General features: G+C 49.9%; 1 protein-coding gene and 1 long non-coding RNA gene across 3 annotated transcripts; one reads left to right on the plus strand and one right to left on the minus strand.

Moving 5' to 3' along the window:
- Positions 1-7,883: 7,883 nt before the first annotated feature.
- Positions 7,884-15,400, minus strand: Gm39624. Of its 2 annotated transcripts, none has more exons than XR_865341.2 (3): positions 14,793-15,400; positions 10,017-10,101; positions 7,884-9,416 (listed from the first exon to the last, which is right to left on the minus strand). It is a non-coding gene; the product is annotated as a predicted gene, 39624 (long non-coding RNA). The 2 variants fall into 2 exon arrangements; XR_865340.2 differs by having other exon boundaries at positions 7,884-9,467.
- Positions 15,401-17,556: 2,156 nt separating this feature from the next.
- Positions 17,557-55,603, plus strand: Hs6st1 (heparan sulfate 6-O-sulfotransferase 1). Its single transcript, NM_015818.2, has 2 exons — positions 17,557-18,341; positions 52,670-55,603. Exons 1-2 carry the CDS (start codon positions 17,815-17,817, stop codon positions 53,376-53,378), a joined length of 1,236 nt encoding a protein of 411 aa, NP_056633.2. The 5' UTR covers positions 17,557-17,814; the 3' UTR covers positions 53,379-55,603.
- Positions 55,604-71,068: the final 15,465 nt, after the last annotated feature.

Here is a 71,068-nt window from a genome sequence, read left to right on the forward strand (position 1 = left end):
CAGGGTATCCACACCATCACCAGCAAGCTCATCATCCTGGCAGAATCTTTACCTGCAGAATACACAGTGTCCTCTCTATATGTCCTCTGAGCTCTCTACTTGTACTTTGAATCTGGGAGTGAGGGGATGACGCTCCTCAAATGTTCCTGGACTTAAGATCCACACATCTGTGACATCACACAGGAGACCGAGATCCCATTATCCTTGCCTCCCTCATCCTTGTTGCTGCTATTCCACTGAACACACACACACACACACACACACTTCCCTTGCCCTGGGTGTCACTTATTGTCACAAGATTCCAGGATGACAACAGGACCTTAGTGGGGACGTTCTTGATTACAGGTGCATTTAAGGAACTGGCTGAGCAAAGAAACAGTATTATTGAAGGAAACCGCAGGAGATGACTTTAACACACTGCCCAGTTGAACTCACAATCACCATTACATGCAAACCACAGGTGATATTTGATGCGTACTGAATGGAGATCTGAAGGTGAAGTCTACACTGGTTCAAAGTTCCGCCATCAGCTCTCGACTTGCAAATTTGTCCTTATATAAAAGTAATGAGTCTCCATCTTTTAAAAACCAATTAAGACTTCAAGTTTGTTGCAAGTTCCCAATGAACAAGGTAAAAAGTTCTAGGGTTTGAAGATTCTCAGGAAGCTGGACCCCAGTGTCCCTGAGGGAAGGAGCAAAAGCTGTGCCGTGTGCTCATTGTTGCACGGCCTGTGGAGAAATTCACTAAGGCCGGAAGTTGTTTCCAGGTGTAGAGGATCAAAGTGTGTGGAAGTGACTTGAAAGTGAGAAACCATTCCCCACCCTTAAGAAACAGCTTGAGGGGGCTGGTGAGATGGCTCAGTGGGTAAGAGCACCTGACTGCTCTTCCGAAGGTCCGAAGTTCAAATCCCAGCAACCACATGGTGGCTCACAACCACCCGTAATGAGATCTGATACCCTCTTCTGGTGTGTCTGAAGACAGCTACAGTGTACTTACATATAGTAAATAAATAAATAAATCTTTAAAAAAAAAAAAGAAAAAAAGAAACAGCTTGATTTTTTTTTTTTTTAACAAAGCATAGACTGCTTAGTTGGAAGGTAAGATAAAGCGAACAGCGTTCAAGTAGAAAGTTTTGCTTGCTGAATTGCAAAACAAAAATCTGTTAGGAAAGATATTACCACTTCCAGATTTGCATGCTTAAATCCACTAAGGTTCTAGATGCCTACTATTCCCATTTTTCTCTTGTGTTCTTCCTCCTGGTGATGAGTTGAATTTACTTTCAACAACTGAGAGCAATTATGTTAACGTTTTGTTTGTTTGTTTGTTTTGTTTGTTTGTTTGTTTGTTTTGTTTTTCGAGACAGGGTTTCTCTGTATAGCCCTGGCTGTCCTGGAACTCACTTTGTAGACCAGGCTGGCCTTGAACTCAGAAATCCACCTGCCTCTGTCTCCCAAGTGCTGGGATTAAAGGCGTGCGCCACCACCGCCGGGCAATTATGCTAACTTTCTATCACTGGGAGTTAAATCCACTTTTTTTTATTAGATATTTTCTTCATTTACATTTCCAATGCTATCCCAGAAGTCCCCCATACCCTCCCCCCCCACTCCCCTACCCACCCACTCTCACTTCTTGGCCCTGGCATTCCCCTGTACTGGGGCATATAACGTTTGCAATAAAAAGAGAGAGAGAGAGAGATCCTGTCTCAACAAAATAAAGTGGAGAAATGATTGAAGAAGGCATCTGGTGTTGGTGTATATACAGGGACACGCACAATCGGCAAAGACTGGAGCCCAGCTTTTGGACGCTATATTTGTTGGGTGTTTGGGTTTGGACTTTGGCAAAGCAATGTGTTAGCAAAGGTTGGGGTGGCTGGAAAAGTTTCACTTCCTCATTGCAGCCAGGAAACAAAGAAAGACAGGAAGGGTATGTGCCCGTACATCCCTTCCAAAGGGGCTTCCCCAATGCTCTAACTTCCTTCCAAAAGGCTCCACCTCCCGAAGGTTTCGCTAACTCCCTTGGGGGTCACAGGCCTGAGACAAGGCCTTTGACATGTGGACTTTGTGGGGAACATTAAGATCTGAACCACAGGGCCAGGGAAACTGTTCAGTGGGTAATGTGCTTCCAGACAAGCATGAGAACATGACGTCAGATCCCCGGATCTGTGACATCATCACTTATGGGTGAATATAATAAATACCACAAACATTCTTAACCACAGAGCACATAGAGCAAGTCAGGGAATGGAGGCAGGAAAAAACCCCAAAATAGTGGTTCTCAACCTGTGGGTCGCTTCCCACAGGGTTTGCAATAGCAGATATTTGCATTTCAGTCCCTACCAGCAGCAAAAATTACAGTTATGAAGTAGCAACGAAAATACTGTTATGGTTATGGGTCACCACAACATGGGGAGCTGTAGGAAAGGGTCACAGCTTTAGGAAGGAGGACAACCATTGCCCTAGAGGCTCTCAAGCCAGCTAGCCTGACATACTAGAACAAGAGATCCTGCCTTTGACATGGTAGAAGGTGAGGACCAAAATCCAAGCCTGTCCTCTGACACATGTACACATGAACATACACATGAATAGAAGAATGAACATACAACATCATACATACACACAGAGATAAACACACACACACACACACACACACACACACACACACGTCCACACCGTTACAAAAAGAGATCGAAACCACAGTAGCAACTGGAGTCTCTGTGACCACAGCTCCAGGTACCAGGACAGTTGGTCAAAAAGGAATACTAGCCATAGAGGGGCCAGGCAGTACTGAAGCAGGGTGAACTTGGGCATTTTCTATTTCACTCAATACAATTTGACATGCAAACATGCAAATCAAGATCTGTAATATTCCCCACCCCACCCCCACCCCCTGGAAGTCCCCATACACTCCTCTCCTCTTGCCAGCCACACAGTCTCACCCACGGTCTTAGTTTACTCTCTATTGGTCTGATGAAGCACCGTGACCAAAAGCAACTCAGGGAGGAAGGGGTTAATTTCACCTTACAGCTGTGGACCCACTATGGAGGAGAGTCAGCACAGGTACTCAAGGCAGGAACTGAAGCAGAGGCCATGGATCCAGTTAACCTTAAACTCTCAATCCTCCTGCCTCTGTCTCCAAGTGTGTGCCACCACCCCCATCCATACCATTAATGTGTTAAGACTATTATAAACATAGCCATTGATATGTCAATAGACAGATAACCAAGGAAATGAATGAAAAATTTGTAAAAGGAGGAAATTTGAAAGAGGAAGACGCCATACAGAGACCAAAGAGTTTATAATACGTCATGCCCTGGAATCCCTTTATTTTGGTTCAAAGCTCCCTGATTTTAAGTTTCCTGACCACATTTCTGAGGAAATCGTAGCTCAAGTCTTCCATACTTTCCAAATCTCTGTTAAAATACCCGAACTGTATCCATGTGAGTTGTCTCTTTGCTGTGGAATCCTTTAATATATGTTTCATGCTTGTATTCGAATCTGTCTGATAACCCCAACATCTGGGCCTGCTTCTGTTTCCGTGGTTTCTTCCCCTCTTGGGTGTGGTCATTGTCTATTATTTCTTGGGGCCTCACCACTGGTTGTGTATACAAGATTCTGTCTGTAAAATAAGAGTTGAGACTGAAGCTAATGACATATGCTTCTAGTGAAATGTCCCCTCCCTTTTTTTCATTCTTTCTTTGTTTTTTTTGTTTTTGTTTTTTGTTTTTTGTTTTTTGTTTTTTTGTTTTTTTTTTTTTTTTTGTAGCTAGTGCCATGCACAGATAAAGCACATTTGCCGTTAGTCATTTAAAGTTGGCAAATCACATGGATTCACCTTGTGGTGTCTGCTCAGAGTACTATCTAGCCACATAGGGCTAAAAAGTGCAGTAAGATGTTGGCTGTCAACTATCATGGTGATGCAGACCTTTAGCCCCAAGGCTTGGGTGGAGTTTGTTCTCTGTGGTTCAAGGTCAGCCTGGCCTACGTAAGAGTTCCCGACCAGCCAAGACTACTCCGTGAGATCCTGTCTCAACACAAAACAAAACAAGAACATCGGCTGCCTCCTCCTTCCCTGCAGCAAGCATTTCTGCCTTTATTGCTCTTCCAAGGTGAAAGTTATTTCACCTTTCACCCACTTTCTAAAGTTCCGTGTCCCATCGTTTCTTATAACCCCAGCTATCTGATGGGCTTCAGAACATTAGGGTTTGTGCCTGGGGTAGTGGCTTCATGGGGAAAATGCTTGCCGTGCGAATGTGAGGACCAGAATTTGAATGTCCAGAACCTATGCAAAGCCGGTCGCATGTGGTCACATGTGGTCACATGTGGTCACATGTATCTGTAACCCCAGTGCTCCTATAGCAAGGCTGTGGAGTCAGATTCTTCTCAGAAGTCCCTAGGCCAAAGAGCCTGGTGTGTGGCAGAGGTAAGCAAGGCAAAGACCCGCACTTGAGTTTGTCCTCTGACCTCCACCCAGGCACATTATGGCATGTGCATATGTACACATACATAAACATTATGTAATCATGTTTAATTATGTAATCATCATTTAATTTTTTTTTCAATTTTGAAAACTCCAAAAGTCCAACAATAAGAAAACTATGAAGCAAATCATGGTCTCTCCAAATACTAAGGTAGACAAACATACTTTTAAGTATTCCTTAATAATTCCACATCACATGAACAACAGCATGCTTTCAACCTCTGACTTACTATGTGCAAATAAAAAGTATCAGAAAGAAATAAAAAAACTCATTACAGTCAGTTTTAGATAATGGAATTATAAGGAAATGTCTTTTTTTATTTACAAAAGTTTCCTACTTTTCCATATTTAAATTTTATTCTAGACTTAACAGAACTATTTTTGTCTCAGTATTTTCTTCTGCTATAACAAAACACTAGATTGGGTGGTATTTGCTTGTTTACTTGTTTGTTTGTTTGTTTGTTAAGACAGTGTCTCCTGTAGCCAGTGATAATTATGTGTGTGTGCATGGACACACACACACACACACACACACACACACTTGTGTAGCTGAGGATGAGTTTGGATTCTGATCCTCCTGCCTCCACCTCCCAAGTGCTTTGATGAAAGGAAAGTGCCACCATGTCCAGGTTATAAGGTGCTAGAAACAGCAGTGGTTTGCCCGTGGTACACAAGCAATTTACGACTGAGATACATCTCTATCCCTAGGCAATGTGTTAAGGTAGGGAGTTTACTTAGCTCATGACCTTGAAGGCTAGAAGTTTACACACATGGGGGCCAGCAGGAGAGAGTCCTGTGGTCCAACTGGCCAGAAAGTGGCCAGGTTCTTTTTTTTTTTTTTTTTTAATATTTCTGGCAACATGTGCGTGTGTTTCTATTCTTTAGTGTGAGTCCTGGAGATTGAAACCAGGTCATCAAACATGGTGGCAAGTCCCTGTACACACTGAATTGGCATTATTCTCATTATTATTACTGTTGTTGTACGTTTGTATCTATCTAAGCAGGGGCACATGCATGCCATGGCACAGGTGTGGAGGTCAGAGAACTTTGTGGAGTCAGGTCTCTCCTTTCACCTTCTAGTGAGTTCTAGGGATGAAACTGGGATCCTCAGCGCCACGCAGTGCTTCTGCAGCTGCGGGGGGTGGGGGGGGTGGGGGGGGTGGGGGGTGGGGGGGGTGGGGGGGTGGGGAGGGCACACCTGGTTTTTAACCTGGTTTCTGGGGAAACGGAAGCCTCATGCTATGCAGCCACCTCCCAGCCCTGCTGGCTTTTTTTTTTTTTTTTTTTTTTTTTTTTTTTTAGGTTTGATTAAACCTTTTGTTCTAAGCTAGCCATGGGCAAGCCAGCAGTATGAAGAACTTGCAGAATACTGGCACATTGTTATAAGCGGGACATCCTAGCAACACAATCTGAGCCTAGTGCAGATCAATCTAGGCACTAGTTACTTTGTGTCTTTTCAGTTCCATACAATCCCATTCTTGTTACTTTGTGTCTTTTCTGTTGCAAACAGTCCCTGGATGTGTAGGTTTCTACCTTCACAACCACCACCAGGATACAAATCTTAATCTTTAGTAACTATTGACCTGTTTTCTGTTCTTAAAGGGTATAGAATATAAATTGCCCTGGAACAGAGACAGATCAGCCAGTAAAGTGCTGTGTGTGCAAACATGGAGACCAGTATGATCCTCCAACTCAGTGTGGTGGTACACATCTGTAATCCAGAGATGGGAAGGCAGGGATAGGGCTGCCATCCTAGCCAAATTGGTGAGTTCCGAATGAAAGTGAGATTCTAGTCTTAACAAATAAGGGGAGAAATAGCTCAATGGTAAAGAGCACTTGTTCAATCAGGAGGTTCGGTGTTCAGTACCAGCAGCCATGTTGGGTGATTCACAAAGGTCAGTAACTTCAACCCCAAGGGAACTGACATCTGCTTCTTGCACCCACACACACATGTACACAGACACAGACACATGCATAAAATCAAACAATTTTTAAGGAGGTCAGATCCCAAAAAATGACACCCAAGATCGAACTCTGGCTTCAACACACACACACACACACACACACACATTCATTGCCCCCACTTATACAAGTACACATACACACAAAACACACACATAAGCAAGGGCTAGGGCCGTAGCTCAGTGATGTAGTGCTTGCCTGCCTCACACATATACGAGGCTAGATTCAATCCCTAGTACTGTCATTAAAAGTAAATAAAATAAAGAAAAGATACAGAGGTTAGAGAGATGGCTCAGCAGTTAAGAGCACTGGCTGCTGTCCCAGAAGACTGATTCTCAGTACCTACATGGTGGCTCACACTCATCTGTAACTCTAGTTCCAAGGGCTCCAACACCCTCTTTAGGATGATGCAGGCACCAGGCACACACATGGTGTGCAGTTATACATGAGCACAAAGCACACACACATATAGTTAGTAAATAAAAATTTAAACAATGTGATATAAATAGAATCATTTGTGTGTAACATTTTTAATGGCACCTCTCACTCTGCTTAATGCCTTTAAGATGGTTCCAAGTTGTTACTTGAGTGGTTGTTGGTTGGTTGGTTGGTTGGTTGGTTGGTTTGTTTGTTTTGGTTAGAAACAGAGTTTTTCTGTTTAGCTCTGACTATCCTGGAACTCACTTTATAGACCAGGCTAGCTTTGAACTTAGAGATCCACCTGCCTCTGCCTCTTGGGTGCCACCACAAACCCTACTCTCAGCCAATATCAGTATTCTGTTCCTTCTCAGCTGTGCATAGCATTGCAGCATATAGACATACCACACTTTAACCATTCATTTGTTGGAGGATGAGATGTCCCACCCATCATTTCTCTTTCAGTCTCATTCTTGGTCTCTAACTGGACTTCAATCATACAAATATTGTCTCCCAATCTCTGCAGCTGTGTGGTTTTTTTTTTTTTCCTTAAGTCCATTTCCTGTTATTCAGACTGTGAGGATTCTGTCATTTCATGGATTCTACCTTCTTCCATCTCCTTTTTCAGGTACAGTTTTATTTTGTTAATTAAAAAAAATTAATGCACTATATTCTAATCATGGTTCCCCTCCCACAACTTCTCTCAGATCCTCTCTGCTTCCCCACCCATCCAACTCCACACCCTTTCTCAAAAAGTAAAAATAAAAAATAAAAAACAAACAAACAAAAACCTGCACCCCCCCCCAAAAAAACCCTCACAACAACATAAAAATGGAAACCAAAATATACAAGTAAAAGACCAACAAGTCGAAAGAGAAAAAACAAAAAACAAAAACAAAAACAAAAAAAAAAACAAACGCCTAAACAAAGCAAAATGAGACAAAACGTCTACAAAAATGCCACTGAGTTTTGTGTTGTCCCTCTCCTGCTGGGCATGGGGCTGTCCCTCGTGTGAATAATGTGTTCAGAGTCTCTATTGGGGAAGAATGATAGCTCCTATGTCAGCAGGTATCAATTGTAAATAGCTTCTTAGTTAGAGGTGGGATCCCATGTCCATTTTCCTCTCTCAGTGCTAGCGCCTCATCTAGCTTGAACCTGTGCGGGTTCTATGCATGCAGCCGCAGTCTCTATGAGTTCATTATGTGCATCAGCCCTGTTGTGTCTGGAGAACACCATTTCCTTAGAGTCAGCCATCCCTTCTGGCTCTTACAATCTTTCTGCTTCCTCTTCTGCATTGCTCCCCATCCCCGGTTTGCTGAAGTCAGCCCCTTTAGGGCTGAGTGTTCCAAAGTCTCTAACCCTCTGCACGTTGTCCAGCTATGAGTAGCTATGAGTATCCATCTAGTGCAAGAAGCCTCTATGATGATGGCAGAATGAGTCCCAGCCTGGAGTGGTCACTGGGGTCCCCAGCAGAAAATGTTTCTGAGGATTGTCAACTGACACAAGGGAACGGTGATGAACTAGCTAGAAAGGGAGGCTAAGAGAGTATCCGCAGAGCAGAGCTAAGCTGGATCCAGGTACAGTTTTTATAACTTCCATTTCTTTAATTTATTACTATTTCATGTGTGTGTGTGATGTGCACATGTGTGTGCGCGAGAACCTGTGTGTTTGCATATGAGAATGCACACACATGTGTACACATGCGCACATATGTGAATACAGAAGCACGGGTGGAGGTCAGAGGACCACCTGAGGCGTTGGTCTTTGCTTTCTACCTTGTCAGAGACAGGGTCTCTAGTTCTTCATCACTACATGCATCTACTAGGCTAGGTGGCCCACAAGCTTCCAGAGAGTTCTGTCTCCACCCCCACATCTCCCCGTAGGCATGCTGGGATTACAGATGTGTTACACACATCCTGAAGGTGGCCATCCAGCCCTCCTGCTTACAAGAGCAAGAACCTTATTATCCACTTAGTAATCTTCTCTGGCCTGTTAGCTTCTATTTCTTGCCTACGACTTTATCTATTTTTACAATGTGTTTCAAGAGAATGTCTAATTGCTTATTGAAGCATTTTTAGGATGGCTACTTGAAAAGCCTTCCAGATAATTCCAACACCTGACTTAACTGTATGTTAGCATCAGCTGAGTTTCTCTTCACGGTCAAGCTGCAACTTTCCCAGTTTGGGAAACTGATGGGTGCTTGTTGTTGTTGTTGCTGCTGCTGCTGCTGTTGTGTCTGAGACCTGTTTTCTATTACATTAAGATGCAGGGCGTGCTGGGAAGTGGTTTTATTTCAGCAGCCAGTCCCCATGAGCCTGAGCAGGCAGGTTCCAGCCTGTATGGTGGGCCGCGGCTCTGTGAGAATCTCATTTCTGGAGGCTTTTCCTGCACTGCTTTTGTCTGTGTGGTTTATCTGGTTCTTCTGGTATTACTGCTGGGGCCTGAGGGCCAAGTGAATCAGCCAGTTCTCCAGGAGGTGGAGGAATGTTCCAGCCAGTTGAGTTGAAGGGACTTCAAGTGTAAGAAACAAACCCCCACTCTCCAACCACGAGCTCAAGAGGCTAGCGAAAGGGAAAACAGTTCATTCAACTCTGAAAAAAAGGGACAGCAGCCTAGAGAAAAGGCAAAATCAGCTTTGAAAGCCCCTTACTGAGAAACCCCTGCCCCTTTTCCCCATGGGCTGGCTTCCCACAGAGTTACAATCTGAGTTCTTTTAGCATACCCAACCCTTCCCCAAGTCCTCATTCTATTGGTTAAGGATGCAAAGCTTTATCTAATGAATGTCCCCGAGGCTTGAGACTGCTCCCTTTAAGAGAGTAGGCTCTTGTCACCTAACAGACTGCCTGCAATTTTCCATCTCTCAGAGTTCTGGAACAATAAGCTTCCAGGCACTTTCGAGGGAAGTGTAAGAGGAGAGAGCCTCCTGCTTATCTGTGTTTCTTTAATGAGTCCTAAGCACACTTCACACTTACAATGGACCGTGCTGATTTGCTTTTTGTACAGGCCGGGCCATTATGTGTGTGTAGGCCTGGGGTGGGGTGCACTTTGGTGATGTCACCCGGTGATAGCAATGTGGAGATAGGGCTTGAACCTCAGGGAAAGGAAATTCCCCAGTCTAGTCTGCTGTCACTGCTCTTACCAGAAGGAAATGCAAGGCTCACCTGGAATTCCCAACAGCTATGCTGACCTATCGTGACAGGAACGCACTTGAAGGTCCATCCGTGGAGGTCAACTTGAGAGCAATACCTAGGGAAATATACCCAGGGAGCACACTCAGAGAGGGGGCACACACCCTGGAGAAGGCCCAGCCCACTTGACCCACCTCCCTTTGCTGTTTTCCCAAGCCCCACGTTTCAGATCAACTTCAGCATCCCTCCTAACTTCTATCAGCCTCCTGTGCTGCCTCTGATGCCAAACAACACTTGGCAAAGGACAACAGACTTAGTCTAAACCCCCTCATCCAGAGTAAGACCACTGCTTTGTCTGTGCCAACCTGTTTCCACCTGCCTAAGAGTCAATCCATTGTGATGGAGAGAAACCCTGACTCAACCTCGCCCAGGGAGCCTCCCCATCCAATAATTGCCGAGGCTTTCTTTTGTGTCTTTAGCTTTTGTTTATGAAAAGTTAAACTGACACAGATGTGGAGCAGGTGGTATCACAATGGGCTTTGCTCTCTCCTGGTCCAGCCCCACCCCCACCCCAACCACAGCCAGAAGCCCATCAGATTTCCCACAGCCCCAGGCCTCAGGAAGATTTGTAGCAAGCTGTAGATGTCGTAGATGTCTATCTCGAAGAGTCATCAGACAACCGCCCACGTCTTTGGACAGTCTGGTGTCTGTTTGCATGGCTCGAGGGCATTTGTGGTCTTTGAAATTTCTAGACTTAGGGAATCTTACAGGACCTTGTGTGATGCAATGGGAAGCAATCTGGCATAGTGAGGCTCTGGACCTGCAAGAGATGTGCACAGGGTACAGGCAGTGGGTCTGAGACTCCAGGGACAACCCAGATTCGACTATCATGGGGATAACTTGGCCCATGTACCTATAGCATCCATCCTGTCTTAACATAGATCTCTGAGTTCTGCATCCCCATTTGGGATACGGTAGCCTATAGGCCCTATCTCGGCACCAAAGACTCCAGGAATGGCCTGGAGTGCCTGCTAGATCCTTCCCTCCCAACCGAGGGACCATGTGCATAATCTTCAAGACTTTCCTCAGTGATGGACTATGTAACTGTAAGCTAAAGTAAAGCCATTCCTCCCTCGGTTGCTTTTAGACCTGGTGTTCTATCGCAGCAATGAGAACCTAAGTAAGGCACTAGGGTTCATACATGCTAGACAAGTATTGAACAGCTGAGCTACCCACAGCTTCCATGATCTGAGTCCAGGACTGTGCTTGGACCCTCTAGCCTAGCTGGGAAGGTGGAAGAAATATACAGAACTCCAGTCAATCAAAAGCTATTCTGGGGCGGGGCCATGCATCCACCTGGAGGCCTCCACGGCATCTGTAGGCCCTTGAGCTCCTATCAGCTTAACCTGAAGCTCTGTAGCCTAACCAGTGAACTCAGTCCCAAGCTCTTACATCCATCAGGGAAGAGGAGATAAAGATGGCCCCACCCACAACACAGCCCAGGACAGCACTGGCCGTGCAGCCTGTAAGGACTAAACACAGCGGCCTGTCTCCTATCAAAGGGCCAGCAATTGTCTCACAAGATACATAGAGCTCTTAGCTGAGTGACTACCTCAGACTGGACAGGTCTAAGCACTCATCCCTATTGCTGAAAGAGAGCCAGCCTACGCCCTGCCACTCGTTTAGGAGCTGGCCTCTTCTTGGTAGCCCCTGCAGGGGAGGCCACTGCTACAAGAATCTGTTAAGCGCTCAGTCCTTTGGCCGGTGGGTGGGCAGTGCTCTGTTTCCTGAGTCTTGTGGGATTATGTACGGTCACCCTACGTGCCTGATACTTTTCTCTTAGACTCAGAGTAGGTTGCCAGCCTTGCCCTCCACTCCAAACTACTATGCACCCCTGGACCATGCCCCTTCATCTGAAATCCTCTCGTTAGGGGAGAACAAGGGACAGAAATGGGTGGTAAGAATGTTGCTACTTGGAGTGCTAGAGAGATCACTTAGTAGACACTTGTCACCCAAGAATGAGGAGGGCCCAAGTTCAATCTTTAGCAATCCCACAAGAAGCCCAGCGTGGTGCATACATTTTTAAATCTGGCCCAGGGTGGAGCTAAGCAGATCCTCCCCTGGTCATCCAGCCTAGCTCCATCAGCAAGCCCCGGGTATGGTAAAAGACAGTGCCTCAAAAAACACAATAGATGTCTTTGGGGGAACAATCCTGCAGCCTGACTTCTGGCTTTCCTGTGCGTGCGCACACATGTGCACATAAGTGTAAATGCACCCCTTCCCACAGCCAAGATCTTGCTGGCAAAGACTCTCTCGGAAACATTGGCCCCTCTCCTTAAATCACCCCCAGAATTCTGCCCTAAGAAAGCACCTCCCACCTAGCTCTGTCCCAGCTGGCATTAGCCTATCAGGAAAGCAACTATTGATGTCAGCAGAGATGAGCAGTTAAAAAGAGTGGATAAGGGAGGGGCTCTGCTATTGTCCAGCTAGGGCAGCTCCCACCACAGGAGAGATACACATGTCACAGGTGAAGGAGGAGTCGAGAGACAAAGGAGGTGAGCTGCTAGCAGCCACTTGGTGGATGGAGACTCATTTGAGAAGCTGAACGCTAACACCCTCACCAGGTTTCATGTGGCATAGGACCAGGGCAGAGGTCGCCTTCATTGCCTATCCAGGCGAGGTACCAATAGAACAAGACCATCTCAGTCTAGATTGTCTCAGCCTGTTGGGGTCAATCCTCCACTGACTCATGGATGCTCCCCAGTGGCATAGATAGCCCCATGCATTTTTCCTAGACCTCCCACTATCCTCTTCCATGACTCCCCCTACCCCAGCTGGGTCAGGGCTCCTTCTGGAAAAAGAAAAGCCATGGCAGGAAGCTGGTAGGAGGCCTCCCACTCTCTCTCTCTTTCTCTCTCTCTCTCTCTCTCTCTCTCTCTCTCTCTCTCTCTCTCTCTGGAGGCAGGTCCTGGCAGATGTTCCAAGCAGAAAGGACCAGCCAGGGGTCTAGGGCCATGGCTTAGCAGATAAAGCACTGCTGTACAAATATGAGGGCCAGAGTTTGGATCCCCTGAGTCCAAATAAAAACCAGGCGGGTGTGGTGGACTGCCTGTAATCACGGTCCTGGGATGCAGATAAAGGAGATGCCCAGAACCAGGGATTGTTAGCCGGGTTAGCAAAAGTCCAGGAACAGCAGAGACTCAGTAAATAAAACAGACATCAAGGAAGATACACAAGTTGTCATCCCCTGACCTTCACATACAAACATATGCATGCTCACTTACACACATATGTGGATAATACACACACACATACAACACTCACACATACATGCAAGCGAATGCACCCATGCACAGACAGGCAAAACCCTTCTGGGTAACAGTATGTCTGCCCATGTTCCATCAAGCTATAGGAATCTGCCTTGCCCAGCCTGCCACTGTGGGACCACCAGGTAAGTCTCAGAGATGTGCCCTGGGAAGGGCAAGAGAAAGAGGGGCCTGAAATGAAGTGGCCACGGCTGGAAACAGAGCCAGTCAGGAAGGACTGTAGTCCTCTTACACAGCAGGCAGTCTCTGGGCAGGGAAGATGAGCGACTTCTTGGGGGTGGCCTCCAGCATGGAGGAGACTCTTGAGACTCTCCGGTAAAGGAAGGGACAGTCCCAGGAGCTCTGGTGGCCACAATTAGGTCTGAGTTCTTCAATCCCTTGGTAGTGGAGTCTTTTTAGAGAACAACTAAATCGCCTATGTTCTCCTTGGCAGGCCTTTGCAGGAGGGTATTACAAAGTTCTGGAGTAGGGGGTCCACCTGGCCACAGCACAATTCTGTCACGGGAGGGAAGGGAATAGGAGAAAAGGCTGTTTGGTAGAAGGTGCTGGGGACTCCAAGAAAGTACCCTTCAGACAACAGACAGTCCATGGAGCAGACGCGGTCTACGGGAACTGGTGGGCTCAGGTCCACGAGAGTGGCCCAGCTCGGCTCCCCTGGTCCCCACAGTAGCAGCTCTGGACTCAGTCCATTAGCCATGGCTTCACCAAGTCACCTTTAAAAGTTTGTCCTTAAGCAAAACCTCTCTCTGCTCCCTGCCTGCAGCCCCAGGGGAGGCTCTAAAGGCAACGTGACTGCCCCTCCACTCCTTCAGAAACAATGGGCAGACAGCCGAAGGAGAACCAGCGAAGCAAGTGTGGAAAATCCCCCAATTTTACAATGTCAACTGCTGAATGAGGGAGAAGCCGGTGTCTGTGCCCCCGCGTGTCCGCCCGCGGGACTGCACGCCGGGGATAAGGGGGAGGAGGGAGGAATTGATCTCTTGGTTCTCAGACTATAAGGACACATGATGGGTAGGGAATTATGTTCGCTGGCTTAATCTTTTCTCCAAACAGAAGTATGGTAACACGTTTTCATTCACATCCTACCACTAGCCATCCTTTTCTTTTTCCTCCGTATTAGCTCAGAGCTCTGAAGTATGCAGTCTGAGGACAAAAGTAGGAACAAAGTAGATGCAAACCCCGAGGCTGGGTACTCCCTCCAGCAAACATTTATAGGGGTTTCTCCTTTTCATGTGCATTCCTAGGACTATGGAGGGAGCCTTGGCTACCAGGGAGAGAAAAGGAACAACAAATAGAACCCGCACGAGTCCCGGTGACAGACAAGCCTCATCGACCTCACGGGCAATCCACAGCAAACCCTTGGTGTCACATTTCTGCCAGTTTTTCAGGGGAAAGAGCCTGGTGAAGACTGGCTAGTCGGGCTACAAAGCCTCACTCCTTGACCTAAGACGGGGGATTTGACTTCCGGGTAGTTCCCACTCACCAATTGCCTCCTCCGGAGTATCAAGTTGCACCTGCTGGGCTTCTTATAAATAGGGAGAGTAGGCAAAACCTTCTCTGTGAGAATTTAGGAAAGAGAGGGGCTTCCTGGCTGAGGAGGGGGCTCTTCAACCGTTCTGGCAAGAATGAAGTTTGAGGAAGCAGCTTCTCTTGATGAGATGTCAATCCCTGAGCCAGTGTGCTATGGCTACCTCTGCAGTTTGTCACAGGGACAACCACCCACTGGGTACCTATGCCAGACTCTTCTGCTCTTGTCAGACTTCCGTTTTCCCTTAGGGGCAGCCAAGCATAGGTGGGTCTCTTGGCAGTAAAGCCTAGTGCACTGACCCTCCGCTTTTTCCTCTGGCCCCGGGGGAACAGAGATGAACACAGGCTGGACGCCACACGGCCAGGGAACAGAGTGAGAGAATTTGTCTAGCTCTGGAGAGCTCTAGACCTTCGTTTTCACTTTTGTGGAACGATTGTTTTAGCTCGTTCTTGCAAGGCTTGCTAGTGGGATTGGAAATAACATAACTGCTATGTCTAGTACTGGAACAACTCTGTTTGGGATTGACCTCTTGGTAGATCCTTAGCATCTGAGCAGAACCATCAGATGGGTTAGCTGGCAGCAATGCTGTGTAAATCTGGATTGCTGTCATCCAAATCCCATGCTGGAATGCCGCCCTGGTCAACTTCTAAAGGGAGCGCCCTCAGCACACTGCTGTGTCGCCATACCTAACCAGAATAAATCATTACCAAACAGACTGCCCTTGGGTTTCTCTGGGCCAGGGGCAAAAGGCCCTGGGTGTCACCAAGGACACCTGTTGCCCTGGTTCTAGGTCATTATGTAGTGTGTTCAGGGCCATGTGGCGGTCTGACCATAGTGGTAACTTCTGCAATCTGCCTGCAAAACATGTCCTCTCTCTCTCTCTCTCTCTCTCTCTCTCTCTCTGTGTGTGTGTGTGTGTGTGTGTGTGTGTGTGTGTGTGTGTAGGACAGAGGACAATGGACAACCTTGGATATTGGATATTGTCCTTTGAGAGGTACACCTTAGTTTCTGAGACAGTGTCTCACATTAACCTGCTGCCTTATAGGCTAGACTGGCTGGCTTGCAAGCCCCAGGGATCTGCCTATCTCTTCTTCCCCAGCAGTCCTGGGCTTGCAAACACAGGCCAAGTATCCCTGGCATTTTATACCTGGGTTCTGGGTACCGAACCCAGGTCCTGAGTCATGCACAGCAAGCACTTTACCAGCTGAGCCCAGTTTCTTCACATTCCTGACAAGTTGGATATAAGTGTGTCTGCATTCTCTCCTGATCTCACCGTTTGGGAGGGCTTTCCTCTTAGCTCTTATTTGTGTGTGTATGTGGGGTGGGGTGGGGGTTCAAGACAGGGTTTCTCTGTGTAGCCCTGACTGTCCTGGAACTCTCTCTGTACACCAGGCTGGCCTCGAACTTAAGAAATCCGCCTGCCTCTGCCTCCCAAGTGCTGGAATTACAGGCATGCACCACCACTGCCCAGCTGCTCTTTTTTTTCAAGTCTTTTTTTTTTTTTTTTAACTTGCAGTCAATGCTTTGGACCACTATTGCCACCCCCTCCCCTTCTCTCCACTTTTTGACCCACCCCTTAGCAGGACAGATCCAGGGCACTACCCAGGGGTACTTGCTGTGGGCACCTGAGCCTGGCCTGGCAGTGGGAGCACCTCCCAGAGGCCACTCTGGCCTGAATCCAAACACCCAAGCCCCTCCCAGCTACCCTAGGCTGTGGAACTCTGCACAGGTCATTTCACTCCCCACCTCCAGTTGTTCTGGCCGCCTAAGTATAGCTAGGGGCCCAGTACAGAGTACAACATGGGCGACGGGACCTTCCACATGTTATAGGCTGCATAGATTACTACTAGAGCCTCCAACTTGCAGCCTAGGGCCCAGGCGACCCTCCACTACAGGCAGAGCACCAATCAAGGCTGCAGATACTGCTGCCAATGTAAAAAAAAAAAAAATCACGAAGGTTGGAATTTTAATTTTTTTCTAATGTTGGTTCACTATTTTGTTTGTTTGTTTGTTTGTTTGAGTATGACCAGGATCAAAACAGGGCACACTGGGCGAGAGGGACAAATAAAGCTTGTCCTCTGGTCTCTGCACACATTTCGGTTTATCTTCAACTGAGGGCTTTGGGTCATTGTCCCAGTGCCTCCAGGGGACTGGTGATATCCACGTAAGAGCCGGATCCATGCCCTTAACGTCTCTCTTCCTTCCCCACCCTTACTGGTAGTCCTAAACCACCTGGTGGTCCCGACTCCCAGCGCTCTCGAACTTGGAACTTCCTATCCTTCAATGTGAAGGTCAAAGCCTCCGTATTCCCGTGGGAGACAGAGAGCGCAGGTAACACAAACTACCATAACCAGAGAAGGTGAAAAAACTCGGGCTCCCAAACCCAGGACCAATGCCCAAAAGAGCCACCCACTCGTAGGCTCGGGACAACCCAGTCGCCACCCACAGGTCTGCGAGCTGGATCCAATGCCCTTTCCGTAGCGACCGGCGTTGACAGTGTGAGAGACACGCGACCCGTCGCCCAGCTCTGGCCTGTGCCTGGGCCTCCTCCGGCCCCGCCCCTCCCCCAGGGCGCTCCAGAGGCGGAGCGGAGGATCGGAGCGGGCGGCGACAGCAAGAGGCGCCGCGAGGGCGGGCCAGGGGCGGGCCGGGGCGGAGCCGCGACGAACTGCGGAGACGCGGCGGCGCACGGGGCGGTGCAGAGCGTTCTCGGCGCTGAGCTTTGCGGGCGGGTGCGGGCGCGCGCGGCTGCGGGGCGCTGTGGCGGGGGCCGGGCTGTACGCTAGCCGAGCCGGGATCGGGGCGGGGAGCAGCCACGGCGCCGCCGAGGCCCGGGGCCCGCGACGCTGCGCACAGCCTGGGCGCCGAGTAGCCGGGCCGGGCCGGAGCGCGGGCGGCGGTGGCGGCGGCGGTGGCGGAGCAGCTGCGCCCCCCGCCCTCCCAGGCCCGGCGCCCGGGCCGCTGGCGATGGTGACACATGCGGCGGCGGCGCGCCGGCGGCAGGACCATGGTTGAGCGCGCCAGCAAGTTCGTGCTGGTGGTGGCGGGCTCGGCGTGCTTCATGCTCATCCTTTACCAGTACGCGGGCCCGGGGCTGAGTCTGGGCGCGCCCGGTGGCCGCGTGCCCCCCGACGACCTGGATCTCTTCCCCACGCCGGACCCACATTACGAGAAAAAGTACTACTTCCCGGTGCGCGAGCTGGAGCGCTCGCTGCGCTTCGACATGAAGGGCGACGACGTGATCGTCTTCCTGCACATCCAGAAGACCGGCGGCACCACCTTCGGCCGCCACCTAGTGCAGAACGTGCGCCTCGAGGTGCCCTGCGACTGTCGCCCGGGCCAGAAGAAGTGCACCTGCTATCGGCCCAATCGCCGCGAGACCTGGCTCTTCTCTCGCTTCTCCACGGGCTGGAGCTGCGGGCTGCACGCTGACTGGACCGAACTCACCAACTGTGTGCCCGGTGTGCTAGACCGCCGCGACCCAGCAGGTCTGCGTTCGCCCAGGTGAGCGCCCGCTGCGGGAAAGTGTGATGGCGGGGGGGGGGGGGGGTACCCCTAAGCCCCGGGCCAGATCTGCCCTCTCCTCTCTTGGGGCCCCTTCCAGTCTGCGGGATCCCAGGATTCCCATCTCATCCTTCCCTACACCTGCCACTCCTGACCTCTGATCCCTCTTTTCACCCTCTGTTCCGTGCCTCTCCTCGCCACTGGCCTGTCTGCGCAGTGCCCAGACTTCCTCCTGGGTCACTGCCCGCTGCTCTCTGTCCACCCTACCTGCTATGCACTGCGGGCTAGCCTGAGAGATAAACCTCGGGGACTAGAGGTCCAGGCTTGGCTCTAGAGGCAGAAAAACAGGTGTGTCTCTGTGTGCATGTGTAGCCCGTACCCGTCTAGTACTAAAAGTGGAGCAAGAGAAATGCGGTTCCTCTTCCTGTGCACCTGTGGTATCTCCAGGCCCTCCGGTGCCTGCCAGCCTGGGGAGGAGCTGCCAGGAAAGGGGTGGGCTCTGCCTGCCGGTGTGTGCAGGTAGAACAAAGGCCCGTGTGACCCAGACTGAAGTCGGAGAGAAGGCAGCACTACCTGGCCTCCCCAGCCACAGAAGTGGAACAAAAGCCTCCAGTTGAGGACTGACTTCCCTAGAAATCTATCCACCGGCCAGGTTAGGGATAGCTGAGACCGTCAAAGCTACTTGTAAAGCCAGGGACCTCCCAGCAAGGCCCATCACTCTCCTCCTTGTCTGGGGATGTGAGTGAGGGCCAGCCCCTCTGAAAGCACTTTGTAAAGTTGAGATTGTAGCCCTGTTTCTGTTGGTGCCCAGTGATCCTCCTGGGATTACCTTCTTCCTAACCCGCCCCACCCCACCCCAGGAATTAGGGCTTCTAGCCTGCCTTTGTTTCTCTTCCATATTTGCTGTAGGACTGAACTTACAGAGGAGCTAGGAAGTGGGTGTGGACAAATTTTAACTGAAGTCGCTATTTTCCTTGGTACACTTGGGGCAGGAAGGTGCTGGCTCTCCTGTGGGGTTGGGACTCTAGGGTCCAACCAACCTGGAGCTGTTTGCATGCTTTACAGGCTGCTAGAGTTGAGTGGTAGATACACACACTGCACCCCACGCCTAGCAGTGCTCAAGCCAAGTGGAGGTATTCCATGGCCCTAACCTGGACCCAGAGTCTCCTTTCCAGGCCCTCGAAACTGCTTCCTGTCCACATAAGCTCTGCCGTACACACGTACATGTTTCAGTTCCAGGACCCATCCCAATAGTTCAGCCATGCTATGCTTGAGTCCAGGTCTGGCCATAGCAGCTGTCCACTGATCCACCAGTCAAGGCTGTGGGTGCCCATTGCTGGGCACACGCCAGCAGGCCCAGGGAAGTCCTCTCTGTCAGCAGGACGTGGGGCTTGAAACAGTGGACATGCTAATCATAGGAGGTCTAGGCAAACTGCATGCATGCTGCTCTTAGAGCTGTAGAGAGGCCAGAGCTTCGGGGTGAGCCTACCCCTCACGGACCACACTGCCCACAGATTGTAACAGAGTGAAGGACCACAGTGCCCCTTGACTAGAAGTTTATCAGAGGCTCATGATGGAAGGAACAGGGAGGTGCATGGCCCCAGATGCTGTTCACAGGCCTTGACTGCCTGCAGAGGGTGTAAGGGCCAGGGATGAAGAATGCAGGGTGGTCTACTGATTCCCCCCTCCTTGGGGGAGGGGAGGGCGGGACTTGCTGACTCAGCAACAATGGGCAATGTGGGGAGGGGCCCCCAGGGCTCGTGGTTCCAAAGCTTGTAACTGTGCCACCCAATAGGTGACACTGGGTTTCTCTTCATAGTGCTCCATTTGTTTAAGGCACTAGGTAAATGACTTCCCCTCCCCCGCCACCTCTGGCCCCCCAAACTAATCTAAGAGACTTTTATGTATTGAACTCCTGGCTGCCCCTGAGTTCCCCAGCTGACTCCCATCTGCCCAGGGACCCTGTCACTGTCAGGGTTGACTGCCTGATGGCTGGTGTTAAGTGGCACTCACTGTTACCCTTTAAGGCCCGATCCCCCCCCCCCAAGACTCCTTGCAAACTAGGGTGGGCCTTCTCTTCCTCTTTTCTCTGCCCTCAGGGTTATGGTAGAGCTTGAACAAATTACTTTACCCAGCTCCCAACCTCCTCATGGCACATCTGCCTGGGGCTGCTCTGAACTGGGGACACATCTGGGTGACTCATGAGGCCGGGCAGGTCCTCCACTCCTTCCTAGGTTTATAACTTACAAAATCGATTGGTACTTCCTGCTTCGGTAGGGGAACAGGTGTGAGCAATGCATTGGAGGTCTCTGTGGCCTCTGCCTACTACGGACGTCTCACATCTGTTAGCAAAAGCCTGCGTGCTTACAAGACCAGTCTGGAGAGACAGAAGGCTTGCTGGCTAGCCTTGGACATATGGAACTGCAGGGGATGAGTGTTACCAAGGACCATTGGCACCTGGGCCAGCTCTAGTCTGACAGTGTGACTATCTGGCTCAGAGAACTCTAACCCTGATGGACATAGCATGCCCCAGGGGTCTGGTGAAGCCCAGTTGGTGGCTCTGGGCTCAGTTTGGTGACATCATTAACAGATAGGGGTGGGAGGTTTGAATGCCACTCAGGGGTGGTACCAGCAGTCCGGACCTACTGCGCCCTCCGGGGTCCAGTAGAGAGGAAGAGGAGGTGTCTTGCATTATGGTAAGAGACCTTGAGTCTCCCACACTCCCCCTTCTGTTGTAGTGATGGTTTTCTGTGACTGAGTAGGAAGAGGAGAATCCATATTCCTCTCCCATGGTTTTGCATATGTTGGCCATCATGAATAGCTCAATCTGTGGCGACTGCAGCCAGGCCCTCTATGTGCCCACTCTTCACTGCCGCGTGATAGAACGGGAGCTTTCTTCTTCACTTCTGTAGGAAGTGTCAAGTGGACACTCCTGTGTGCAAATATTTTACACAGCTTCCGTTTTCTTTGGAAATTCCTCTGAGGGGAATATCTGAATGCTTGGCAGCTCTGGTGAGTGTCCAGGTTAGTTTACTCTTGGGGACATCCTTGCTTCGTGCTTTCTAGCCAGTGCCATCAGAGTACCCTTCCCAGCTGCCACCTCCCTGGGATCATGACTGTGGTTTTAAAAAGTTTTCTTGGGCTAGGAATGCAGCCGAGTTGATTGAGTGCTGGTCCAGCATGCAGGAGGCCCTAAGTCCTATCCCCAAATACAAACCAGATATGGGGGTGTATTCCCTACAGAGAGTGGGAGCAGCCGGGTCAGAGGTCAGGGTCATCCTTGGCTATATAGTGAATTCCAGCCTGTGTTACATGAGACTGTGTCTCAAAAGCAGCAATAACAAAGTTTTTCTTTGCTTTTCCTTTAAAAGGTAGAACCCAACTCAGGAAACCACTTTTATTTTTTCAAAAGGAAGAAAATAACTATTATTACATTTTACTTATTTAGTGTGTGCACATGTGTGTGTGCATGCATGTATGTGTGTGCATGAGTGTGCGTGCACACGTGTGTGTGCTTGAGTGTGCATGTGCCCGCCATGGACATGTATCAGAGGTTAGAGAACAACTTCTGGAATTCAGTTATCTCCTTCCACCATGTGGGGTTAAGCGATCGGGTCTTAGGTTTTATGGCTGGCATCTTTTATCTACAGAACTGTTCTTCTTACTGGTTCCCGAGCATTTTCTGTTTGCTTGTTTTGTTGTCTTTAGTGAACAAAAAGTCCTTTGTGTGTGTGTAAACCCCTGCCCTGCTCATACCTTTGAGGTGGCACAGCCTTGTAGAGAACAGGGCAGTGTCCTGTCACCCCAGTTGCCTCCCCACCGGCTTAGGGATGTGTACAGCAAGGGTCAGAGGGCAGACTGAGGTGCTGGGGGTGGGGCAGCACTTGTCCAGAGCTCTTGGTGGTGATCTCAGTTGGCCCTGTGGCTTGCTGGCAGTTTTGTCCCCCATGTGATGATTTTGATGTTTGGCCCTTTAAGAGGTGGAGCCTAGGTGATTTGGTTATTTGAGGACACCTTCCTGAAAAAGGATAGGGAGATCCCTGCTAGTTCTTAAAAGTGAATCTGGGCCTTCCTATGGATGCTCTGTGGCTTCCTGCCAGCCCTGTAACTAACCTCTCTTGCCCACGAACCTACCATGATGTCATCTCTGCACAAGGCCCTCACTAAATCTGAGCTGCTGCTGACATCATGTCCTTGAACCTCTAAAACCCGAGTTAGTCAACTTTGCTTTGGAAAGCACCCAGCCCAGGGGATTTCATTACAGCAGTGGGACACAGTGGGAGAAGTCCTCAACACCCACATATAGCAGCCGTGGGAACACTGGCCCGTTTAAACTCATCAGAGTGTCAAGGCCTGGGGCAGCATTTGGATATCTGTCCATTCCCCAGCCCTGTGCTTCTGCTGCCTCCTGCAGCCACAGAATCAGGCTGTATTGGCTTCCTATACCTAGACAGAAATGTACAATTGTGCTTGAAACTTGAGCCATCTATCTGGCTTACTAGAAACCACCCGACAGCCTTTGCCCCTTTGCTGCAGGGCAGGAATCAAGCCACGTCCTCTTGGCTCTAAAAAGGGAACACCGGTGAGGTCTGCTGATGGCTGCGGTGGCACATGGCATCTTCCAGTAACCTCCCCTGCATGACTGGATTGTTCCCCGGTGACTCCTTAGTGCCTGGGTACCCACGCCACCAGTATCCTGGGAAAGGTGGATGGGTAAGAGACAATGTTGTGAGACCATGGCCAACCTGTCTCCGTCTGCTTGGCGCTCTACACACTTGAGTGGGGAAGCTGGAAGCCTGTCTACACTTCCTCTGCTGTCCCTAGTGCAAAGGACTTGAGAGATGTTTCCAGAGCAGACGTGAAGCCACAGATAGTGTTGGAAGGGACTGTCATCAGGGCTCCCCACTCACCTAGTGGGTTTCTTTTTTCTTTTTTTTTTTTTTTTTTGGTTTTTTGAGACAGGGTTTCTCTGTATAGCCCTGGCTGTCCTGGAACTCACTCTGTAGACCAGGCTGGCCTCGAACTCAGAAATCTGCCTGCCTCTGCCTCCCGAGTGCTGGGATTAAAGGTGTGTGCCACCACACCCGGCACCTAGTGGGTTTCAAAAGCACAAGAGACCATGCTTTGGAGAGCAGTTAGAGAGGGGCTGGTCAGTCCATCAGGCCAGACTCCAAACTGAAGCTTTGAACATTCCCACCAGGCTCTTTCTACCCAGTGAATAACCTGTATGCCCTAGGGGCAGGTACCGCTCCCCCTCCCCCACCTTCAGGGTCTATCAGCAAGGTCATACAACTCTCCTGTAAGTGATGTGGGCAGCGGCCTCTCCTATGTGTAGGGTTTTGCCCTCTGGAACCAGGGAAGGTTCAGGCATGTTGCTGAAAGCTGGTGGCAGCAATGACTAGGGGGCCATAGAGGTACCTAGAGATAGCCTAAGTGGAGAGAGAGAGCCCAGGTGTTAGTGTCTCGTCTGCCTTAAAATTCAGGCAGGCCTGTCATTTGCTGGCTGTTGAACTTCTAATCTTGCGTGTCCCAGAATAAAATGCCCCTTCCTGCTTTAGTATTGTTCCAAGTCCCCTGAGTACAGGGTCTGTCACTTTGCAGAAACAGCTTGTATATTTCCACACAGAGAGAGCTAAAAGCCTGACCTCTGAGTGGAGAGAAAAAAACTCTCTAACGAGAGAGTTTCTGGACAGACGAGACTCTCCAGCTTCCAGATAGTTCCCACTGGAGACACAGTCTTGGTGGGAAGCTGGGGCCAGGCAAACCTGGCTTGGATAAGTCTTTTTCCCTCTACCACTGGCCTCTCTGAGGCCAAGCCCGGTCTGTGGACACTGGGGGCCTGGCTAGAGCTCACCCCTCTAGCAACCCTTTCCAGCGTTTAGTCTGCACACCTATTCATGCGTGAAACTTGTCACGTTGAGGAGGCTTCTCTACCCTCCATGACTGACCGGGGTTCTGCCCACCTTTTGGAGGCTCCACCCTACTCCCAGCTTTCCTGGGTTATTCATTCATTGACTGCGTTGCAGACTTTGGCCTGGGCAGTCTGTCACAAGAGACAAAACCAAAGTTCCAAGAATTATCAGATGTTCTATGCACACAGGGCTTAGGTACCAGAGGAGGGAACACACAGTAACCTGCCTGTCCATGCCCTAGCGGCATGTGTCATGTGAAGTTCCAAAGCTGGATCCTCAAAACTAGAGGGAGCCTCTTCTGTCTTGTGACCAGAGCCAGTGACTTTGGGATTCAGTAAACACATCTCCATTTTTGTGGTCAAGATGTCTATCTACCACTGGGGTCTAAAGAGGGACCAGTGACCTCTTGGTGCCTCCAGCTTGAGATTGTGCCCATGTCTAGTGGGAGCCATAGCCACTTACAACCCCTTGAGTTCCACAGTCTGCCAACCAGGAGGGCCCAGCTCCCCATCTGGAGAGCAGGCTGTCTGTGGCACCATGATGGGCATGGCTGAGCAGGGCCTTGCACATATGTATGGCGCTTTGGAGAGAAGCCATTCCCCACAGCCCTGCATCTGGCCCAGCTTTGAAGGCCGTGAGCCATGCAACTGCCTCTGTTTGTTTACATGGGGAATGTTAAAAGGCCCAGCAGCAGGGACATCAGAACAAATCAGTAGTTGTCTGGAAAGATAATAAATGGATGGATTCAACTGGGAATTAATGGTTTACAGAACTGTAAAGCACAGAGGTCAGTGGTCAAAGCCATCACCACCCCTGGTCATGAGCAGGCTCCTTCCTCTCATGGCCAGGCTACTCTCCAGCATAAGGTTCTCCACCACTCAGCCAGACCATTCTCCAGAAACTGTGCTTGCCATAGGGACGCTGCTATGCCTGCATCCGGAGACGGAACAGTGTGGGCTCCAGCTTGGCTGCTCCCTGCCTGGACCACTGAAAGCCTCCTTTTCTGTTTCCCTTACTCCCAGAGGAGTGGTGAGAGTCCCAGTGGGGCTCAGGTGATAAGCTCTATTCAGTCCTGTGGGGCAGGTAAGGACAGGAAGTACCGTGGCTGCCCTGACAGCAAGGAAGCCGGCTGGGGAGAGACAGGAGAGCAGGAGCCGGGTTGGCAGGCATCTGCAGGGCCATCCTGAGGCTACGGAGAGTAGGTGAGGGGCCCAAAGGTGTTGCAACCAAGTGCAGCCTCGGGTTTGCTTTTCATGGGCTTTGGAGCATCTGTAGAGATGTCTCCCCTTCTTTAGATGGTCACCTTGACTGTGCCTGCCACAGGGGTACAGACCAGGACCTCCACATTCAGTTCCCCCATGGGTTTATAATGAATCTTGCCACTTCTGGGAACAGAGAAAAAAGGGACCTCCAAAGCCAGCTCTTGACCTTACTCCATGAACTGGTGAGCTCTGAAGCCAGCAGTTAAAGCCTAGGGGGTGGGGGGTCCGTGTGAGTATTCCAAGTTGTCCTTGAACTGATGTGCCCTCTGAATGTTGAAAATAGAGACATACACTGCCATGCATGGCTTATTCAGTGGTGGGGATTGAACCCAGGCCTCTTGTCTCTGTGTAGACAAGTACTCTTGTCACCTGAGCTACATCCCTAGCCCAAATGTGGAGACAGGCATATAGAGCCTGTTGTCTATGGATATCCTCCCCTCTGCTCCTCTGAGATCCTTAACGGGCTTATAGGAACTGAGGGGGCACAAGGGGGGGCAGGATGGGCAAACATGCCATGGGGCATGCTCCTTGCAATGTGGCATTGGGTCAAGCTCAGGCTCTAATCACCCCACAGTGTACACTCCTACACAAGGGTACAGTGGAGGGGGGGGGAAATGTATGTCCACCGCTACCTCATTGTACACCTGAGTTAGAGCCTTTCTACATCTGCCCCAACCTGTTATCTGCCATTTCATGATTCTCCTATCTTCTTTTTACTACCTTAGCACCTAGGCTGCAGCTCTTTTAACCCATACACTAAGCTGGTTCAATGTTGTAAACTTTCTAGGCCCTGTATCCATTTGTACTTAGCTTCCTGAAACCCACCTTCTATGCTCAGCCTGTCTCTGTCCTTGCCGGTCCATGACACGCATATTTAATCCAGCCACCTCCCAGATCAGCCCCATGGCTGTCTAGACACAGCTGATGTTTTCTCTTTGTTCTGTAAGCAGCCTGGAGGGACCTTCATTCATGTTGCCTGCCACAGTGCAGCTTATTAAAACCGCACCTGTTCGCGGTCCTATAGACCTCATCCAGTCAGTCGGAGTTTCCCATTCTTAGCCCAGAACAGGCCCTGCAGACTAGGAGTGTACTTTATCTACTATGAAATAGGTGTGAGTGGCCTTGGGTCAACTGCAGAGATTTTCTTGTTTGTGCCTTTGGCCTTGGTCTTCCTCTGTGGCGTTGTTATCTTCTTCCTGGCTAGTAGGGTGTGTGTCTCTGTGTGTCTTAGGGCCAAGTTCCATGGGTGATCTGCCCAGCAGATGTCACCTCCCACATGCTCATCCTCTTTTAATGTGGCTCTAGGCTTATGCCTTACATAGGTACCTGCAGTAGCTAGAGTCCAAGCCAGCCCTCTGTCCGTTGGTGGGACCTTGCTGATGGAGGCAGTCTCAGTCATAGGCCTAGATAGCCAAGGGAGTGGACAGGTGGTGATCTTATTACTGTTTTCCCAGCATGTGAATACTCCAGGATTGCCTGCAAAGGTATTCAGCAGGGCCCAGATACACAAGCTGAGTCCAAAAAGGCCAGGTAAGCCAGCAGGGTCTACTGCTGCAGGCCCCATTTATCAGGGTTTCCGAAAGACTGAGTCGGAAGAAAGGGCCTTACAACTAAAACCAGAGCCTGGAGCTGCTGCTTGGAAACCCCAGGCTCCATCTCTATGTTAGGGAAGGTAGGCCTAAAAGACCCCTCCATATCACCCACAGCCTGACTAGGACACTGCTTGTCTGCATCTGGTACCTGGCCCCGCTCCCCTCCCCATCCATAGGCAGCACCATCTGCTGCAGCCACACCCAGGACTGACCCCTGCATGATCCTGCTTTGTGCACAAAGCTCCTGGCACTGCCCTCCCAGAAGAAGAGCTTATCATGGGGTGCCCACACATACACTGAGCCCTAGCCTCTGATGCCTCACTCTGCAAGCTTGGGACAAGAGATCCTGACAAAGCGGCCCCCCTGAGTCCCTTTCTGACTGAAAATTAGAACCCTTCAGGGCTTGTAGAGCCCAGGGGACAAATGTAGACAGTTGCTTCTAGCTCCTGGGCAGCAAAGGAGAACAATTCCCTCCAAGTCAGCACTTAAACTCCCATGTAAATATTTACCTCTCTGGAGCTTTGGTGTCCTTGGGAAACAGACTGGAGGCACTGAGTTTTGGTGTTGACATCACCATGGTGAGAGTTGAGATGGGTGTCCTTTCAAGCAGGGAGATTGGGGGTATATGAGCCTTCCTGAATCCTAGACCTCAGGAAAAGCTTTGACACAAGCACTACTGGAAATGGGGGACTTGGGGAAGGTACCAAAGAGGGACACTGTAGGGGAACCAAGGCAGAGAGGCTTTGCCCAGACAGATGGTGACTGTGACCCACAAAACCCCTCACTCGGTACTAGACTTACTTTTCCAGTCCTCATCACTAGGATCCGTATTCTGCAGACAGGAAACTGAGGAACAGAGAGCCTAAGTAAACTGCCACATAAGGTCACCCATTACAGAGCCGCAAGCTTATGGCTCCAAGGTCCCCTATATCCCTTACCCCTCTGCAATGACAGACAGCAAGGTAGCCTCACTACCAGGGGATCTAGGAGTGGCTCCTACCAGGGTCCCAGACTTACCATACTGTTTGTCTGTGATAGGGACAAATGTGGCCAATCACAGCAAGGTTCTCAGAGGCCTGGGATAGTGCAGAGGGCCTGGTTGGAGGTTCCCGACAGACTACCAGGTCCCCAAAGAGTCTGGCTCAATGACTGGTTGCTCCAGTTCATTAGATGTGACAATGGTGACTAACCAGAGATCAAAGTCAGGGATGGAGGGAGCAGATAGTCTTTCTAGTTATCTAGAGGCCTTTTAAACTATAATTTTAAAGATATATTCTTATGTTTTACTTATGTATATGATGTGTGTGTTTCTGTGTGTGTAAGCCAGGCATGTGTGGATGGGTTTGGAGGCCAGACCCCAGAGGAAGGCACTGGGTCCCCTGGATCTGGAGTTACATACAAGTGGTTATGAACCACCCATTGTGGGTACTAAGAATGAAACTCAGGTCCTCTGCAAGAGCAGAAAAGGGCCTTAACTCCTGAGCTCTCCCTAGCCTCTAATTTAATTTTGTAACCTAATTAGGTGCCGCATGTGGAGGTCAAAGGACAACTATCAGAAATGGTTCCCTCCTTCCACCATGTGGAGTCCAGAAAGCACACTCAGGTGGTCAGGCTCTGTGGAAAGTTTACCTGCTGAGTCACCTCGGTAGTCTGAATCTATTGGTGTCTGATGGAAAGAGAGGCCCTGCCCAGGCAGAGGTGGGAGAGAATGGACCACAAGGAGAGTGGGTTATAGCTCCTTTGCCACCTCGGTTCTTTGGGCAGACGAGTGGGTAGGTGTGGGTTGTTTTGCTCATGTGAGTCCAGGCGTGCTTGCCAGCCCACCTCCTGAACTCTGAGAAGGTTCACTGCTTCCCCATCATGCTGTTTATAGCCATCAGGAAGTCGAGTCCTGTGAGGACAGGTTTATGCCTTTGCTTTCCTGGAAGCTGGGCTGGCAACACGCCCAGCAGAAAAGTGCAGCCTCTGTGGGGGAGCTGCTGCTTTTAGTCACATGAGTGGAAGGTAGGAATGGGACCAGTAGGCCATTTGAAGCAGAAGCACGTCTCAGGGAGCTGGCTCGGAAAGGGACCCACCCAGGTGAAGTCAATCCTGACAGCTCAGCAGCTGGGATCGTCATGGTAGGCAAGGTTTTTAGAGTTGCAGAACTGAGTGAGGGGGTGGGGAGGGCATTTATTAGAATTTTTTGGTAGTTGTTGACATCCGATTGTGAGCATATTGGAGAGGCTAAGAACTCAGAAGCCCAGTTGCTGCTGAGTCCATGAAGTGGATGCCTCTGAAGGCCAGAGGATTCCTAGAGCATCCCTGGTCTTCAGGCTGTGCTGGAAGCAAACCAGGCGGGGCTCTGATGTCAGTGAAGAATCGCTGCCCCACCAGGTACAGGTACCCTTGACCAAGGAGCAGTGGCAGACCAGCGGGCATCCAAACTTTCCCTCTGACCTCTCAACATCTAAGCCATCACTGGAAGATGAGAGATTATCTTCTCACCTCAGTTTCTGGAAACACCTTCCTAGATCTACCCAGATGTGTCCCCTAATAAATTCCAGATGCAATCGAGTTGATAGTCGAGACAGCCATCACAGGTACCATTCTCTGGCTCAGTCTGCATCACAGGCCAGGCCCCCTCTTCTCCTTAGGGGTTCCTCACTTTGCTCACAGATGTTGAGATAACTTAACAGAGATACCTTACAGCCAGGGCTGAGGATGCCCTCCCACACTGCAGCATCCTCTGACATTTTTTTATCTACACCATGTGATCACCACACGGCACAGGCTCCCAGACAAGAAATTGTGTGCTTGGGGGATTTGAACCTGAGCTGACCGTTTAGCTGAGCAGGCCCCTCCAGGTTCCATCACCCACTCTCCCTCCTCTGTATCCTCCCCTATTTTCAACCTTGCTGTTGCTAGTCGCTGTCCCCTTCCCCCATGACTTTTACTGGTCAAGACGGGACCTTGTGTGGTCTTGGCTTAGTACTTGCATGTTTTATAGACAGGTGGAAGAGGTGAACTGTGGGTGACCCCATCCTTGTGATACATCACAGGAACTTTGCCAGCACAGAGCACAGGGTGATGATGCCCTGTGTACTTGATAGTCAGAAAGGGAGCCAGTGGCCCTCCATGAGGAAATAGATGCTGAGCTATTATGGTGTGGGGTCCTCTAACGATGCTAGACGTTGTGTGCAGCTGCTACAGTCTGTGCTGCAAAAGCTTAGCTGGACCACAGCCATCCCCACTGCGGCCCTCTGAGATTCATATCCCAGCTGCAAGCCGGAAAACCACTCAGAGTTGAGGGACTGACTGTGGTCCCAAGCTGGTCATCAGAAGATGTGCTAGTCCGGGGTCTTTCCAGAGGCCTGCCTGTGTTAACATCTGTTTCCAAGGCTGCCTCTGAGGAATACTATACTTTTATGGTCCATGGTAGATGCTTAGTTTTTTACTTACCCCACATATGATGAAGCACCTACTCTTGGAACAGCAGTGGGCTCTGCCATGATGGCTTCATGGCCCTCTTCCATCATATGCAAGAAGAGATCAAGCTGTTAGAAGATTGGTACCCTTTGGGGTGAAGGGCATGGCCAGCAGTATCCCCAAAGGGTGGTGCTAGTTCTCCAGAGAAACAGAACCCATAGGATATAGGTAGGGAGGCTGAGAGTGGACTTATGGGAATTCGCTCACGTGACCATGGAAGCTTTGTTATTTCAGGGCATATTCTCTGCAAGCTGGAAATCCGGGAAAACCATGGCTCAGTCCAAGACTGAGGACCTCTGAACTTGGTAGCCGTTGATAACCTGAAGTGATAATGCCCAATGGCAGAAAGAGGGTACCTCCCAGATGCTGAAGAGCACATACCCACCCCCCGCCCCTGTGCCATTTCCTTATGTGTAGACCCCTTAGCTGTCCATGTGGTCCCTATGTACATTCAGGGAGACGGCCTTACTTGGTCCACTGATTCCAATGCCAGGTGCGCTTTTCCAGCCCTCTGGGAGTCCTTAGTAAAGGCAGATGACATCTAAAGTTGGTCATCATAGTACACTGACACAGTACCCAAGGCCAAATGTAGTGTCAAGTATCCCATCAAAATGGCCGATATTTCCAAGCACCTACTTGATGTTCCTAAAGAACAAGCTGGACACAGACTGTATGAGGTGGTCTGTGAGCCTAGGAGGCAGGATGTGTTGTTTGAGTGATGTGTTAATAGTGCATACTGTGGAGAGCCTGCATTTGGTCAGCAGACACCTCTGCGGTGCCTTTCTTGAACCAGGGAGGGACTTAGACCCCTAGGGAGTTACCATGCATTCCTGAGGAGCCACAGAGGGGCCTGGAGAAGACAGTGTTGTGGGCGCAGGCCTTCTCAGCTGAAGGCTCAGCAAGGAAGTAAGCACAGGGCCACAGTTTTCCAGTCTTGACTGAACAGACCTAGCTCTCTGCCTACTCAGCAGCAGCTGTCTCAACCCCCGGTCAACATCTGTGACCTCCGGTCATACAGCACAACAGCTGACCACTGAGTGGCGAGTCCCAGGAGCAAGTGTCCTCTTTTGCCATGCATAGAGAGGCCCTTGAAGAAGAAACCTAACAGAATACAGGCCTGACTGGAACCCCAGTATTCAGGGTTCGCCCCCAACCCTACTGTGTACAATGGTGCCTACTTCCTTTGGCAGTGTGGACTGACTTTAAGGCATAGCAGAAGGATCTTCTAGCTGATATCTATCTGTCTGTCTCTCTCTGTGTGTGCATGTGTGCGAGTGTTTGTTGTGTGTCCAACCTCTGGCTCCTGCTGTTGGGGTGATTAGACCCGGGGCATGGGTACTTGCCTTTAAGCTTTCTGATCCAGCCAAGACCCACACTTTTCAGACCTATGAGGTCCCAGAGAATGCTTGACTGCCTCATTCTGCTGCTCCCGTGAGCCAGGGTAGAAACAGACTTGCCAAGCCTTGAGGACACACCACTGATTCCCTGGGGTACTGCTGGGGACTGGGCTGTGGCAGTTGAGCCACAAGTCTCACCTTCACATCATAAGTGTCCAGCACAAGACCTTGGGAGACTCCTGGGATAAAGGAAGAGGCCAACAGGACAGGACGCCTGCTCTCAATGTACACCCTTACCCAAATACCTGTGTGTGCATCCCTATTCATACATGCGCCCACGTCAGCTCATGTTTCTCATCCAGTAATCACTCAATTATTCCAGAGTGAGAATCCCATTTCTCCTTACAAGCATTGGCACTCAGACATCTCCCCTTGCTTGGAATCCCTTCCCACTCATGCCTGTTAGGAAAGAGCTGAGTGATTTTCCACTTGGTGGCTGGGCAGTTTCTGCAGCCTGGCCCTCTGGATGACCAGGATGTGGGAGGATCTGTTTCAGGGCTGACCTGTCACTGCAGAAGGTGGGCTGAAGCCTCAGTCCAGGGTCAGGTCCCTAGGCCATACAGACACTGTTGCTGGTGTGTGTGTGCATCTGAAAGCTTGGCTGGTTGGTGTAAGATGATGTGAGCCAACGGCTCCCTCTCTTTCCTGGGAGAGACAGACTCATCCAGGAGGATAGCAAACCTTGTGTCTTAGGTGAAATGTGTGTGCTGGCCTCTTCACAGCCAGGGAGGAAGGACAGGGACCGGCAACTGGGACAGCAGGAAGAAAAACACTGTGCCTCTGTTCTGACAGCCCGGAGGACAGGCCTGAGGTCTCACCCTGGCTCCTACTATTGGGATGATTGGAAGGCAGCTCTCAGCACAGAGACCTGGGGCGGGCACCTGAGGGACAGGGTGCGGCTGACCATCTTAGAGTACCTTTCACCTGTGCCAGCCAGCCCTTCCTTTCCAGGTGTTACCCTGGCACAGAGCCATTACCAATGGGAGAGTCACAGGGAGTCAGTTGCCCTTCTTCCTCACTGGGGAGTGGCCTGCAGGAACTACTAATGGAAGCGTGCAGGTGTGTGTGTGTGTGTGTGTGTGTGTGTGTGTGTGTGTGTGTGTAAGCAAGCATCCTGTACAGCCTCTGCTTGGTCCCAGGGGTCTCCAGCTGTGCCCCACCTAACCTATATCAGAGACTGGGGGTGGGGAGCTAGCATAGACCAGACAGGTCCCATGTGTCCCCTGGTCACTAAGGTCCCCTTGGGGTAGCAGCTCTCGAAGAAGGATACCTCCTTTCCTATGCTGCCCAGGGGGCTCCAGGAGACAAATCCTGCCCAGGGTTGACTGTGGTCACTTCTCTCTGGGGATACCTGGTTTTGAGTCATTTGCACAATATATATGTGTCAACCACTTCGGCATTTAAGTACCTTTGTGCATTTCAGCGTCTTCAACTTCCCAAATGGAAACCTCATCTTCTTCAAACCTTAACTCTCTAGGCCTCTGCCTGGCTTCTAGCAACCACAATTTGACTGTCACGAGGAACCCACCTCTGGATACCTTATATAAGTGGGAATGTATGACGTTTGTATTTTGGTGACTGGCGTTGCCTATGTATGTGTTTGTGCATGCTCTCACATGTTTGAATGTGCAGGTGTGCATGCACACTTGTGTAAGCTATAGGCTGACAACTAGATTTCTTACTGAATAAGACATCAGGAGTCTTACTCAACCACCCTCCATCCACTTCATGGCCTGAAGCAGGGTTTCTCAGTGAACCCCAAGCCTGCTGATCTGGCTGGTCCGCCCAGCCAGCTTATCCTAGGCATCCCGTGTCTGTCTCCTGAGCCTCACAATTTCAGACACACTGCTGCCTGCCCAGCTTTTATGTGGTTGCTGGGGATCGGAACTCCAGGCTTCGTGTTCGTGAGGCAAGCACACACCATCCACTGAGCTGTCCCCCAGGCCCCAAATTCCCTTGTTTTAAGGCTGAACAGTAGCCCGCTGTGCATACATATATGCTCATCTTGCTGGTATGTCCGTCCATCAATAGTTATTTAGCTGTTTTTCTTTCTTGGGAATGATGCTGTTGTCCATGTGTGTGTGAAAACGTCTCCTTGAGCCAGACAGTGGTGTGGCACATGCCTTTAATCCCAGCACTCGGGAGGCAGAGGCAGGCGGATTTCTGAGTTTGAGGCCAGCCTGGTCTACAAAGTGAGTTCTAGGACAGCCAAAGTACACAGAGAAACCCTGTCTCGAAAAACCAAAAAAAAAAAAAAAGAAGAAGAAGAAAAAGAAAAGAAAAGAAAAGAAAAGAAAACGTCTCCTTGAGCCTCTACTTTCAGTTCTTTGGTGCTATACATCCAAAAGGAGAATTCTAGGATCACTCGGTAAATCTCCACCCACAGGTCTTCATTATCTTCCCGGCAGGAATGCGCAGGGATCTAATTTCTCCTCCTACTTACCACCAGCTCTTGTTTTCTGGTTGCTTTGTTTTGTGCTAATGGCTCCCCTTGCCCAGGCTAGAACACAAAAAGCTGATCCTAGTCCAATCCCACCATTGTTACTACTGCTTACTGTAGCCTCTGACTCTGGGCTCAAGCAATCCTCTGCCTTAGCCCCCAAGTTCATGGGACTACTATGGCTGTGTACCACTAACGGTTGGTTGGTTGGTTGGTTGGTTGGTTGGTTGGTTGGTTGTTTTTTAATACACCATATTGATGCATACGAAGTGGCACCCAATTGTGGTTTTGAGTCTATGTCTATGCATTCATGTGTGTGTGCAAGTGTGAAGCCTGATGTCGGGGATCTCCTTCCATGGCTCTCCACTTTTTTCTATTTGCTTAGTTTTGCTGTTGTTTGTGTTTGCCTATTTGAGACAGGTTATCACTATGTATCCCCAGGGTAGCCTGGAACCTGCTATAGAGACCAGGCTGCCCTCCAACTCACAGGGATCTTTCTGTTTCCACTAAGTACTGGAATTAAAGTCGTGTGCCACCACACCCAGCCTTCTCCTTCCTTATATTTTTGAGGCAGGATTTCTCACTGATCCTGGAGCTCACCCATTGGATGGACCATCTGACCAGCAAGCCCCAGAGATCCTCCTGTCTCTGCCGCACACCCAGTGCTGGGGCTCCCGGCATGTGGCACTATGCCCTACTTTTCTTTGGAGACTGGAACTGGACCTTCTTGTGTGTGTGTCATGAGATTTACCCACTGGGCCATCTTGCCAGTCTTCTCACTGGGCTTTGGGTTAGCAGTCCTCTTATACACACTTCTGGTGAGCATCTTATATGCTTCTTAGCCATTTGTATATCTTTGGAGAAATGTCTATTCAGCTTCTTTACCATTTTTCAATGGGTTGTTGGTGTTTTATTAAGTCATAAGAGTTCTTTATATATGATGGATATCTGAATATCGATTTATTACCGAATACAACATTTGCAAATACTTTCTCCTATTCAGCATGGATTGTCTTTTCACTCTGTTGATGACTTAGCCTTACAAAAGTTTTTAATTGCAATGAAGCCTAGTTTGTCTCCTTTGCCTTTCTAAGAAATCATCACCAAGTCCAACCTAATAAACTTCCCCCAGTGTTGATTTATGTTTGGGCTCTTCAATGATCCTTCTAGCATTGGTTTTGATATGTAAAGGAAGACAAAATTCCAAGGACTCATGGTAAAGGCTAAGCACTTGCCTAGCCTATACCAGGCCCTGGCTCCAAGCCCCAATCCTACAAGGTGAGTTGAGGTGATATCTTAGGGTATAATTAGGGTTTCTACATCTGTGAAGAGACACCATGACCACAGCACCTCTAACTGGGACTGGCTTATAGTTTGAGAGAGTTAGTTTATTATCATAATGGCGGGAAACATGGCAGCACGCAGGCAGACATGGTGCTGAAGAAGGAGCTGAGAGTTCTACATTTTATCCACAAGTGACAGGAGGAAACTCCCCCACTAGGCCTCAAAGCCAGCATCCACAGTGGCACACTTCCTCCAACAAGGCCACACTTTCTAATAGTGCCACCTACTATGGGCCAAGCATTTAAACACATGAGTCTATGGGGGCCGTTCCTATTCAAAAACGTCGCAGGCAAACTTCAGATTTATTCTGTAGGAAATGGTTGCCTAGGTCTCCATCTCTTTCCCTAAGAATGGCCTTAACATCTTTTGTTAAATCATTGTTGGGGGGGGGGGTACAGTTTGTGTGTGTGAGTGAGTGTGTGTGTCTGTCTATCTCTGTGCCAGTATCACAGGGTTTTGATTACCACCGTTTTCTAGTTAAGTTTTGGCACATACGTCCTTTAACTTTGCTCTTTATGACATACTGTGGTTATTTGAGATGTCTTCCATGAGACTCAGATGAGCTCCACATACACAGAAAGCAGTTTGTAGTTACGAGCGGTATAAACCTCTGCCGATCCGATCCGTAGATCTGGTTAGGTTTTCTAGTCCCTCAGCACTAGCTGCTGCTTCTGTCCGTGCCAGTCTTCACGTCTGTCTGTCTCTCGTGGACTACAGCTCTCGGTATACAAATCTTCCAGCTCCTTGGTTACGCTTACTCTTGACGCGGCTGTAAACGTCGTCACTTTGTTCATTTCCTCCTCAGGTTGTTTATTGCTTGTATGTAAAACCGACTTTTAAATTTATATCCTACGACATTGCCGAGTCCGTCGGTTGTAGTTCTCTCTCCGCTCCCGTTGTTTGGGGGCTTCTGTATATAAAACAGTTCCTCTGCAGACATAACTTGACTTGTCTCTTCTTGTTTGTATGGCTTTTATTTCCTTTTCTTGCCTATTTCTGGGATTATGTCGACTGGAGTGGGCAAGTGGGTGTCCTTGTTTTGTTTCTGATGCCCCAGAGCCCTTTCCCGGCAGCTTCCCCTCTCCCTACCTGGCTCTTAACAGTCCCACAAGCCAATTCACGGGCACGCAGAGGGCTTAACTTCTCATACTGGTGGCCTGAGCCCACCCTCATGTCTTTGTCTTGCTTGTCATCTCCAAAGCCTTAGAGACCTGGTTTATCAGGGAGCCCCGTGCAGGGTGGCCAAGGGCTGGAGAGGCTTCTGAGTCCTGGGCTGCTGACCCGGATACCACAGGGTCTCTAACCCAGCCAACTGCACCGCTCACAGCAGTTCCAGGGCAGTCAGGAGTCAGTACAGAGCCCTTTACACACTCAACAGCAGGCCACTCCCGTGTGGTGTGTGTGTGTGTGTGTGTGTGTGTGTGTGTGTATGTGTGTGTGTGTGTGTGTGTGTGTGTGTGTGTGTGTGTGTGTATGCGCGCGTGTGCGTGCGTCTGTCTGTGTCTTTGTGTTGGCTAGTTAGTTCTTGTTTCCTTTAAAGTGTCAGGCCAAGGCTGGTCCCAATACAAACAGGGTATATGTCAGGGAAGGGAATCTGACACTTAACTGGTGCCTGCTTTGGGCTGCTCTGGTCTTTCTGCACACACCCAGAGGCTGAGACCTTAGAAGACATGAACCTTGGGGTGCAGCTCTCCCAGTTTCTGTTCTCCAGCTCTTTCTCTGCCGCTCTGACCACCCAGGGCTTCCCTCCCCCACGCCCACTCCCCACTCACCCAGTGCTTGCTGAAGACAGTCCCTGCCAGTAATTTGCTCTCGGCTCTAGGGAGTGGCTTTGGGATGGTTGGCCAGTAGGCTTCATGCCAAGCCTCACCTCAGAGGCTTAGATGAGGCCTCATTCTGCCCAGGCCCCATGGGGCCAGACTAGTAGAGAAACAAAGCAGGAAAGAAAAACAGCACAGCTAGGCCTGGTGTGTGCAGGACCCTGAAGCAGGCCCTGGCAAAGAGCAGTGCTCCCTTCTAAGACAGGTGTGGGGTGGGGCCCTGGCGTGTGTAGCCTGTGCTGGCTTCAGAGTAGCATGGTGAGGTGTGTGCTGTGGTGTGTGTCTGCAGTGCTGGGGTGGGCCCCCGTGGAGGCTGTACAGAGGGGTGCGGCTGCAGCTGCACCAAAGACTCCAGGTGCTCCCCTGGGTGAGAGTGATCTGTAGGGCCCTTCTTTTTAAAGAAGAGAGAGAAGCAGGGATTGGGGGGAGGACATTTGCAAATATGCTCGCTGTGCAGGCAGGGGAGAGAGAAGAGCTCCACAGAGTTGCCCTTTGCCCTCTATACAGGCACCATGACATGCACACACACACCATACACAAATGCACACCATAATAGCCGTATAGATTTAGTTAAAATGAAAAATGACATGAGCTTTAGTGATGGCCCAGTGGCAGAGCTGGGACCTGCCTTCCAGAGCCCCGGAGGGCCGGCAGGGCCAAGGTTGAGGCGTCCTCTCCGAAAAGGGCCAAGTGACCTCAGTGTCACCTATACCCAATCCAGGGTGCAAAAGGGTCTGTGTGTTCCCAGAGGCACCCTTTGCACTTGAGACAGATCTGAGGACTGCAGGGACAGGCCTCCGCCCTGAAGCATAAGAAGACAAAGCCAGTGGCAGACATAGTGGGGCCATATGGCTACAGCATGGCACGGGAACCCTGAGCTGCAGCTCTGTGCTCTTGCTGCGTGAGATGGGCACTGGGTGCCTCACATTCTGCAATCCGGGACTTGTGGTGCCCTGCTCCGTGAGCAGATTCCCCCCATCTCCAGATCTCATGCATCTCTGCTTAGCCCAGGGACTCAGGTCTCACAATGTAGGGTGCACACACAGCTCAGCCTCTCTGCCTTCCACCTCCTTACTACCAGGAAGCATGGGAACACTGTAGCTGGGTATGTCCCCCATCACAGGAGGAGCAGTAGTGACAGGGATAGATGAAGGGCCAGGTCACAACTCCCAGCTGCAAGCTGCCCACAGTGTCACCTCCTCTCTCAGGCTTCTCCTGAGTCAAGTCTTGTTTCCACTGGGAGCCCGGTCAGCTGACACCACACCACATGCTCCTCCCACTGCCCTTCTGAGTCACTCCCCCCATGTCAGGGGCTGAGCCTTTAGCCCTTTGCATCCCAGTCTGGGGTCTAGTCCCTCCCCCCACTTCCCTCCCCCATACCTGATGGAATAGCTAGGCCCCATTTGCTGCTGTTGCATATGAAAACAACTGTGTGTCTCAATCTACCCATTCAACTCTTAGCCTCCCCGAGCCGTTGAGGGCCCCAGCATCCTACCCAAAGTGAACTCTCACAGCTACTCCCAAGAAGTGTGGTCCCTGGCTTCTCGACCCTGGCGGGTGTGGTTGTGCCCACGCCTGACAGAAGTATCCAGAGGACAGATGAGCCAGAAGCTTAGAGCGTTCCTGACATTTCAGAAGCCTCGCTGCTCCCAGCCAGAGCAGGTCAAAGCCGTGGGGGTCTAGAGCCAGCCAAGCCTGTGCCTGTCCAGGCCAGCCTGGATGATTCTCTGGCTCCCCTTGGCCTGTCCTAGTTCAGTAGGAGGGCCTGGGGCGCTGGCTGGGCTAAGTCCCTATTGTGCTTGCCCTACCTCCCACTTCCCTGTTCTAGCTGTTCCCTGTTAACCCCTTCCTTGTGGGGACTGCCCTACCTTATTGTAAGCCTGACTTCTCAAAGTACTTTAAGGCCTTCTAGGCTACACTGCCTTCAACACCCTTCCTGGGATTTAGGAACTGGGGAAAGGACTTTGTGTGGTACTGCCCAGGCCAGAGTGAGAAAGGGGAGGAGGACTAAGAACACCTTAGAAGCCAACTAAGTATGTCCTCAGGCAGAAGTAACCATGGGCACTCAGCCAAGCTGCAAGGCCGGCCCTGTCCCTTGTCTATCTCCAGCTCTCCCACAGAAGCAGAGGATTGGAGAGGCCCAGCCTTGCTTGTATACATGTCCTTAAACACCCTGCCATGGGCTAGTGAGATGGCTCACCGGGTAATAGTGCTGGCTAGAAAGCCTGATGGTTTAAACCTGGTCCCTGGGACCCATGTGGTGAAAGGAGAGAACTGACTGCCCCCTGACACACACATACATATTACATATCCATGAATAAACACCCTATAGGCAGGGCATATACTATAGGCAGGGCATATAGCACTCCTCCTCCAGGCAGGGCACTGGCCCCTGGAGGCCCCAAGGCCCCATGTCACAGCCAGAGCCTCCCTGAGGGTGTTGAACTGGGCCCTGACTGACGCAGTGCTGAGCTCGCTGGTGCCCAGGAGGCCAGGCCAGTACAAGGAGGAGATCATGGGTAAGAAGGCCACTGCCCGCCCACTATCACCTCCAGCCTCTAGGACACAGTCTCTGTGAACACATACACAGCTTAGCCACTAGGACTCAAGGCAAGAACTGTTGGGAGTGAAGTTGTCCACCTTGTAGTAGGGCTTGCTGCTGCCCAGGAATGTCTGCACATAGCGGGGACCCTGGACAGTGGTGCCCCTGAATTCTGTATCACATCAGCAGGGAGTTAATATGGGGGCGTGGTCATGTTTGACCCATGTTTGAAGAATTCTCACATGATGGGGATTCTGTATTCCTACTTTCCCGGGGGCCTTAAAAACTGAAGAGGCATTCCATTTTAGCAAATGTTCCTGAATGCCTATTGAGACCTATAATCTGCTGAGCGCAGAGCCCACCACAGGGGAGTTTTCTTACTGCGGATCATCTCGCAAGCCTGGTGTGATACTTAATCTTGATTGTCAAGTTGTTGATTCAGAATTGCCATGGAAACGAGCTGTTGTGTGTGCCTGTGAGGGAGTGTCTAGATTAGGTTCGTGCCTGTGAGGGAGTGTCTAGATTAGGTTCGTTGAGGTGGGGAAGACATATGCTCCTTGTAGTTGGCACCATCCCATAGGCCCAGGTCTTAGAATGATGGACAGGAAGGACAAAGAGGGCTTAGCAGTATCCATCTCTGCTCCCTGACTGCAGGTGTGACATGGGCTGCTGCCTCACACTCTTGCCCCCTCCCTGCCTTCATCACTGTGGTGGACTATGACTTCAGACTGGGAGCCTGAATGAACCCTCCTTCCTTAAGTTGCTTTTGTTGGGTATTTATCACAGCAACAAAAAATAACCAATGTGCACATGTTAGAACCTGGCCCCGTCCACAGTACAGTGCCAACGTGTCCTCTTGGAGATGAGTGTATCAGTCTTGTTCAGGATGCTTGACATCTGGACTGGGATGAAACTGACTGTTGGTTTGTCTGAGTTTTAACATGACACTTTCGTTGGCTCTGGAATATGCCCTTTTTTAATTTGGAAAAACACAAAATCAAAAGAAGATGGCTTAATGGGTAATGTGCTTACAACACAGCCTCAGGGCCTGTGTGAGTGGGTTCTGGCCCTCAGCATCTCTCTTATTCAGGGTTTGTATTCCTGCACAAAACATCATGACCAAGAAAGTTGGGGAAGAAAGGGTTTATTCAGCTTACACATCCACATTGCTGTTCATCACCAAAGGAAGTCAGGACAGGAACTCACACAGGGCAGGAACTTGGAGGCAGGAGCTGATGCAGAGGCCATGGAGGGATGTTCCTTACTGGCTTGCTTCCCCTGGCTTGCTCAGCTTGCTTTCTTATAGAACCCAGGACTACCAGCCCAGGGATGGCACCACCCACAAGGGGCTCTCCCTCCTTGATCAGTAGTTGGGAAAATGCCTTACAGCTGCATCTCATGGAGGCATTTCCTCAAGGCAGACTCCTATCTCTGTGATAACTCCGGCTTTCGTCAAGTTGACATACAAAACCAGCCAGTACAGCATCCACATGACAAGCTGAGCATGGTAGCATAGGCCTGCAGTCCCAGCACAGGGAGCAGAGAGGTCGAAGGATCCTGGGGCTTATCACTGGTGAGCTCCAGCCTCGGTCAGATACCCTGCCTCAAAACATAAAGGAGAGAGAAAGACATTCTGTGTTGTCTTGTGCTTAACACACACACATACGCACACAAACCCAGATCTTCAAACAGCTGAAATAATAATGAGCCTTCACTGAACCATCGGTATTTTGTTGTATTTGTGTTCCTGTATGAAAACCTCACTCAATTTCCAGATAGACGTGTGAACTTGTAGATATAGCTGTACTTAGAGGTGTGCACACCTGTTTACTCTTTGCTTTGGGTAAAAGTAAGCCATGCCTGTTCCTTGGTCTATACAGTAAGAGGTTTAAGAAATTTTATTCTGAAGTAGATTCTTCTCTCTATAGCCCAGACTGGGACTCCCAAGTGCTAAGATCACAGACGTGCGTCACCACATCTGTAGCTTGTAGGGAGATTTTCATTTACTCCACTGTGGGAGCTAGGGAGCAGGGGTGGGTGTGCATGTGTATATATGTGGTTGCATACGTGCATATGGAGGCCAGAAGACAAGCTCTGGTGTTATTCCTCAGGTCCCCTCCACCGTGATTTTTGAGACAGGGTCTCTTCCTTGCCTGGAACTCATCAAGTAGGCTAGGCTAGCTGGCCAGAGCTCCCTAAGACTCCACTTGTCTCTGCCTCCCCAGCGCTAAGATTCTGTGTGCCACCATGCCATGCGTAAGTGGGCAGGAGTCCATGCATGGATGCATGCACATGTGGAGGCCCGAGCAAGACATTGGTATCTTCTTCTGTTGCTCTTGACTTTATTGCCTTGAGACAAGGTCTCTCACTGAACCAGATATCCAGTTTAGTCTAAGCTGACTAGCCAGCAAGCTCTCAGGATCTACCTGTCTCTGCTCTTCAATACTGCAGTTACAACCTGCCTGGCTTTTTCTCCTGGGTGCCGAGGAGTCAAACTCTGCTCCTAAGACACAGCAACTATTCCCACCCATTGAGCTGTCCCCCAGTCCCATAACCCCTCCCGCTCCACCCCTCCAGGCTTTTGTGATGTGGGTTCTGGGGACTTGAACTCATGTTGTCATGCTTGCAAGACAGGCACCTTACCAACTGAGCCATCTGCACAGGCCAGTTCCGATTTTATTTTTGAGGCTACAGGTTCATCGGTGATCTTACGTCTGGACACTTTCTAAGAAATGTTTATCTGACCAGTGTTTTCTCTTTCTCTTGCATGTTCCGGTGCGTCTGCCTCCATTGGTGATTGGTGAGAACAGGTAAGTGTGTTTCGGCTGCTTCTCCTTCCTCCCCGCTGGACTTCTCCGCCTGCTGGGTGCCATTGTATGGACCTCAGAGGAGGTCATGTCTATATTTCACAAGGAAGAAACATGTCAGAGGTGTTCTGTGGGCGCCTTGTTCCAACCACACAGCCCATCGGTGGCAGAGCCCTTGGCAAATATGAGGGAGACCTTTGTCCCGTCGATGACTATGGCACACCTAGTTCCTACCAGGTGCCTTGTGAAAACAGTGATAGAGCACATGTACCCTGTGAAGTCAGAGCCTCCAGGACCCTCAGTTTACCAATCCACAAGGGCTTCTAATAGCAACCAGGAGAAGGGCCAGCAAGCACCCGGCAGGCTTCCCACTCTCCTGGAGGTATGGAGAAGAGCGGTCACCGGGGAGCCAAAGTGTCAGGTGTGGTGGAGAAGGATACCTGACACTAGAGAGCCCAGTAGCCCCCAGGCCCTGGGGTCATTACAGGTGACAGCTTTCCCATTATATCAACCAAAATTTGCCAACACCTTCCCTGGGAATGAAGCTGGATCAACAGATTACAGGCTGATAGAAGTTGGGATGTTGCAGCTGATTTGGTCACAGAGTGGTTCTTCTAGAATGGCTGGCAAGACTGATTTCTTTGGGGGAAAGTAGTCTAGTGTGAGGTGGGTAGGGGTGTGGTATGTAGATGTCAGCCTTCTTTTGAGGAGAGACTGCTTGTGGTGGCTGCCTGTCAGAGAACTATGGACAAGCTGTTGTTCAGGATGGCGGAAAGAGCCAGCCACCATCTTTTTTGCAACAAGTTGGGCCTGGAGGGTGTCCCAGAACACCCTACTTGGTCTTTAGACCCTTTCTGGACTTCCTAAGATACAGAGTAACCTACCATTGTTGGACATAGTATCTATTTTGTACATTTAATTCATTGTATGTGTGTATATTTGGTGGAGGTGGTGTGTGTGTGTGTGTGTGTGTGTGTGTGTGTGTGTGTGTATTAGAGGCCAACTTTCTGGAGTCACTTCAGATTGTATACTTTTTTGTTTGTTTGTTTCTTTGGTTATTAAAAAAATGGAAAAATACAAGGAAAGCAAAGAAAAATCTACCCAGGGCACTAACAGGCCCCAGCCTATGTCTCCCAACTGCCATGTAACCTCCAAATACAGTATGTCATTGACTCTGGCTTATAATCCCTGTGCACTTCCAATCCTGGCAGGGATGTTCCTGGCAAGCCGTGGCACACTGCATGTTGCTTTGTGTGGTTATGGTTGTGTGTAGATACCAAAGTTCCTGGCACAGGTAACCAGAGCTGGGCGCAGCCTGGTCAGTGGCGGGAGCAGATGGAGATTGGTTGTGGGTGCCTTGGCCCAGTCAACTACATGTTCTGCACACACTGGCAGAGCCCAGCACAGCCACCCCACCCCGTCAGAGGCCTCTGTTTCCCCTCTTTGGCCTGGTATTTGTGGGGGAAAAGGGTAAATCAGTTGCAGACCATGAAGATGTGAGAAAGAACAGTGTGAGTTCGAAGCACCCACCCCCACAGAGGCGAGGAGACCAAAAGAGCCAGTTGCCCTTCCTCCCCTGTCCCCAGCTCTCAGCTCCAACAGGGAGAAACCCAGCTCTGGAGGCAGGTCTCAGGCTGAGTGAGCAGGTCCGTGCCCACCTTCCTGCATACACCCAGCAAAGAAACGGAGTTCTGTCACCTTCTCTTGACCTCAAAGTATGAATGCATGCAGGCAGAAGCCACATCTTGCCTGCCCAGCATCAGGAGCCAGAAAGTACCAGGCAGGTGGGCGTGAACTATGAATGAGTTACAGCAGGCCTCTCCTACTCCCCTCTTCCCTGGCACGACGCCCCAGGCAGCCTCTCTTCTCACTAGAGAGTCCCACTCACTGGAACCCTGCCTAGATGCCTCAGAGATGCCAGGACGAGGCCCCACCCATATGTTGGAGGATGCAAGCAGAACACTGTTTAGGGTGTCACAGTAAGTGAGAGCCCCTAAACCCAGCCACTCATCCCCTCTTCCCTCAAGAGAGCTGGTAGCTGGTAGATCTGACTTTATGCTCTGCCCTGCTTGAAGGCATTGATATGCCCTCCTACTACAGCCTCTCCCTGGGCGGGGCTCTCCCAGAACCGCCCTTGAGCCATTACCAGCCCTACTGATATGAGCCAGGTTAAAACTATTCATGGGCCTAGTGTCCCAGGTCGAGGCCAGTCCTCTTGTTCCAGGTAGTGAGCTTGGGGTGGGTATCTCATAATGAAGGGTTGGGCTTGTTCCATCAGGCAACCAGGAAGTGTGCCGTGGGGAAGGGGCATCCCCTGTGCCTTGACATGCCCAATCAGCACACAAGCTGGGCCAGGGGGCAGCCCTGAGCTCTCCTGGGCTTTGTCTGCGCCTCGTGGGCTCTGCAGGGCTCTAGGAACTTTGAAATAGCTTGCACTTCTCCGAGGGTGGGACTGAGACTCCCTGCCTTGTCCTAAGGAGAAGAGAGACTTTAGGGACCTTCATGGACGCAGTCCAGATACCCACACAATAGCTCAGTTTCTCTGTGGGTGTGGCTCTTTGGCAGTAAGGCCTCTTGGTAAAGCAGCCAGCCTCATTTATAAAGTGAGCAAAGGTTTTCACACTCCCACTAAGCCACTAGGTGCTGCCAGCCTCGGGGGTATCAGGGTTTCCTACAGCTCGCTCGGTAAGGATGTACTTTCTCACTTTGGTGGTTTTAAATAGTTTGATGTTTTGAAACTACTCAGCCATACCTGGTCCTTCTAGGCTAGCCAGCCAGTGAGCTGTTTCAAGGGCTCACCTGTCTCTGCCTCCCATCTCACTGGGATAAGATTATGTGTTCCTTTATGTGTTTCCCCCCTCCCCCACCTCCACCCCCCATCCTAGTAGTGTTCTTTAATAGATGCCACGCCACCAACTCTTCATAGGCCTAAGTAGATATTTTCTGTCCGTCTGTTTAACAGATGCAAACTGGAGGGCTGAGTGATCAACAGACCTGTCCATCTGTCATTGTTGTCACATGTAGATCCTTCCTGTCAGGTTAGCCCTGGGACCTCTTGCTCTGCTGTCTGCCCATTTCCCAGTCAGAGCTGTAGGGGTTGGGGACTGTACCTAAAGAGTCTTGAATACTAGGGCAGGAATGAGTACTCTGCCCTCACTCACCCTACAGAGGCAGTGTCAGTGAGTGGGACTCACTCCTCAGCCTTTGCTCCATCCACCGCGCTCCATCTGATTTTCCCAGGTAACAAGGGCACTGGGAGGGAGGGTCCCAAGCACCAGGCATCTTCTTCTAACAAGAAGCTATTAGGATTCCTGCCCGTGGCTATCTACCCTTGGACTTTAGGATGGGGTGGGGGGAACCTGTCCAAGAGCTCACAGCATGGCAGAGGTGTCCAGGCTGTATGCTCTTGGTGGGCAGCACCAGTTTCTGTTTAAAGTCACTCACCTGGGAGGCAGCATTTGCCCTTCAGGGCTGGCTCAGTCTCCTTCACGTGGCTCTCTCTGACTTATAATTAATACACCTTAGCAGAAATGACCTGTGGTGGATTCAGTTGGTTTTTGTGGTTGTTGTGGTGGTGGTGGTAGTGGTGGTGGTGGTTGTGGTTGTTGTTGTGGTGGTGGTGGTGGTGGTGGTGGTGGTGGTGGTGGTGGTGGTGGTGGTGGTTGTGGTTGTTGTGGTGGTGGTTGTGGTTGTTGTGGTGGTGGTGGTTGTGGTTGTGGTTGTTGTTGTTGTGGTGGTGGTGGTTGTGGTTGTTGTTGTGGTGGTGGTGGTGGTGTTGGTGGTGGTGGTGGTGGTGGTGGTTGTGGTTGTTGTTGTGGTGGTGGTTGTGGTTGTTGTGGTGGTTGTGGTTGTGGTTGTTGTTGTGGTGGTGGTGGTGGTTGTGGTTGTTGTGGTGGTGGTGGTTGTGGTTGTTGTTGTGGTGGTGGTTGTGGTGGTGGTGGTGGTGGTGGTTGGGTTTGCTCAGAGCTGAGTTACAAGCACTGCCACCCCAGGCTATGAGTTGGGCAGCTGTCAAGTTGTCCAGGCACACAGGCTAAATGCATGCATTTACCTGGCCTTCTGGCTCACCAGATTGATAAATGTGACTATTGCTGATACCCTGATACCCCGGGGCCCTATAGCCCTGAACCAGGAGCCTACCCTGACATTGTATAAGGTTCTCAGTGTGTGGGCCTGAGCAGGTGAGCTAGATCAGACACAAAGGCAGGGTAGAAGCCTATGTCCCTCCCTTTGAAAAGGAGCCAGACAGGCTGGCCACAGTCAGAGTGCAGCCATGGAGACCCCAGAGACCCTTGCTCTTCCTGCTGCCTTTCCTTGGCCAGAAAGTGGAGCTTCTGCTTACGGTCCAAGTTGACTGCAGATACTCGCTCAGCAGTAACATCCACACCCCAGGCAGCTGGAGGAGAAAAGGACAAAGAAAAGTGCCTCCAGGGACACTGTGATGACCAGACTTAGTCACCCAACCATAACGAGCTGCAAGTCACCTCCAGGGTTTCTTGCCCCTCAGATGCTATCATCTTGAGGGTACATACAAGCATAACTTCTGTCTCCATTGCCTTTCCTGCTATCTATAAAAAGTCAACCTAGGCTGGAGCTCTTCAAGGGTCCAAGCGGTTGCTGCTGGGCAGCCACTCACAGCTCTGGGTATCCATTCAGGGCCATCTAGGGCTCCGCTTCTCTCACTCCAACCCAAGGAAGGATTCCATTCTGCTGTTCCACAAGGGCTGTCTGCTGGGAGCACTGCCTGCTCTGGGCATCTGAGGGCTGAGGGAGCTCAAGGGAAGGAGTTCCTAGGAAGGCCGTGAGCAGGGTTTGCCTGCTCCTCTGCCTGCACAGCACCTGACCCCTGACATCACGAGGCCTGGACCTGAACCTGGGTATTTTTGGAAACAGACTCAGTGACTCAACAGAAATAGCCACTGCTTTTCTCTGGGTATTAGCAGAAGGGTGGCCTTAGACCAGCATTCTCTATGCAGCATTTAGAGAGAAACACACACACATACCACTGCCAGCTATTAGCAGCAATTCAAACTTGATGGGCTAGGTGCCTTACCGGCACCAAGAAGGGCTGCTTGACCCTGCATACAGTGTCAGGAGGCAGGTTAAGAGGTAAGTCCCTGGAAACCTACTCGCTCAAGTAGACAGGTGCTGTATCATTTGCTTAAGAACTGGGTTGTACCAGGACTGGTGGCACCTGCCTAAAATACAGACACTCAAGAAGCTGAGGCAGGGGCACTGCTCACTTGACGTGGCCAGCCTGGGCTACACAGTGAGATCCTGTATTTAAAATATATATTAAAGCCCCAAGTTTCATCATCCCCTGGTTGTGGGTAGCAGCATCCTCTCTACTGATCAGGGTTCCACAGCCCATCTGGCGCTAGGTTTTTTGTTTGTTGGTCTCAAGGGTCTGAGTTCTAGGACGCATGGCTGAAATCTTGACCATGGCACCTCTAGTTGGTCTTACAGGGAGGCTTGGCCTTCAAGAGGCCGGCAAGGAGTGGAGAGGTCAGAGATCAACTTGTGCCGTTCCTGGGATTGCAGCTCCAGTCACCAGGCTTGGCAACAAATGTCGTTACCCACTAAACCATCTTGCCAGCCCCCTCCTGTGATTTTAACTTACTTACGAGGCGACAAAAGACAGTGCCTTCCTTGCCCTGATATGGTACATGATTGTAGAACCCACCAAACCAGTGTACAAACACACACAGACACACAGATAAAATGATTAAGCCAGCCATAATTAAATAAGTAAGCCAGGTCTGATCGTGTATGCCATTAACCCCAGCATTTGATAGGCAGGCAAGCAGATCTCAGTTGGAGGCCAGCCTGGTCAATATAAGCGAGTTCCAGGCCAGCCAGGCTACTTAAGTAAAGCTACTTACAGTAAGTAAAACCCAGTCTTTAAAAATTCCAAGTGAGAGATGCAGCGATGCCAGAGCTGATGGGGAGCTGCGGTCTGCAGGACCAGAACTGTTATCCATTATCAGAGAGTCCTGAGGTCTGCTCTGCCAGTGAGTTTTATCCTCTAGGCCATTCCAGAATCGGCCTCTTCTCTCTCACCTCCTCCCTGGTCCCTCTCCACCCACCCCATGGTGTGTGCAGGTCTTTGGATGTTCTCAGAGAATATCTTCCTCTTTCACAGTCCAGCTCATGCTTTGAGATAGGACCTCTCAGTGAACCAGCTAGACTGGCTGTCTCACAAGCTCCGGGATCTACGTATCCCCTCCCCATCCCCCTCTAACACTGGGATCATAGGTGTGTGCCGACATGCTCGCCTTTATGCGGCTGCTAGGACCCAGACTTGAATCCTTGTGATTGTACAGCAAGCAGTTCACTCACTGAGCCAGCTGCCAGCTCGCCTGGGTTTCCCACAAACGAGGAAGACACTCGGTGGTCTGGCCCTGCCTTGGCTTCTGGCCTCTACCACTGTCCCCAAACCGAATGCCCTCAATCTGCTAAGAAGACTCTCAGCCTTATCCTATTTGGGAGTGCTGCCCACAACCCCAGGGACCCCTACCCCCAACCAGGGCTGGCACCTTCATATCCATGTCCCCACCTGTCCAGGGTAGAGAATTCGGAAATATTAGTTAGGAGCCAGTGTTCCTCCTGAGTCCTTGACAACCCATCTCTGGACAGGTATTAGCATGGCTGCTGTCTGTCACCGAGTATTTCTGTAGAGGTTTGGGGAGAGCCTTCACACCGTAGATCTGACCCCAGAGTCTTAAGGGAGCTCAGCCTTCCCCAGGAGAAGTTCTGTCCTTGCAGATAAAGGGCAGAAACCCTAATTAGCACACACTTGTAGCCTCTAGCTGTTGCGTCAAGAGACCCAACCTTGATCAGAAGTATTTCATAGCTTAAACAGAGATAAGCATTGTCATAGTCTTATCTAGATGGCCATTCCAGAGTGATCCTTCATGGTTTTCCTGGAGGTGATTTTTTTTTCTCCAGAGCTAATTGAATTTACAGAAGATGAGACTTGCAGGTTTCTAGTTTGAAGAACTTGCTGTCTCTGCGGCTATGGGTGGTGGTCATACCTTTTCCAGAAAAGAGGAAGGGGCGAGCAGGTTCACATAAGCAGAAGTTAGCAGGTAGGTTAGCTCTGTTGTCTCTGATCAAAGGCACAGGCTCTTGGTTCTGTATTCTTATTCCTGTCCTCCTAATATTTCCTAAGTCAGCTCATTAATCATGTGTATTAATGTTAAAGTGTACTATTTCCGTTTCCCCTTCAAGCCTACCATCAGTTATCACCCACCAGATGCCAAGAGGTAACGTGGGTGCTGGAGGAGGTGAGATGGGAGCCCAGCCCTGGGCCACCCTCAGCTCTCCTACCCCTTTGCTTAGATTTCCCACCCCTCTGGTTGACACGGGCACTAAATGTACTTTGCAATAATGTTGCCACCCAGCATGGAGTGGGCAGGGCTACAAGGGAAGAAAGAAGCCTTACAGTCTCCTTGCTCTCTCCTTGACCTTCACCTATACACACACACACACACACACACACACACACACACACACACACACACAATGACCCTGGACAGCCTCAGATTGCCTAGACTGTCTGAAACAGACCAACTTTCCCAGGATTCCAAGCAGATAAGAAGTGGGCGTGTCCTGCAGACATCACTTGCAGCTGAGGTGCTGTCCTAAGAAGTCTCCACCTGATGTGGATACTGGGAACTAAGTCCCAGTACTCTGGAAGAGCAGTGCATGCTCACAACCACTGAGCCATCTCTCCACCCCCTATTTGCTTTTAAGATTTATTTTGTTATTTGTGTGTGTGTGCGCGTGCGCGCATGCGAGTAACTGAGAAAGACAGAAAAATACCTCATAGCTCTTGGAGTTGGAGTTGCTGGCAGTTGTGAGCCACCTTAATACTGGGTACTGACCTTTGATCTCTGGAAGAACAGCAAATGGTTTTTTGTTTTTTTTTTTAACCCTGATCATTTCTTTAACGCCAGTGTTTACTTGATAAACATTATTATTGTATCTGTGGGAAAACCTGGCCTCTGAGACCAGTCTGTCTGTTCAATAAGCCAGGTGACCGTGCAGATAGAAGGCATGGTGCTTCACGGAACATTAGATGGTACAGTGGGTCTTTTCAGGGTACCTGGCCTATTGCTGAAGCCAGGGTGACATGAGCGATGAGATGGGACATGAGATACTAGATTCTTGAGGTGAGAAAACTTAGACCTGGGGGCTGCTGGCTCTCAGCTGCACAGAGCTCACCCTAGGAGGAAGGAATCCCTGTTGAGATGTCTGACCCTATTCGGTACTAATGGGCATCTGACACTGTCTTAGTTAGGGTTTTACTGCTGTGAACAGACACCATGACTAAAGCAACTCTTAAAAGGTCAAGATTTTTTTTTTAAGATTTATTTATTTTATGTATGTATGTGAGTACATTGTTGCTGTCTTCAGGTACACCAGAAGAGGGCATTGGATCCCATTACAGATAGTTGTGAGCCACCATGTGGTTGCCAGGAGTTGAACTCAGGGCCTCCAGCCCATAAGGACAACATTTAACTGGGGCTGGCTTAAAGGTTCAAAGGTTCAATCCAGTATCATCAAGGCAGGAACATGGCAGCATCCAGGAAGGCATGGTGCAGGAGGAGCTGAGAGTTCTACATCTTCAACTGAAGGTTGCTGGCAGAATACTGACTTCCAGGCAGTTAGGAGTAGTGTCTTAAAGCCCACGACCACAGTGACACACCTACTCCAACAAGGCCACACCTCCTAATAGCGCCATTCCCTGGGCCAAGCATATACAAACCATCACAGACACTAAGGACCAAATGCTTCCAAAGGGAAGAGGCCACCATACAACATACCAGCAAGGCATATAGGTCCCAAGCATAGGCCAGATGGACCCCATTCTGCTCCAGCCTTTGAGAGGTACAGCCCCCATCTGACCCTCTTGAGAGAAACTGCCAACCCCCTCCTTGAGCAGCCCATTCTCCAGGATATTCTCCATCCTGGGAACCTTCTAGGACATGGCCTGAATCAGCCATGTAGTAGCTCCAAGGACCAGACTAGAAAGACATTGGAGGGCCAAGAGCTTCCTCTGAGGGCTTCCTCTGCAGTCTCTGTGTAAAGAACCAGATACCTTTTGTTAGAACTGTCACTCCTGTGGCTTTCAGGATGTATGGTGGCAACTGCTGGGACCTCTTCATCCTCCCACTAAGATATATCAGCAGAGTACCTACTGGTGGGTCCCACACAGTAGGAGATGGAGAAATCAGAAATTCAACAAGGCCTTAGCCAGGCACACGTGGGAGTGCTCCTTTTCATTGTCTGGGAAAGGAGGGAGCACCATATTTTATCCATCTGCCTACAGTGCCCTGATGTCCCCAAACCTGCCATCAGAATGTGCACAGGAGAGACATCCCATTGCCCTGGGTTTGTGCTGCACAGAGGAGGAGAAACTGAAGTTCCTCCTTCACCTACATATCTGCGCTCTTGCTCTGACCATTCTAGATATAGAGTTCAGCTGCCTGGTCGTCATGCCCCCCCCCCCACCCACACACACACACACCGCACCCCCCTTTGTAAAGAATTCCCTTGACAGGTTCCATCCCTCAGACCCAGGGTTTTCTCCTCAGAAACGAGCAACGAATGTCAGAGCTGAGGAGAGCTTACTTGATGCCATGTGCCCAAGGGTCCATGGTAAAGAGCTGTAGTCACCACAGTGGGTGCAGCTCTCTCCCCTTTCCAACAGTACTGATCTCTTCCCCGTTCTCATTGTAGAAAGTTCTACTACATCACCCTGCTGCGAGACCCCGTATCCCGCTACCTGAGTGAATGGCGACATGTACAGCGTGGGGCCACGTGGAAGACCTCCTTGCACATGTGTGACGGGCGCACACCGACCCCAGAGGAGCTGCCGCCCTGCTACGAGGGCACAGACTGGTCGGGCTGCACGTTGCAGGAGTTCATGGATTGCCCCTATAACCTGGCTAACAACCGGCAGGTGCGCATGCTGGCCGACCTCAGCCTGGTGGGCTGCTACAACCTATCTTTCATCCCCGAGAGCAAGCGGGCCCAGTTGCTGCTGGAGAGCGCCAAGAAGAACCTGCGAGGCATGGCCTTCTTCGGCCTCACTGAGTTCCAGCGCAAGACGCAGTACCTATTTGAGCGGACGTTCAACCTCAAGTTCATCCGGCCATTCATGCAATACAACAGCACGCGGGCGGGCGGTGTGGAGGTGGATGAGGACACTATCCGCCACATCGAGGAGCTCAACGACCTGGACATGCAGCTGTATGACTATGCCAAGGACCTCTTTCAGCAGCGTTACCAGTACAAGAGACAGCTGGAGCGCAGGGAACAGCGCCTGCGCAATCGCGAAGAGCGCCTCCTGCACCGCTCCAAGGAAGCGCTGCCACGGGAGGACCCAGAAGAGCCGGGCCGTGTGCCCACCGAGGACTACATGAGCCATATCATTGAGAAGTGGTAGTAGTGTCAGGGGCAGAGAGTGATGGGCACGATTTAACAGGGAAAGAAATGGGGCCAACAGTTCTTCCTGTTCGGTGCAGCGGGTGCTAGTAGGATGCCCTAGTCCTTGATGGGGCAGGGTAGGACCTCTGGGGCAGATGGCCTCCCTGCTCTTCTGGCCCCCATGTCATAGTTAAAACTGACAAGGATTTGAAAAAGACTGGCGAGGGAACGTGTCTGCTTAGCCGAGACTCCCATACCTACTATGCACGCACTGGCCCCCAACGACCAGCCCCCTAGGAACGTGTTACTAGCTCCTAATAGCTTGGTTGAAGCTCCTTGGCCTCTGAGGACCCCTAATAACCCAGAATCTTGGGGAGCCCTTTCCTTTGAGAATACAAGCATGTCTCTGAGGCATCCTCAGACCTGGAGTGCTCCCCAACCCCCACCTATCAAAGCTGCTTTCAAGGTCAGGGTCAGCCCCAGCTGTGGCAGAGAAGACTCAAGTCTGGTGCCTGGCCTCTGCACTGTCTGGAGCATGATCAGAATCCACGGTGTATCCTGGCTTTAGGGGAACCAGGTTCAAGCAGGAAAGGGATGGACACCAAGAGGTCTTCCCCCCACCCCCAGCTCCCCACCAATCCCTATGCTTTCTGATGCACTGCCCCTCCCCCATCACTGAAACATTTATACAAGGGCTTGTGTGCCAATGTTCCTACCATACCAGCAACTCTTTCTATCCCGTGAATAAAAGCATCCCTTGGCTGGGATATAGGGCCACATCAACCTGAGTTGGTACTGGGTGGCCAGGATGGGGACTTTCCCATTCTCAGCTGAGGTTGGAAGAAACCACTCTGGGTGTCCTTTCTGGGACCTGTCTGCATAACCCTCCCCATCCTGGCTCTCCTGCATCTTCTTACCCTTTACAAAGTCTGACCCGGCCATTTCCAGCAGACCTGTGAGCCAGCCAGGGACCGGACTAGAAGCCATGTTGCATATTGGGGTTTTTGTTTGTTTGTTTTTTAAGCACTTACCAAGTGCCCTATCCCTGGCAGGCCCCTAGTGGGGGTGTCGTGGCTTTTTTCAGAGTCTATAAGCATGCAGCCATGGGTTGTGAGCTGACCTTGAGACAGGACGGGTCCCACACTCCCTGCCTCTGTCTCACTCAACACTCAGGCTAAGAAGGAGCGGGTCACCACAGACAAGAGTGGGGCCATATGTAGCACAGCAATATTCCAGATGCTGGTGGGTATTGCTGCTGCCCTAGAGCAATGGCTTAATCTTCACACATGTGTGGTGTGGCACCAGGCACTTGACCTTGGGGGGTCTACAAGCAAGATGAGTTCTGATAGGCACAGTCCAGCCCAGTCTAGCACCACCTTTTATGGTAGTTGATCACTCTGAGGAGGTGGGTAGCAAGATGAATTAGGAGGTCAAGGTCACTGAGAGGAATTTGTTTAGATGCCCAGTTTAGAGTGAATAGATATCTGCGGGGAACCTGGGGCATTTTGGGGAACCCTGGGGTCTTTTACAGGTCATGTTGGTTGCTGCTGCTTCTGTCAGGAAGTACCCTAGCTCCACGTACTCCCCGCCCCCCGCCGCCCCCTTCACAACCTTATGTGTACATGACCTGAACATAGGATCTGTTCTATACATACTGGAATATGTTTTAACATATGCCCCACCATCCTGACTCACACGGAAGCACGGGTCTCTTCTCAATCTTTGCTGCATTTGGAAAATGTTCCCTCCCATCTCAGGCCAGCGCCATGTCGAGGCATCTTCAGTCCACCCCTGCCTAAGGCTCAGGCTACCTGCTTTGGGGCACAGCTTCCTGGTACTCACAGCATCTCAGAACAGGGTGCTTCCCTCTGCCTCCAGCTCCAAGGACTCTGCCTACAGGAGTGTGCCTTGGGGCTGAAAGGCCATGCAAACACAACAAACTAATAACTCAGTCCCAAAGCACCCTGCAGCCCTGCAGACACCCCCCCCCTCCAAGAGTGGGAGGCAGGGACCACAGAACTGTCCAGCCAACACGTCTGAACTGGAACTGTTCCACTTGAACCCGGGAGCTTTAAAGCTTTATTTATTTATAGCTTCTTATTAAAAATTTAAAAAAAGCGTTGAGGAGGAATCCTTTGGTTATTCATACGGAATTGATGATGGAAAAGCAACTGGTTGTCTTCTAATTGTCTTTGTCTAGATGGAAACTGAACCTTAGCAGATGAATAAACCCTGAAAAGGTCATTGTGTGCTGTGGTCTGTGGTGACTTAGCCCTCCCAGGCATTGCATTGGCCTGCATCATATTTCGGCAGGGGTGACAGCAAGGCTGCTCCGGTGCAGGTGCCCCTCCCCCTGCACAAAGTGAGGCGCTGGGTAAGGAAAAACTCATAGACCACAAAAGGTAGAAACGTACATTTATTATAAGACGTGCACAGGTGACACCAGGTGAAAGGACTGTCACCAACAGCAGTGACTGTACCATGTGTCACCAGTGACTCCCTCTGCTCAGCTTTTAACTTGGAAATTTTTCAGGTGGCAAAGAGAAAGAGGTCTCTGGGCAGGCATGCCTCACAGCTGGCAGAGTGTCTAGCATGCAGGAAGCCTAGGTTTGAGTCCCAGCACTGAGGTGAAGGCAGGAGGTCATCCTTGACCAACAGGAAGTCTGAAGTCAGTTGGGCAGAGTCCTGTCTCAATAAAACTAGCCTTATTCTTCATTATAAGAAATTATGAGGGGCTGGAGAGATGGCTCAGCGGTTGGGAGCACTGGCTACTCTCCTGGAGGTCCTAGTTAAATTGCCAGCAACCACATGGTGGCTCACAACCACCTGTAATGAGATCTGATGCCCTCTTCTGGTGTGTCTGGAGACAGCTAGAGTGCTCATATAAATAAATAAATCTTTAAAAACAGAAATTATGGGGCTGGTGAGATGGCTTAGTGGGTAAGAGCACCCGACTGCTCTTCCAAAGGTCCGAAGTTCAAATCCCAGCAACCACATGGTGGCTCACAACCATCCGTAATGAGATCTGATGCCCTCTTCTGGTGCGTCTGAAGACAAAGACAGCTACAGTGTACTTACATATAATCAATCAATCAATCAATCAATCTTTAAAAAAAAAAAGAAATTATGAGTTAATAGAAAATATGTCATGTTGAGAGAGAGAGAGCTGTTCTTAGCATCAGCTCCAGTTTAGTTCCTCATCTGTTGCTAGCCGCACAGCTCCACAACTCAATACAAAGAATAAAGGTTTGCCACATGTGATGTGTCAGTAATCCTGACAGAAAGAAAAAAACGGTTCATTTTGCCCCAGTTTTGCTCCAAAGTAGAGGAACACCTTGTGGTAGCCTTCTTTCTGGCAGAGTCCTTTCTACCTGAAGACAGGTCACAGCAAATGACCAGAGTGGCGAGTGAGCCAAGCATGAGATGGTCGGTTGTTTCTTACCTATAATCCCAGTTCTCAGGAGGAATAGGCAGGAAGATCACAAATCCTAAGCAAGGTTGAGCTGCATAGTGGTGGCCCTGTCTAAAACAACATGAAAAACCGGGAAAGTGGTTCTGTTGCTAAAATGTTTGTCTTAGTAAGCATAAGGATCTGAATTTAATCTGCAGAACCTACATCTTAAAAACAAAAAAACAGGTGTGGTTGCATGCCTGAAAAAAAACAGTGTTAAGGAGACAGAGTCCAGCTGGCCTAGCCCACTTGATGAGTTTCAGTCTACTAAGAGAGCCTGACTCAGAAGAAGGTGAAGGGCACCTGAGGAATGACAGCTAGGGTCATATTCTGGGACACACACACACACGGAGGTGTGGGGGGGGGAGGAGGAAGAGGAGGAGGAGAAGAAGAAGAAGAGGAAGAGGAAGAGGAAGAGGAAGAAGAAGAAGAAGAAGAAGAGGAGGAGGAGGAGGAGGAGGAGGAGGAGGAGGAGGAGGAGGAAGCAGCACATGCTTATGTGTCCTCTAATAAAGCCACAGGATTTATTCACAGGATTCTACCCTTAAGCTATCTAATCCTAATAGATTCTTATGTGGCCCAACCCCTGACCACCATAGTTGGAGGGAGTCCCTACTCTCTTACTACTTCCCAATGTGGGTTAAATTCTATACACGAGGCCTTAGGAGACACTCCAATCATACAGAAGCCGCGAGCCCCGAGAGTTCAATGGAGGTAATGTTTTATCACATTGTTTGCTCCGTGTTCCGTTCTCCATCTTCCAGACACGAGTGCATTCTCACTCTTTCTGAAGTATCTGAAGGATAGTTATGGTCATCAGACTCCTCCACCCCAAAATACTTACACACATGTCTACCAAAATGGCACTCCGCTGCAACATTCAACCCAACTGCCATGTGCCGCCCCCATGCCCCAGGGGAAAACCCATATGCAGGATTGCTACCTAGTATATCCTTGTCCCATAACGGTCTTCAGAACCAAACACTTGCTTCTTGTGCTTCTCCCATATGGCTTAACTAGAGCCCAGACCCTCGCCTGCTCCTTAGCTTACTATTGATACTGTGATGTGTAAACAAAGCTTCCAGAATCCCACAGTGAGGGCGGTGGTGACGCATGCCTTTAATCCCAACACTCGGGAGGCAGAAGCAGGTGGATTTCTGAGTTCGAGACCAGCCTGGTCTACAAAGTGTGTTCCAGGACAGCCAGGGCTACACAGAGAAACCTGAACAATAGGTAGAGGCCTGGTGCTGCTAGGCATTGATTCTGTCCTAGGGCCTGGAGAAACTGAGTCTTCCCCACTTGTTTCCTATAAAGGAAGGTGACAAGTCACAAGGAACCCCAGCCATCAGACCAGAACTCCCAGGACCCAGGAACTACTAAACTGACAGCAAGATGAGCCCTTGTCACTGACTGGGGCCTTGCATCACGCTTATCCATGACGTGTGCATCCCAACTTCACATCAGCCCAAAATATCTGTCCTTGACCACTAAATCTACACGAAGGATAACAAAATCTTAAGAGGAGTCAGACTGGGGAGATAGCTTAGAAGCCTGCCACCCAGGTGTGAGGGCCTGAGTTCTGTTCCTGGAACCCACATGAAATCCAATGCTGGGGAGTCATTGCACTGGGGACATGGAGACAAGAGGGTCTCGAGGGCCCACTGCCCAGCTAGTCCTGCCCAATTCAAAGCTCCTGGTAAATGAGGGATGCTAAAATAAAGTAGAGGTCCTGACAAGCTGAGTCCAAGCCCAAGACCTCACATGGTAGAAAGAATGGACTCCCGAAAAGCTGTCCTTTGACCGCTGCACTGTGCAGATTGCTACCTCTCCTCCAGGATCCCATTGTCTGCCCTCCTCTGCTGCTGGCTGTGGGTTAGGGCAGCCTAGGTAGGCTCTGCTGGAGGGAAAGCACAGAGACTCTAGGAGTGCCCTGACCCTTGGGACTCTGTCCCTGAGTCCTCACCTCAGCACTACTTCCCAACCTCCCCACTTCAGGCCCTTACCATGTCTCCCCACATCCCCTGTTGCTCCAAGTAACACCTCACTCCCAGGTTTCACCCTCTCCCATGCAGGGCCTTTCTCAATGTCCAGTCCAGGCAGAGAACCAAGGTGTGTTCTCCTTGCTATCCAGAGAGAGTCTCTGATCCAAGACTCCTAAAAGCTTCTTGAAGTCCTGTAAGGCTACACCCTCTCACTGTTATCCCATGCTCTCTGGCTCTCCTCTGAACCCTCTGATTTCTAAGGAGCCAGGGGGCTTTGGAAAACACGTTTTTTAATTTGTCAGAGAGAAAAGCATTCAAGACACAGAGGCTAGGACCACCAAGGAGCCACCTCCCCCCAAACTCTTTGTCCTTCTGGGACCACCCTTTCCCAGGGCCTCAATTACCAAGCACCTGTTGTTCTCTTCTCTCTGAAGGACAGTATATGTCCCATGCATGAATACTTGCATCTCACAATGTTTGTGATGTGGACTGCTTCCCAGGGATCAGCTGAGCTCATCCAGGCTGTGCCTGAGAAGTACTCTGGCCTCCTCGGGATGTGGTCTCTACTTCGAACTTTGGATGCTACTTCTGGCTGCCAAATTGCAACACGAATTGCCTGGCAAGTCCAGTGCCTGTCAGTGCCCCTGCCAGGCACGGCTAGTGGCAATGGGTCCTTGTTCTTTATATATCTGCATCACACAAAACTATTATAACTTCTTGTCTGTGTTCTTGACATTGGATATGGGGATGGTTTAGGGTTTGTCTCTTCATGAATAAAGTTGCTATCAAATTCTTTCTCTTTGTCTCTATGCAAAATGTTACTAAATGTCTTAGCAGACCAATATCCAGCCTTCATATGCAGCTGCCCAGACCCTGTTATGCTGTTGGCTAGGATGTGATAGGCATCTCTGGCTTCTGAGATGGGGGCCCGGGGCATGCAGGGTCTCATATTTAGGCTCTACAATACTCACCTGACCAGACAGAAGCATCTTGGGTCCCAGACATGATCTTCACTTTGATGTCCAACATACCCATTTTAGCAGCACATGGGGCATGGTGTTGTCAACAGAACAGTTAACAGAGTCAACATTATGGATCACAAACATCATGAATGTAGCCCTCAATCCTTGGAACTTTCCAGAAATCATAACCTTGCAACAGGACATAGAGGATAGAGAGGTTCCTCCATCTTGTATTCTTGCTGAAGCCATTTCAGGTTTAACTAGAATTTGATCTCCTTGATGAAGAATCCCTTGGAAGACTACCCAAGGATCCAACACAGAGATGCCCCAATTATCTTTGCTTCTACTAAACTGCTTGCTAGCACAAGACTCTATCTGCAACTGCTGAGCAAGATACCAGGATATGGATTTTGCCTTTAAAGGCCTCTTAGCATAAATGCTCATGGCTACACATGGGTCCCGAATGCTTGAGTCCCAGACAGCTGGATAAAGGCTTTCAATTGGCTATAAAATGTGTCAGAGTGGTCATATCTGGTGAGCTCCCTTTAACATTTTAGAGGCCCCAGCAAGATTCCTAGAGAATGGACTCTTGACACTTTGAGGCCTCAGTACACCAAAAAAGCACACCAGCTGGAGAGGACTCATAGAAAGTGTCTTAGGGGTTTACTGCTGTAAACAGACACCATGACTAAGGCAACTCTTAATTGCCTTAATTACGGACAATATTTAATTGGGGCTGGCTTACAGGTTCAGAGGTTCAGTCCAGTATCATCAAGGTGGGAGCATAGCAATATCCAGGACAGTCAAGCTTAGGCAGTAAAGTAGTTTGAAAACAGAAAGGTAGTAATAATGTAATAGAACAAGAGGGCCATGTTCCAGCTCCTGCAAGCAGCAGGACTCCGCAGCTTTAGCCATGTGGCTCTGGCTTTAGAGTGAAAAATAGAAGGGACTACTGGGACAATTGATGCTGGTTAGCTAGAGCTAAGAAACTAGTGGTGATTAAGAAGAGACCAGCATCATTGAGGTGGAATCTTCTGGGAAGTGTTTTCTGAGAGTGCAAGGAAGCTGTGTTCCAGAGATAGCCGAGGTTGTACCTCGTGCTGCAGCTGTACTTGGTAATGGATAAGAGTCACCCGGGTGGTACTGGTTTTGAGGCATAAAGGAGTCATGGAAAGCACAAGGGTCATGAGGCTCGGCACTGTGAGAGGCCATGGAAGGCCATTGGTGAAGGTGCAGCCTCAGTTGTAGTTGATGGCCCAGGACAGAAGGGGTCATGCAGAGGATTTGAGGCTTGGCACCATGAAGAGAGCCTATGAGAGGCTATTGGTGAAGCCTAGTTGCAGAAGACCCCAGCATACTGGAGATGCCAGTACCATGGGATGATCACCAAGAACAGCAGCAGCAGTGGAGTGGATCAACCTGAGCTTAGAGTGCTACAGAGGGCAGAGCTGGAGAAGTGACCCAAGCCCTTGGAGGAGGCCAGAAGATCAATGAGTGGATCCCAGATAGTGTATGGTTAGATTTTGATTTTGATTTTGATTGTGACTGTGTCCTGACACTTCCTCTTGAAGGAAGAAAGTATTTTAGTGGATCCCACAGTTAAGAGATTTTGAATTGTAAAAAGACTTTGAATTTTAAAAGGGATTGGATATTTTAAAGGGATTGACATTTTAATATGTAAGAATTTGTAAAGACTGTAGGACTTTTAAAGTTATTTAGATCTTGGGAATGAATAAGAAAGTAAGGGTTGAGGCTTAATAGTGATGTGTTTGTATATCAAGTTGACAAGGGGTCAATTGTATTGGCTGGTTTTGTGTGTCAAGCTAGAGTTATCAAAAAGAAAGGAGCCCCCTTGAAGAACTGCCTCCATGAGATCCAGCTATAAGGCATTTCTCAATTACTGATCAAGTGGGGAGGGTCCATTGTGGGTGATGCCATCCCTGGGCTGTTAGTCCTGGGTTCTATAAGGGAGCAAGCTGAGTAAGCCAGGGGAAGCAAGCCAGTAAGTAACATCCCTCCATGGCCTCTGCATCAGCTCCTGCTTCCTGACCTGCTTGAGTTCCAGTCCTGGCTTCCTATGATGGACCGCAATGTGGACGTGTAAGCTGAATAAACTCCCTAACTTGCTTCTTGGTCATGATGTTTGTTCAGGAATAGAAACCCTGACTAAGACAGAGCGTGTGGTCTCTGAGATGATCCAGGACCCCAGGAGAATCCTCTCCAGATGATGACTGCCAAGCACTCCTGAGGCACCCCATGCCACCACCCAAAAGACAGGAGGTAAATCAAAAGTCATCTGGTCTGAATGCCTCCAGAAGTAATTGGGTCTGTAAAGAGGCACAAGGGGGGAGGATGGACTTGACTGCAGATCCTGTGCCTGGGATCATGTGACACATCACCAGACTCCCCTGATCTGTTCAGGTGAATGAATGTGTGGTGGTGGCCTTCCCTGTTTGTTTTTACTGTGTGTGTGTGTGTGTGTGTGTGTGTGTGTGTGTGTGTGTGGTGTGTGTGTGGTGTGTGTGTGTGGTGTTTCTTCATATGACTGTGCCTCTCTGGGTGACTCTGTGTTTCTGTCAGTTCTGTTGGTTGGAGAAACAGATCAAAAAGGGAGAGCGAGCCACAGCAAGGTCATAGCTGCTCCAGTATTGACTATTGGCTATTATTGGACTACCCAGGGTACCATTTCCCCTCAGGCTCACGGACTGTGCTGGGCTGCCCATTTGTAATGTGGTGCTCCTTCTTCCAGTGGCAACGGTGGCCCTATGGCGGCAGCTAGCTGCTGCTATTGCTATGGCAATACCCACAGCTCCCAAGCCATGTAGTAGCCCCAGTTTCCTGGTAATAACCAGTGGCTTTCTCTGGTTCAAGAAAAAAACACACACACACCTTAAGACCTGTGCTCTCTTGTTGTATACCTGAATTCTTTTGACCTGGTCAGGTTACCCAGAGAAATCCAAAACATTCATCTATTCTCTCAGCCCAGCAAAAGGAAATTGACCTCCAACACACACACACACACACACACACACACACACACACACACACACACACGAACACATACATGCACACGCACACGCACACACCACTAAAAAAACACTCATTTCTGGCTTGTTTATGCCCTTGACTCCTGTTTGAAGTCCTGGGGGTCCCGGTCCTGTTTTCTGTCTGAAAGTAGAGAGGGTCTCAGAGTGCTCACAGGGAGGAGAAATAGGCTTTCAAGCCTCAAGCCCCCTGCTCCTGCTCTAAGCCGCTGGTTGCACCTGGGGAAGGGGAAGTGATTCTCTCGGTCACTCCCAGTCACAGAGGAAAAGTAGACGGTTAACTCCTTTCTCCTTCATCGTCTGTTTCCTTCTCTACCAATGACTTATATAACTGGAAGACTCAACTCTCCTTTTTCCGGGAAGCTACAGGCCCTGATCAGCCCGTTCAAACCTGTTTGAAGGTAAAAAGGCATTGAATGCCTTTTTTTTCCCCCCACCCAAACGTTAGTGGAGGGATAAAAGCAGCAGTCAGAAGACACGCTCACCCAAGGTAAGACTTACCTAAGGTAGGTCAGGTTGCTCAGCGAGCTGATGAACCAGCTGCTGGGTTTCTGGTTTCAGGTGTTTGCTCTCATAGATCCAGATGCCCCCTGAAAACCAGAGCGCTACTAATGTTACTTTTGGCATGCGGGTGGCCCCCCAGTATTAGGAGAAAGCTCTGGAACTTAGATTTGAAGGAATGAAAGGTTCCAACTTCTGGAAACTGTTCAGAAAGTTTACAACACTGAGATGCAAGCTCACGTCAAAGGGAAAGAGACTGTCCCTGTGGTCATAGGATGTCTAATGCCCAGGTGACCCAATACCAAGCCCTACTTCCAGATCAACTCTCATTCAGTTCCATAAGACATCAGCCCTCAACTCTGCCAGTGTCCTGCCATATGATGACATCACATGTCCCCTGCATGACTGACTGTCGTGAGAATTACTGACCTGATCTGGTCTGTCAGGCATGATCTGACTGATGTCACATTGGTGACACCAGACAAGATCTTCTCAATTTAGAGCAGTCTCTTCCAAAAGCAGGATCAGGTATCCAGGGACAGCAGTGGTGACCCAAGACAAGACTGTCTAGTCACAATCTTTAAACGGAACCGTGGCTCACTGAGCTGAGGTTTTGCTCTGGCTCAAACACTCAGCTGAGGGATAGACAAGGCTATTACTATATACACTGATAACTGATACGCTTTTGCAATGGGGCTCTATCTAGGTAAAGAGCTCTGCTAACCTCAGCAGGAAAAGAAATCACAAATAGAGAAGAAATCTTAGTCCTATTGGAAGGGATCTCATTACCCAAGAGGGAGTCCATTGTTCATTGCAAAGGACAAAGGGATTCCACAGAAGCCAAAGGCAACAAAGTAGCTACCTTGGCTACCCAGGAAGTGGTCCTGGAACCAGCCAGCCTCCCCAGGTGTCCGTAGCCCTGCTGGAGCCCAACTTACCAGACTGCCCAGAATATACACTAGGGCAAGACTGGACTGGGCTAAACCAGAACTGACCAAGCCCAAAATACACACGAGGGCAAGATGTTGGGCGCTGAATCTGGGAAGGTACCCAGTTACATAAGTATCTCTGCCAAGCTGCCCAGAAAAACTGCTGAATTCCTCAGACCCAGGTATAATGTTCCAAATTTGGAAAGCCTGGTTAAAGACGTCACCTGTATTCAGGTTAACCCCAACGGGGGGAAGGAAGATCTCTCAAGGAATCTGGGCTTGAGGACGCCTGGGAAACATTGGGAGTTGGACTTTACCGAAATCTGAGCTACTTTTTTTTTTTTTTTTTGCCGTAAGTATTTGCTGGTGTTTGTAGACACCTTCTCAAGTTGGGTGCAGTTTTGGAGTCTGACAATAACCTGCCCTTTGTGGTCAAAGTGTCTGATAATCTGACAAAGAATTGCATATATATTAGTTGTGCATAGAGGGGCAGAGCCCGAGTCAGGGAAAAAGGACAAAGAGAACTCTCAAGGAGACTCTGACCAAATTGGTCCTAGAAACTGGTGAAAAAAGTGGGCCAGGCTCCTCCCCTTGCTCATAGCCTAACATACTCCTTAGTGGAAGCGACCGGCTCCTTTTGACGATGTCTCAGAGACAGCCTCCCATTCTTTCCAAACTCCAAGAAATTCCTCAAGCAGAATTGTCTAGATACTCCCGTCTCAAGCCCTCGTAGGCTTTGCCGGAAGCTCGCCATGCCTTTGACCACACTCGGAAGGGAACTCTGTTATCTCCCACCTCCAAACCTGCCCACCAGTTCCAGCCAGGATACTTGGTTTGGATAAACAACGTCCCTCCCCTGATCCTGGAACCTGTCTGGAAGGGACCATGCTCAATCATCCTTGCCACCCCAACTGCTGTCAAGGTAGCTGATATCATCCCTTGGAAAAGGTCAGTGAGGACAGAGGGACTGTCACTTGAACCCCTTAAAGACAAGACTGACCAGAGTTTATTAACCTGGGATACAAAATCCTCATCAAACTCAAACCTAACATGGAAACTCGGAAAACAGGAAAAGAGTCAAGACTCTCTTGTGTTGATCTTTCTCTCTCTCTCTTATGTCTCTTCCAAGCAGGGAACAATATGGTTTGGGGGGAGGGGTGGGTGTTAGCATACAGGCAATTCTGTAGCCCGTCTCAGGGACCTAGCAGTGGCTTGTCATCATCACCTGCTGCTGCCAGGTGCAGACTGTGTTTAAAAGGATTGCCTACCACTCCCACTCCCTCTCTCTCCCTCTCCCTCCCTCTCCCTCCCTCTCCCTCCCTCTCCCTCCCTCTCTCTCCCTCTCCTCCTCCCCCCATGTCCCCCACCCCATTCCCATGGCTCTGTTCCTGCCTGTCTGTCTGTCTGTCAGCCTCTATCTCTTCTCTCGGTCCTCACTCCTCTCCCTTCCTGCAATAACCTCTTTTTATACCAAATCTGTTTCATGGGGTAATTTCTCAGGGGCACGCCTTGGCATGAGCCCACCAGGCACCCCCTCACTGCATTATATTTCACAATAATGGAGCTCAGTCAGGTAGTGGAGAAGGCTGGCTTGAAGAAGGCCTTCGGGGATTACAATTTTATGCATGGCCTGCTAATGGTGAATCATCTCTCCAAGGATGTCCTCTGATTACCTAGCTTGCTTGTACTAACAGCTTGACTAAATGTTCCTCCTCTGACTCATTAAATAGTCACGCCCCCACTTTTTGTATACCCAAGTATATGTCTACAGTGGAGAAGGGGGGAGAGCTCACGTTGGCTTTGATTCAATGTTAACAAAGTTCTAACAGACCCCAATCCTGGTCCTGATCCTACCTAATAGGGGCTGGACTAGCTAGTGTAACAGCCATGAGCACCTCAGCCTTTGATTGTTGGGGAACCAAAACTTTAGGGAACTCAGTTCCCAGGTAGACTTAGACCCAGGCTGTTTGGAGACTTCTATTTCCGGGCTGGAGAGCCAAGTTGGTTCCCTCACAGGGGTAGTCCTGCAGAACCGAGGGGCGTATGAAACAAGGAGGGATTTGGATGGCCTTAGGAGACACTTGCTGGTTCTATGCCAACCAATCCATGGTAAATAGGGAAATCTGGCCATGGTCAGAGAAAACCTCAATGAAAAGAAAGAAAAGAGACATAGATCAGATAATTGGGTCTCTGTTAACTGGGTCCCTATGGCAGACCACCTTACTGGCTTACGGTTGGACCCTGGATCCTCCCCTGCGTGGCCGACTATGTCAAAGAGAGAATAACAGCAGTTAGGCTAGTGTTCTTCAGGACCAACTATGCATTACTAGAGACGGGATGAGCCAACAATTTAACTCACACGCATAGAACCAGTGACGGGGCAAGACAGTGCAGAGCTTCCTCCATCTTTTATGCCTTTATTTTAACTAGAATTTGATCTCCTTGATGGAGAATCTCCTGTAAAATTTCTATACTAGGACCCAAGACCAAGATGCCCCGGCTAACTTAGCTTGTGTTTAGCCACCTGAGTATGAAGAAGCCATCCTCCCCCCAAAGCTGCTGTGCGGGATTCGAGGATATGGTGTTTGTTTTCAAAAGGCCCTTGCTCTAAATGCTCAGGGACTTAGGTCCCAAATACCTGACTTTCAGTTGGCTGTAATCTATGTCTGAGTGGTTGTCTCTGGTGGGCTCCCAGAACAACCTCGCAGCCCTTGGTCCCTGCCCTCCATATTGAGCCACAGCACACGGGAACAGGCCTTTCACGCAGGAAAGGTGTTTGTAACTCAGACTTTAACGGGTGGAAGGGATTACAACATTTGCATAAAAATCTTAAAAGGTGAAGAAGTTAAAAAGATTAGAATTCCTTGTTCTGAACACAGTGGTTTTTGTTGTTGTTGTTGTTGTTGTTGTTTTGGTTTGTTTTTGCTTGTTTGTTTTTACTTTTGATTGATTCTTTGTGAAGTTCACATCCAGCACCATGATCCCATTCACATTCCTGTCTCTTTGTATCTGCCCTCCACTCTTGCAACCTCCGGCAAAAGGAAGAAATTGTGTTCTGGAAGCTGTAGTGTGTCACAGCGTGTCCCACAGTATACCCCCTTGCTTGCAAATGTTCACTGCAATGAGTCATTGCTCTGGTTCAAGGCCTTTGACTTCTGCTCCACTATCAATACTGGATCCTCACTGGGACGCCTCTCAAATGGCCTGTTGTCGCCCTGTGTCGCCCAACTTTGGATCTGTAGGACCCACTCCTTCACATATTCCAGCAGTTCATCGTTGGAGTACATGTTGGGCTGAGCCAACTCAGAGCCTTCTATCTGGGCCTGGGTGGTGGCCGAGCTGGTCAGCCTGCTGTCTCTCCTGCACCCATACCACCAGGGCCAGCTCTCCAGCTCTGCCCTGCTAGCTCGCTCACTCAGAGCTGCAGCTGGCAGGGGGCAGAGCCAGCTCTCCTGCTGCCCTTGGGGCTGGCTCACAGAGTCCCCAGCTAGCAGGAACAGCTCTATTGTGCTGCCCAGGCACAGGGCAGGGCCCGCTGAGTTAAACACAGTGCTTGGTTGGGAGGACTAATACTAAAGGTTTCTTACAACACCACATTGGAACTTGGGGGACATCTCACTGTGTATTTGAACTTTGTAACAAGCTGTCAGTTTCCCACAGAGGACTAATTGAAAGCTGGGCATGGTGGAACAGGCAAAAGGTCCCCAGAAGTTTTGATAGAAGCTGGCCAAGTAGGGCAGGGACCTTTCTTTTTTAGATAATTTTTTCTCTTTGGGTGGGGATTATAATATCACATTATAATATTATAACAGCCCCTTCCCTTTTCTCCCTCCAACTCCTCCAATGTATCCCAGCTCCCTGTCACTCAAATTTGTATTCTTTTTATTTCATTGTTGTTGTTGTTGTTATGTGTGTATGTGTGTGTGTGCATGTGTATTCCTCAGTACCTAACACAACCTGCTTAGTCTTTATAATGTTGCTTGTGTGTATATGTTTTCAGAGCTGAACTGTTGGCATTGGCTCACCAATGGGTGGGCCTGGTATGCGTCAGCTGGCTATGCCCCACATTCCAGGCACCAACTGTGGTTTGCACTTTGGGGTCCAGCTCTGGTTTTGTGTCCTGCATTTCTTCCTTCTTGGGGTGTCCAGGTGTGACTGCACACCAGACTGGAAAGATGACGTGGAGTTTGGAAGCAGTGGCGTTCTGCAGGATCCTGGTGTAGCTGGGAGTGAGGGGAGGGGGAGGCCTTCAGGCAAAGGCCTTTTCTGATGCTCTTCAAGAAAACAGCTCTTTTAGACAATCGTAGTTTGTGTGAATACCTTTATTCAGGTGGGCTTCTACACATATACTTTTTCCGGGTGAACCAGGGGATGGACCTTGAGGAGTGGGAAGAAGTTTTTTGGGTAAATGAAAATCCCTGGCTAGAGTTTTAAAGTTCTGTGAATGCCTTGTTCTCCTGGAGAGGCATGCCAGGAATCCCAGGTACTTTTGGGGCAGGTCAGGGGTCGGGGGCAGGGCAGAGTTGAATTTATAATCTCACCAAAGCTATGTGACATTCCACAGGCAGAGGTGTGGGGAGGTTGGAGCTCCCAGACTAGGTCAGAGAAGGAGAAGCTCTCTGCTGGTAAATGGGAGTCCGCCATTTTGCTCCAAGCTCAAGAGAACTGACCGGACAATGGCAGACTGTGACCTTAGTTAGCAGAGCCCAACAGGCAGGCTCTTTCCTGGATTAGCCCATTTCTCCTCCCTCAGCATCCTCAGTTGCCTATAGTTCTTTGGTCAGCTGTAGCCTCACGAGCTTTCCCATTTCTGTGATAGCATACCTGCTTGTGTTATTCGGGGCTTTGTTTAGGCAGCTATGTTGGTGAGACGTCACGAATATAGCTTTTCTAATATTTCTAGGAGATGCAATCTCACAGTAAACTCCCCGATCCTCTGGCTCTTATAATCTTTGTGCCTCCTCTTCCAAAATGACCACTGAGCCTTAGATGCAGGAGTTGTGCTGCAGATTTGTCAGTTGGGACTGGGCTCCACAACTCTTGTATTCTGATTAATGTAGTTTTCTGTCACGGTCTCCATCAGTGGCGTGTCGACAGGTTTCCTTGATGAGGGGTGAGAGCTATGCTTACATGTGGATATAAAGGTAAATATTTAGAATGTAGTTAGGGATTATGTTGGTTGAACAAACTGGTTCTCCTCTAAGATCATGACCTCACTAGCCTCAGGTAGTTGGCTAGGTTTCCGGTAGCAGGCATGATTTCCCTCTTGTCTTAAGCTCAATTAGAGAGTGGTTGGTTGTAGCCCGTCAACTTGACATGACCTAGAATCTCCTTGGAAGGGAGCCTCTATGATGAATTCTGTCTAGGTCCATTGGCATGTAGACATGTCTGGGAGGGGAGGGGTAGAATCTTGATTGTTAACTAACCCAGCTTAGCTACCATTGGCAGCTCCCTTCCCTGGGAAGGTGTAGTAGACTGCAGGGGCAGGCTGAGCACAAACTGCTGATCAGCAAGGATTTGTTGGTCTCTCTCGGAAACATGAGGGGACTCAGTGCCTTCCTGCCTCAACTCCCCAGTGATGGGCTGGAACCCGGAATTGTAAGCCAAATAAACTTTTTCTTCCCCAAGTTGTATTAGCATTTTGTCTAACAACAGCCAGGTGTGCCTGACTCTCTATAAAAAGGCGGCTTGCCCTCTCCTCTCTCTTGCTCTTGTCTTCCGGCTTCTGCTTTCTCCCCTGCCCCATCTCTCTCCACGTGCTCATGGCCGCCCCCTCCCCCTTTCTCTGCCTCTACTACCCTCTTAACTCCCCTTTCTATACCCTAAATAAACTCTATTCTAAGCTATACCATCGAGTGGCTGGTCCCTCAGGGGGAGGGGATGCCTCAGCATGAGCCCTCCGAAGCACCCCTTTCCACACACACATCCACCAAAACATCTCTTTCTCTCTCTCTTTATCTTTTTATAAACACAGCAAGTTGCTTTTTGGTGAGAGCATTTCATGAATTTGAGAGATAGAACAGATGTCGTGGCAGTTTTGAGATGTTCTTGCAAGAGGTTAGGAATGCCAGAAGGGAGGTCTTCTGCTCCCGTTACACTCTCTACTAACTGAAAGCGTCTGTCTCACAGCCTCATGACGGTATGACTGACTGAAGCAGAAACACCTGGACACACAGTGGCCAGACAACTGGACCACCTCAGCCCGCGCCTCACCCTTGTTCTGTCATCAGCCCTATAGAAAGCCCTGGACGAGCAGCCTGGTAGTACCCTATTTTCGTGGAACTGCCCTGCCATACAAGGTACACTTCCCTACTGTAGTCTGTGAATGCCATTCTTTGAATTTGAGGAACAAGAACTCATGAGAAGGCTAGACTGACTCCGTGACAGGTTTCCAATTGGCAATTAAAGAGACTAGTCTAAAAACCCAGGCTTCAGGCAACTAGTCAAAAGCTGCCCCACCACCGGCCTAAAGCAAGGACAATGGGCCAGCAGTTTCCAGCCAGTCCCCACACCCAGTAATTGTTCTGGACTGCCTAGATGTGACAGAGTAAGACAAAGCCCACCTACCCTGGGATTCTCCTTAAGTGCATTAAATTGGACATGCGAGCTCACTTTTGGGTCTCTTTATCTTGGTAATGGGAGACCCCACCATGTGCTAGACTTCTGCAGAATAAAACACTCTATGTTTACATACTATTTGAATTCAGGGTGTCATTCTTCATGGACCCTTATACTCGAAGGCTCCTGGCTCTGCAGAAGCTCTGTGTGGCTGTGAGTATCAGGTCCTGTAACTCCTGGGGTGAGAGAGAAAGCGTCCATCCCTCTCCTTTTTTGTATCAG

The sequence above is a fragment of the Mus musculus genome, chromosome 1, assembly GCF_000001635.26.
Source record: "Mus musculus strain C57BL/6J chromosome 1, GRCm38.p6 C57BL/6J".
Taxonomy (NCBI): domain Eukaryota; kingdom Metazoa; phylum Chordata; class Mammalia; order Rodentia; family Muridae; genus Mus; species Mus musculus.

What these genes read in the sequence shown, in the direction of transcription:
- Hs6st1 (NM_015818.2), top strand. Translation starts at nt 17,815, where the DNA reads ATGCGGCGGCGGCGCGCCGGCGGCAGGACCATGGTTGAGCGCGCCAGC. An exon ending in GCAGGTCTGCGTTCGCCCAG is followed by an intron (nt 18,342 to 52,669) that starts GTGAGCGCCCGC and finishes TTCTCATTGTAG; the next exon opens with AAAGTTCTACTACATCACCC.